Source organism: Loxodonta africana, chromosome 10, assembly GCF_030014295.1.
Source record: "Loxodonta africana isolate mLoxAfr1 chromosome 10, mLoxAfr1.hap2, whole genome shotgun sequence".
NCBI classification, from domain to species: domain Eukaryota; kingdom Metazoa; phylum Chordata; class Mammalia; order Proboscidea; family Elephantidae; genus Loxodonta; species Loxodonta africana.
Genome location: NC_087351.1, coordinates 54,931,552 through 55,003,640, shown reverse-complemented (window position 1 = coordinate 55,003,640; position 72,089 = coordinate 54,931,552).

The window sequence follows — 72,089 nt, the reverse complement described above, 5'->3', positions numbered from 1 at the left end:
TGCAATACGGTTGACTGGAGATGATGGAAAAATCCCTGAGCAGTGAACATGTGGATCTCTAGTCTTTCCAGAATGGGTCAATCTCTTGCAAATAAGTAAATGACCAAAAGAGGAACCTGAGAGACTGAATATACAAACAATGGTAGGACTATATATGAAGATAGAACTCTAACCCACAACTTCTGCACCAACTAGTCTGAGAAGCCAAAACACAACCTCTGCAGTGAATGGTTAAGGACTTGGTGAATAACTGTCAATCCCTCTTAGTCTACTCCTACCTTCCCCTTCCCCCAAACTGAGCCCAACTGAGAACGAATCAGAAAAGGCCAAATGTGCTCCCCAAATCAATCATATAGGATACTCAGCTTCTAGTTAGCCCACTGCACATTTCCAACAACCTCCAATCTGAGCATACCCAAGGCTCTTTTTTTTAAATTGCTATAATATGTTCCGACTCTTCTGACTTCTTTTGAGTAGCTGATTCCTTTGTTATAGTGAGCTCTGAATAAATAGACCTTATGTGTTTTCATTTGGGTAGTTTTCATTTATTCCCATAGTTTATATTTGCCTTTGGAAATATCTGCTGATGATGTTTTACCTCTAAAAACTAAAAAAAAAAGAAACTAAACCCAGTGCCGTCAAGTTGATTCTGACTAAGCGACCCTATAGGACAGAGTAGAACTGCCCCATAGAGTTTCTGAGGAGTACCTGGCGGATTCGAACTACCGACCCTTTGGTTAGCAATGGTAGCACTTAACCACTACACCACCAGGGTTTTGAACTATAATTTACTACACACTTTCTTTAAATGTGTTCCTTCATCTGGAACTCCATTTTTTATTTCAATGAATATTCAACAAATTACACTTACTAAAAATTTGTGGACAATGCCATTCCTTAAGGGAATAGTTGTTCAGAATTACAACTGAAAAAGACCTCAAATACAACGTCTGAAATCTTTTTTTGATAATGGCAGCAAAAAAAAAAAAAAAAAAAAAATTGGATTGAAACTACATAGGTGACTTTTACTTATTATATCACCAGGGTTTTGCTGTTACATGATATCCAGGATAGGTCATGACATCACTTGTACTTTATTTACTTCACTATTGCATAATAACTATCCAAGAATAAAGAAAAAAAAATTAAACGACATACACTAGTAAGAGTGATTTTAAAGAGTAACAGTTTTTCTAATAAAAAGAAATCTTGCTTCGTTATTCCAAAACACTTTATGAATTATAGGATAATTTTCTTTCAGTTTATAAGAATGTTCTAAACCACAATCTATCCAATTTATTTAACAATGCATTTTAAACAGACACACCTGTAAAGTCATGAATAAATGAGTTTTATATATTTATGCATATTTTGACGCATTGTGTTATGTATATCATAAGCTTATACTTACCTCTTCTTTATAAAGTATGATTAATGACTGTTATATTTTGCCACAAACTGCCACCATTTTATTTGGAAGAAAATTTGGAAACATTTATTAAAGTACATGTATCCCAAGCTTAATTACTTGTGAAAACTTCCCATTAAATGGGGGGGGGAGGGGGAACAAGCTTAGGGAATATCCTTGAAATATTCACAGATAGTTTTTTTTTTTTTTTTTCATTCTTCTAAAGGTAAATATCTTGTCATTTGGGTAGCAATTGCTGTAAAGATGGCAGTATAAGGGAATATAGTCAAGAAAATGTACCTTTTTTTACATGATGAAGAATTACATTTCTAATGGATTTTATTTAAATGTCCACTGTTTTCTCTAATTAAACTTCTAAAATAAAAATATATATGCTAAAAACTAGATTCATGTAATAAGGTTTAGAAGAATGATTCTGAGATTATTTCAATTTTATTCAGCTTGATTTGTACAGTCAAGGAGCATCTCATTTAAAAGAGCTTGTACTACAACTTTCTAATTATTTTTATATCAACCTACCAAATGTAGTTTCAAATATTCTGTTGTCTCTGGACATATATGTTAGGGAATAAATTAATCTTATATCCTTTGGAAGATGATTTGAAACTAATAAGTTTCTGCAACAACTTCTTTTAATTCTAGCCAACCTTTTCAATAAACATGGAGGACGTGACAGAATTAGAAGTAATGTAATTTTACTGCCAGCGTTGTATTTTAGACACCCGTGGAGATAGCTGTGTCAATATCAGGAAATCACCCAAAACTGCAGCTTTGAATAACTAAAGACTCAACTCAATAATTCTTTTTCTAAAATAAGTTAGACACCAACATTAAATAGAAAAAAAAAAAAGAGTAATTTCTAGAGAAAATCAATGGCTTGAACATGACTGAATATATTTTTAAAAACATGCTGTACACCATTAAACAAATTAGTGATCATAGTGATCACCTTTATTTCTATTATCTTTTAATCTAAGAATTTATTTATTTGTGAAGTGTTTATAATACTTTGGATTCAAATTAGGCAAAGAATGAAAGAACTCGAAGACTGTAAGGGGAAAAATTGAATGAAAGAAAACAATTCTCTTAGCTTATATTTGACCCTTTGTTGCATTAAGGTAAACACTTTATTTAGCATAGGGCAAAATTAGGAATAAGCAACACTTCATCATTAATTGTTACGTATATTACATTAGAAACCCTTGTGGCGTAGTTGTTAAGAACTACGGCTGCTAACCAAAAGGCTGACAGTTCAAATCCACCAGGAGCTCCTTGAAAATGCTATGGGACAGTTCTACTCTGTCCTATAGGGTCACTGTGAGTCTGAATCAACTCGATGGCAATGGATTTATATTATATTGCAAATCTTCCTTTGCAGAAAGATGCTATGTTTAGCAACTATATATTGTTGATTTCAAAGCAATAATAAAAATGAAGATAATATTTTAAAAATCCATTACTACAGAAATTAGTCTTGTTTTCCAGATGAAATACACGCTAATTAAGTAAGTGTTCGCTGCTTGTTTGTATTTATGGTTGTCAGCATTTTTTTTGGTTTCTCTCATTTAAAAGCAATTATTTTGCTGTCTTTTCACTTTTGCCATATTTATTTATCAAATCCGTAAAATTTTTATTATCCAAACCATATGGAGCTAAATTTTAAAAGGCTGAATAATTTCAAGTAAATATAATATGAATAGGATAGTGGCTTTCCAATGGAGTCATTTAAAGAAAGAAGGTATGTCCAAGTACTCCACGTGCTGTAGCTTTTAAAGGAAATAGCCACACAATTAGTCAGTATCTCAAGCAATGAAATTTGCTCTATAGCGTTTATATTCATATTAAGAAAGTTAATCTCTGTATAAATACATATTAAAAGCCTTATTATTTTCCAAGTCTATTCATTTCAAGGACTTCATAATTGAATGAGCTGACAATTTTACTGATAGTCACATAACTGTTCCAAAGCCTAGTATATGAATAATTACCCCACAGTACTATATCCCATGGATTTATTTGTTGTGAAAGCCTTTATATTTTAAATATAAAAGAACAATTTGGATGTAACAGATAGTAGCAGCTAATGGAATACTGGCAGCATTAGGGCTCCAAATTATAGCAGCTATGTGGAGATAATTATGATTAGTAGCCTTTTTGAAAGTGTAGCTTTTTAATCATAATCCATAAAATAATAGGTTCTGTGAATAAACGACAATTAGACTAGGTAGAATACTTTTAGATATTCATCATTTTGGATCCAAAATATCAGTATTTTTAATCTATAGCAACTCTTGTTATATCTACTATGACTGTGTATAGTAAGAGTTTACCATAAAATTACATTTGCAAAAGCCATGTTACATTTTACTTTTTTTCACACTTTTATTTTTTACTTCTGTTCTTTAGCAGGGATTCCATCAATCAATCTGATGTAAAAATAAACACAGATCTGGTCATCCACTCTTCACAATCGTAGGTTATTTTTTAGAGAAAGCAAAACTTCAATTACAACGGCTGCTGGCACACTGAGATAAAAAAAATAATTTGGTTTTATTCCTCATTTAAACACATAAATTGCTTGTTTTGGACCGTATCATAAAAAACTGACTAATGATGTTCAGTGTATATTGTGTACAATAAAACCCAGGAGATTTGTGACTTTAGCCCTGTATTTGACTGTTTGCCTTTAAAGAATTTAATGAAGCAGTTTGAATCATCTCATCTCCTTCAGAAAATCCTTACATTTGAACCTTATAATCAAATATAATAATGCTCAAGTATTAACAAGGAGCTGTTTGTCATTCCTAATGAATAAAAATGCTTACGTGTGTGTAATAAGCACACTGCTGGGAGAAAGAAACAGAGACAGAGACAAAGGTAAAGATTAGAGAGAAAGATGATCTATCTTAGGTTAACGGATATTCTTCAGTGGTGATAACAGAGATTTATTATTTTCATTGAGCTATCTCTTTCTAGCTTGAAAACAAAACACCATAATTTTATAAAGTGTCTCAATATGTAAATAATTTTGGGAAAATCAAGTTAATGTGAGTCTATAATTATCTCTGCTATTCTTTGCTTTGGTGAAATAATTTCCTTTATGTGGCCTCTTGTCTTGGTTACTTGGAAAAGCAGTTTCAGAGACATTTTTTCCACTAAACTGTGAGGAGTAAATTTCCTCCCAGTTTTCTCCCCTAAAAGGTTTGTTATTTTTGTCCAAGTAGATTGACATTTCTTGAGGAAGCTGTGAACCTCTGGGTTTTTATGCTTTTTGTCTGTTCCTGGGCTGCTGCAGCCTACCTTTTGGTTGATATGCTCCTTGTAGGGATTGGTCAATAGGCTATGAAAATGAGGTGACTAGAGCCTACTATTCAAATAAGGTGTCTGTGGCCTACTGAGAGAGGATTGGTCAGTTTGTGGTCTTGGTGGAAGGTCATGCATTGAAATTGACAAGGAGTTTGTGTATATATGCAGTCAACTCCACAGACGTTTTAGAGACAAAAAGAAGCAGGACAGAAGCAGAAGGAGAAAGAAGGAGAAGAGACAGAGAAAGAAAGGAGGCATGGAACCTCCTAAAAAGGGCTGTTAAAAACTGAAAATGAGGTAGACACCTACACACTTATAGCAGGAGACTTCAACACACCACTTTTGGAGAAGGACAGGACTTCCAGGAAGAAGCTCAATAGAGACACGGAAGATCTAATTGCTACAATCAACCAACTTGACCTCATAGACTTATACAGAACACTCCACCCAACTGCTGCAAAGTATAATTTTTTTGTCTAGTGCACAGGGAACATTCTCTAGAATAGACCACATATTAGGTCATAAAACAAACCTTTGCAGAATCCAAAACATCAAAATATCACAAAGCATCTTCTCAGACCATAAGGCCATAAAAGTGGAAATCAATAACAGAAAAATCAGGGAAAAGGAATCAAATACTTGGAAACTGAACAATACCTTGCTCAAAAAAGACTGGGTTATAAAAGACATTAAGGAGGGAATAAACAAATTCATAGAATGTAACGAGAATGAAAACACTTCCTATCAAAACCTCTGGGACACACCAAAAGCAGTGCTCAGAGGTCAATTTATATCGGTAAATGCAAACATACAAAAAGAAGAAAGAGCCAAAATCAGAGAACTGTCCCGACAACTTGAACAAATTGAAAATGAGCAACAAAAGAATCCATCAGGCACCAGAAGAAAACAAATAATAAAAATTAGAGCTGAACTAAATGAATGAGAGAACAAGAAAACAATTGAAAGAATTAACAAAGCCAAAAGCTGGCTCTTCGAAAAAATTAACAAAATTGATAAACCACTGGCCAGACTGACTAAAGAAATACAGGAAAGGAAACAAATAACCTGAATAAGAAACAAGATGGGCCACATCACAACAGACCCAACTGAAATTAAAAGAATCATATCAGAGTATTACGAAAAATTATACTCTAACAAATTTGCAAATCTAGAAGAAATGGATGAATTCCTAGAAAAACACTACCTACCTAAACTAACACAATCAGAAGTAGAACAACTAAATAGACCCATAACAAAAAAAAAAAAAGATTGAAATGGTAATCAAAAAACTCCCAACAAAAAAAAGCCCTGGCCCGGACGGCTTCACTGCAGAGTTCTACCAAACTTTCAGAGAAAAGTTAACACCACTACTACTAAAAAGGTATTTCAAAGCATAGAAAATGACAGAATACTACCTAGCTCATTCTATGAAGCCACCATATCCCTGATACCAAAACCAGGTAAAGACATCACAAAAAAAGAAAATTACAGACCTATGTCCCTTATGAACATAGACGCAAAAATCCTCAACAAAATTCTAGCCAATACAATTCAACAACATATCAAAAAAATAACCCACCATGACCAAGTGGAATTTATACCAGGCAAGGCTGGTTTAATATTAGAAAAACCATTAATGTAATCCACCATATAAATAAAACAGCAGACAAAAACCACATGATCTTATCAATTGATGCAGAAAAGGCATTTGACAAAGTCCAACACCCATTCATGATAAAAACTCTCAGCAAAATAGGAATTGAAGGGAAATTCTTCAACATAATAAAGGGCATAAATACAAAGCCAACAGCCAACATCACTCTAAATGGAGAGAACCTGAAAGCATTTCCCTTGAGAACGGGAACCAGACAAGGATGCCCTTTATCACTGCTCTTATTCAACATTGTGCTAGAGGTCTTAGCCAGAGGAATTAGGCTAGACAAAGAAATAAAGGGCATCCGGATTGGCAAGGAGGAAGTAAAATTATCTCTATTTGCAGATGACATGAACTTATATACAGAAAACTCTAAGGAATCCTCCAGAAAACTACTGAAACTAAGAGAAGAGTTTGGCAGAGTCTCAGGTTTCAAGATAAACATACAAAAATCACTTGGGTTCCTCTACATCAACAAAAAGAACATCGAAGAGGGAATCACCAAATCAATACCATTCACGGTAGCCCCCAAGAAGATAAAATACTTAGGAATAAATCTTACCAAAGATGTAAAAGACCTATACAAAGAAAACTACAAAGTACTACTGCAAGAAACTAAAAAGGACCTACTTAAGTGGAAAAACATACCTTGTTCATGGATAGGAAGACTTAACCTAGTAAAAATGTCTATTCTACCAAAAGCCATCTATACATACAATGCACTTCTGATCCAAATTCCAATGACATTTTTTAATGTGATGGAGAAACAAATCACCAAGTTCATATGGAAGGGAAAGAAGCCCCGGATAAGTAAAGCATGACTGAAAAAGAAGAAGAAAGTGGGAGGCCTCACTCTACCTGATTTTAGAACCTATTATACTGCCACAGCAGCCAAAACAGCCTGGTACGTACAACAACAGAAACACAGACCAATGGAACAGAATTGAGAACCCAGATATAAATCCATCCACATATGAGCAGCTGATATTTGACAAAGGACCAGTGTCAGTTAATTGGGGAAAAGATAGTCTTTTTAACAAATGGTGCTGGCATAACTGGATATCCATTTGCAAAACAATGAAACAGGACCCATACCTCACACCATGCACAAAAACTAACTCCAAGTGGATCAAAGGCCTAAACATAAAGACTAAAACAATAAAGATCATGGAAGAAAAAATAGGGACAACCTTAGGAGCCCTAATACAAGGCATAAACAGAATACAAAACATTACCAAAAATGACAAAGTGAAACCAGATAAGTGGGAGCTCCTAAAAATCAAACACCTATGCTCATCTAAAGACTTCACCAAAAGAGTAAAAAGACCACCTAGAGATTTGGAAAGAATTTTCAGCTATGACATCTCAGACCAGCACCTGATCTCTAAAATCTATATGATTCTGTCAAAACTCAACCACATAAAAGACAAACAACCCAATCAAGAAGTGGGCAAAGGATAGGAACACGCACTTCACTAAAGAAGATATTCAGGCAGCTAACAGATACTTGAGAAAATGCTCTTGATCGTTAGCCATTAGAGAAATGCAAATTAAAACTACGATGAGATTCCATCTCACTCCAACAAGGCTGGCATTAATCCAAAAAACACAAAATAATAAATGTTGGAGAGGCTGCGGAGAGATTGGAACTCTTATACACTGCTGGTGGGAATGTAAAATGGTACAACCACTTTGGAAATCTATCTGGCGTTTTCTTAAAAAGTTAGAAATAGAACTACCATACAACCCAGAAATCCTACTCCTCGGAATATACCCTAGAGAAATAAGAGCCTTCACACGAACAGATATATGCCCACCCACATTTATTGCAGCTCTGTTTACAATAGCAAAAAGCTGGAAGCAACCAAGGTGTCCATCAACGGATGAATGGTTAAATAAATTGTGGTATATTCACACAATGGGATACTACGCATCCATAAAGAACAGTGAGGAATCTGTGAAACATTTCATAACATGGAGGAACCTGGAAGGCATTATGCTGAGTGAAATTAGTCAGATGCAAAAGGACAAGTATTGTATAAGACCACTATTATAAGATCTTGAGAAATAGTAAAAACTGAGAAGAACACATACTTTTGTGGTTATGAGGGGGGGAGGGAGGGAGGGTGGAGAGGGTTATTTACTGATTAGTTAGTAGATAAGAACTATTTTAGGTGAAGGGAAGGACAATACTCAATACAGGGAAGGTCAGCTCAACTGGACTGGACCAAAAGCAGTTTCCGGGGTAAACTGAATGCTTCAAAGGTCAGCGGAGCAAGGGCAGGGGTTTGGGGACTATGGCTTAAGGGGACGTCTAAGTCAATTGGCAAAATAATTCTATTAGGAAAACATTTTGCATCCCACTTTGAAACGTGCCGTCTGGGGTCTTAAATGCTAACAAGCGGCCATCTAAGATACATCAATTGGTCTCAACCCACCTGGATCAAAGGAGAATGAAGAACACCAAGGTCACATGATAACTATGAGCCCAAGAGACAGAAAGGGCCACATGAACCAGAGACTTACATCATCCTGAGATCAGAAGAACTAGATGGTGACCAGCTACAACCCTTATCTGCCCTGTCAGGGAACACAACAGAGAACCCCTGAGGGAGCAGGAGATCGGTGGGTTGCAGACCCCAAATTCTCATAAAAAGACCAAACTTAATGGTCTGACTGAGACTAGAGGAATCCCGGTGGTCATGGTTCCCAAACCTTCTGTTGGCCCAGGACAGGAACCATTCCCAAAGACAACTCATCAGACATGGAAGGGACTGGACAATGGGCTGGAGAGAGATGCTGATGAAGAGTGAGCTACTTGTATCAGGTGAACACTTGAGACTGTGTTGGCATCTCCAGTCTGGAGGGGAGATAGCAAGGTAGAGAGGGTTAGAAACTGGCAAAATTGTCACGAAAGGAGAGACTGGAAGGAGGGAGCGGGTTGACTCATTAGGGGGAGAGTAAGTGGGAGTATCGAGTAAGGTGTATATAAGCTTATAAGTGACAGACTGACTTGATTTGTAAACGTTCACTTAAAGCTCAACAAAAATTATTAAAAAAAAAAAAAACTAAAAGAGGAAAAAAAAAAAAAAGAGCTGTTAAATCAAGGACTGTAACACTGAAGACAGTGAGAGGCCTCAAAGGGGCCCAGCAGCAGAGGCAGCAGTGCAAGGCCCAGATGGCCAGGAGGAACCTGTCTTGAGAGGGCCCAGAGGAACCTGTCATGAGGGGGTGGAGAAGACCTGTCCTCAGGGAAGACCTGTACTGAAGGGGCTGAGAGGAGGTCTGCATGGACAGAAGGAGCTGAGAGAGCTGTCCCGCACTTAAGAATGTTGACTTTGCCTATTGATCCTGATCCTAAGTTATACCCTGTTTCTTAAAAAATCACTTAACTGTAAATATGGTCTCTAAGTTCTGTGTGGCCAATGCAACAGATTGTCGAACCCAGAAGGGAAGTAGAGAGTGACATGGGAGGGACAATTGGTGTCAGAATTAGTAAAAAGTTTGGATAGTGGAGGTACGTTGGAACTCCACCTCATAGGCATCAGCCTTGGGCTGATTTTGATTTGCATTATCCCCCACTGAAGTTAGACAGGTCTGACTCTACTACTACTCCCACCATTTTACACTTGCTGTCTTCCTGTTTGTGTATGCAAAAGATGCATAAAAAACTAACAGAGAGTCTACTTACTACACACATTTTGAAAATAGTTGATATTGCCTGGTAATGGGCCTTTTCTCTTGGCTGTGTTTCTGGGAAGAGCAATTGTGATTGGCTAACAGGACTGCTTTAATGATAGACCCTATTGCATTTAAATTAAGAACTTTGCCAGATCAAAGTGTTCCCTTGATATCTTTGGGGTCATGGAATTTGGACTAGTAAATCAATTCATCAACAGAAAATTATGAAGATTCTATGTCAGATAAAACATAACTCTATGAAAATGACAGACACAAGATATTTTGATGCATCCCAAAAGTGTATGTAAGGTATTTCTAGATTTTATCTTTGAGTAAGGTACATTGTATTTCTTTTCTAAAAATAAAATTTTGGTCAAAAGTATTAATATTCACTTACTAAACTGATATGTGATTTGAATTGTGAGCTTTTTAGTTTGGAAACTTCAGAAATAGAAAAGTATAAATCAAGATTCTGCAGAACCTGGAAAAGTTTAAGTGTGGATCTTAAGGCCTAATCTCTTGTAGGATGGCATAACAATGGTTTTGCTTTTTAGTAGAAATGGGAGTATGTGACCCAAAACAAATACTGAAAATTAGCCAATTTTAGTTTCTAAACATTTTAGAAATATACATGTAATCATTTTGATTAAAAATTACTCTACTACCAATAAGTTTCTTCTTTTTTAAATTTTGGAGATGCCCTCTAGTATCTATGATATTAGGTTCTTGTTTGCCAATTAATTTGAGGACATCCTGGGTAACAAACAACTTTTAAACTAGTATTTTGCTCTATTTGACCTTATGATTGATCAGACAAGGTAATTTAATATTCCTATTCATATGGCCCCCAAGCTAAAGCAAAAGGAAGAAATGATGACGTAAAAGAGCTGAACAGAATATTTCAAAGGGCAGCTTGAGAAGACAAAGTATTATAATGACATGTACAATGACCTGGAGATAGAAAACCAAAAGGGAAGAACACGCTCAGCATTCCTCAAGCTGAAAAAACTGAAGAAAAAATTCAAGCCTCGAGTTGCAATACTGAAGGATTCTACAGGAAAAATATTAAACAATGCAGGAAGCATCAAAAAAGGTTGGAAGGAATACACAGAGTCACTATACCAAAAAGAATTGGTCGATGTTCAACCATTTCAAGAGGTAGCATCCAATCCAAACTCATTGCCATAGAGTTGATTCCGACTCATACATAGGATCAGGAATTCATGGTACTCAAGGAAGAAGTTTAAGCTGCACTGAAGCTATTCATGAAAAACAAGGTGCCAGGAACTGACCAAATACGAATTGAGATGATTCAACAAAGGGACGCAGCCCTGGAAGCATCTATTCCCAAGAAAGTTGATCCAATTGAATGTGAAAATTATAAAACAATATCATTAATACCACATGCAAGTAAAATTTTGCTGAAGATCATTCAAAAGTGGCTGCATCAGCATATCCACAGGAAACAGCCAGAAATTCAGGCCAGATTCAGAAGAGGATGTGGAACCAGGGATATCATTACTGATGTCAGGTAGATCCTGGTTGAAAGCATAAAATACCAGAAAGATGTTTGTCTGTGTTTTATTGACTATGCAAAGGCATTTGACTGTGTGGATCATGGCAAATTATGGACAACATTGTGAAGAATGGGAATTCCATAATAGTTGTGCTCCAGAGGAACCTGTGCATAGATCAAGAGACAGTTGTTTGAACAGAACAAGGGGATACTGCATAGCTTAAAGTCAAGAAAGATGTATGTCAGGATCATATCCTTTCACCATACCTATTCAGTCTGTATGCTGAGAGAATAATACAAGAAGCTGGACTTTATGAAATACGGGGCATCAGGGTTGGAGGAAGACTCATTAACAACCTGTGTTATACAGATGACACAACCTTGCTTGCTGAAAGTGAAGAGGACTTGAAGCACTTACTGATGAAGATCAAATAACCCAGTCTTCAGTATGGATTACACCTCAACATAAAGAGAACAAAAATCCTCAAAACTGGACCAAAGCAACAAAATGATAAATGGAAAAAAGATTGAGGTTGTCAAGGATTTTGTCTTATTGGATCCACAATCAACACTCATGGAAGCAGCAGAGAAGAAAGCAAAGGATGCATTTCATTGGGCAAATCTGCTAGAAAGACCTTTTTAAAATGCTGAAAATCAACGATGTCACCTTGAAGACAGGTGCGCCTGACCCAAGCCATGGTGTTTTCAATTGCCTCATATGCATATGAAAGCTGGACAATGAATAAGGAAGACTGAAAAAGAATTTACACCTTTGATTGTGGTGTTGGTGAAGAACATAAAATATACCATGGGCTGCCAAAAGGACAAACAAATTTGTCTTGGAGGAAGTACACCAGGTTGCTCCTTAGAAGCAGGGATAACGAGACTACATCTCACATATTTTGAACATGTTATCAGGAGGATCCAGTCCCTGAAGGATAACACGCTTGGGAAAGCAGAGAGTCAGCATAAAATAGGAAGGCCCCCAACAAGATAAATTGACACAGAGGCTACAACGATGGTTTCAAGCATAACAACAATTGTGAGGATGGCACAGGACGGGGCAGTGTGTCATTCTGTTGAACATAGTGTTGCTGTGAGTTGGAACCAACTCAATGCCACGTAATAACAATAATATTCATATGCATCACTTGGTGTTACATATATAGGAATTGTGGATTGTTTATACCCTATCCTTTTTTGGCTATCCCTACTTTTTATATCAAGTTCCCAGATGAGGCCTTAGCACAGATTGGGTCTGTGTACATACTTCATCAATGTAACTGAACTCGGAAGCTATAGAACAGCAATACCTGATGTGTCCACAAATAAAAAACAATAATTTACTTGCAAGCTATAGTATAAACAGCCTGTTTTTCAACAAGAAGGATAAAAATAGAAATAATTTTCTTCGGTTGGAAATATGGCTTTAAGAACAGTAATAAGAATTTTCCCACATGCTTTGAGAAGGTAGTTCAATATGTGAAAGATCCTGTGACTAAACTGAGAGTCATTCAATGAAAATTATTATCCCATGTAGGTAAAGCCTTACTATCCTCCTGACTCTTGATAAACTAACCACAATCTAGCAAAGCCAAAGACTTATTTCTTTAGAGAGGAGCATAGATGTAGATCATATTATGCTGTGAAGATTTTCAATGAACTCTAAAACAGTGGTTTGTAAATATGACTGTTTAACCTAATCATCTACCTTTTATCTTTCTCTAACATTCTCTCTCTCTTTCTCTATCATCTGTCAAGCTATCATCAATCTATCATCTACCCATCATTTATCCATCTATCTATCATTTACCTTTGTTTTTACATAAAATTTCTAGGACCAGGCCTACAAAATTAGAATATATAGGGATAAAAAAAAAAAGCCCGCAAAATATATTTTCTATGTATGAAGTTATGTTTTTTTTTTAATTTTTACTGTGCTTTAAGTGAAAATTTAGAAATCAAGTCAGTCTTTCACCCAAAAATTTATATACACCTTGCTATATACTCCTAATTCCTCCCCCCTAATGAGACAGCACACTACTTCCCTCCACTCTCTATTTTCGTGTCTATTCGGCAAGCTTCTGACCCCGTCTGCTCTCTCGTCTTCTCCAGACAGGAGATGCCAACATAGTCTCAAGTGTCTACTTGATCCTAGAAGCTCATTCTTCACCAGTATCATTTTCTATCCCATAGCCCAGTCCAATCCTTTTCTGGAGAGTTGGCTTTGGGAATGGCTCCTGTCTTCGGCTAACACAAGGTCTGGGGACCATGACCTCCACGGTCCTTCTAGTCTCAGTCAGACCATTAAGTCTGGTGCCTTTACGAGAATTTGGGGTCTGCATCCCACTGCTCTCCTGCTCCCTCAGGGGCTCTCCGTTGTGCTCCCTTGTCAGGGCAGTCATTGGTTGTAGCCGGGTGCCATCTAGCTCTTCTGGTCTCAGGCCAATGCAGGCTCTGGTTTATGTGGTCCTTTCTGCCTCTTGGGCTCATAATTACCTTGTGTCTTTGGTGTTCTACATTCTCCTATGCTCCAGGTGGGTTGAGACCAATTGATGCATCTTAGATGGCTGCTTGCCAGCATTTAAGACTCCAGACGCCACTCTCCAAAGTAGGATGCAGAATGTTTTCTTAATAGATTATATTATGCCAACTGACTTAGATATCCCCTGAAACCATGGTCTCCAAGCCCCCACCTCTGCTACACTGGCCTTCAAAGCACTGTTTATTCAAGAAACTTCTTTGCTTGTAGTTTCGTCCATTTGTGCTGACCTCGCCTGTACTATGTGTTGTCTTTCCCTTCACGTAAAACAATTCTTATCTACTATCTAATTTTTTATCTAATTAGTGAAAAGCCCCTTCTTCCCTCCCTCCCTCCCTCTCATAACCATCAAAGAATATTTTCTGGGAGGTGGGGCCAAGATGGCTGACTAGGTAGAAGCTATCTTGAATACCTCTTGCAACAAAGACTGGGAAAAACAAGTGAATCGATCACATACATGACAATCTACGAACACCGCCAATCAAACACAGATCTAAAGAGTTGACCTGAGTGACAGAGACGGAGAACGAGCAACCCTGGGGAAGAAACTACTGTTTTCAGAACCTGGAGCCAGTGTCCCAGTCAGAAAACCTTGGCGCTGGGCTTTGGACTGGGTGCAGGGTTGCTGAGCACGGCATCCTGAGATGGCGTAAACACGGGACGCAGCTGTAGCCCCGAGAACTAACCTCAGGGGAAGCTCAGCCAGTGCACACAGGCAGCGCAGCAACGCAGCTGACAGGAGGAGAAGACACCCGGAGGCAGCAACTGGTTTCGGAGCTTGGAGTGCAGCCTCCCAGCCGGGGAACCTTGGCACTGGGCTTTGGACTGGGAGCAGAGGAACTGACCAAGGCTTCTGAGACAGCACAAGCACAAGACACGGGCCTGAACCACAGGGGCGATCTCGACCCAGCCAACGCACACAGGCTACACACGAATCAGGAATCTCAGATAAAACACTCATCACCAAGCAAGATAAGTAACTTTGTGTATATTCCGGGGTGCTACTCTCTATATATCTGATCCCTCCCCTCCCCTTCCCAGGCGGCTTCATTAACATTGGAATTTCCTGAGCCAGAGAGTGTAGTGCTCTGTGGTTTGTTTTATCTTTTCCTAACCCATTCTCCTGGCCTGAGAGAAGCTGCTACGAAAAACCCAGGGACCAAAAATCCTTCCCTGACTTCCCGAAATTGGACTAAAAATACAAAACCAGCTCCAGCCAAGCATATGAGATCCAAAGTCTTGGGCTTTTTTCCCTACAAGGAACAAGGTGGCTATTATAATGCAAAGGCAATTCTGATAGGAATCTGACAGTAACTGTTTTAACAGATTACTGGAAAGACAAGTTTCCCAGGTCTGATATCTCTGCCTATTAAACAGAGCCCTCACTGGCCCACAATGCGGAACTGAGGGCTGAAGATCTCCCCAGAACACCTAACCTCCAGCCATAGGGGCCTGAGGATGGTGACACCTACCAATCTGTAGAGGTACATGCATTGAGTGCCTAAGGTACAGCTGCAGAGACCACCCACCAAAGTGCTTTAGGAATAGAGACACACCTACCTTACTGGCACTTGGGGGAAGCCTGTCAGCATCCTGCCCCCCCCCCCCGGAGTGTTACCTCCTGTTGCTACTAGAATCTGGTGCACACAACTATCACCACTACTCCTCTAGGTGGATAGGTGACAGTCTGCACCATACACTTGGTGACCGAAAATTGGATTCTACTCAAGAATAGTGAATGGACTCTCAGGCTTATATATCTGGTAACAGCCCAGGCCACCTGGTAACAGGACATAAGTGATTCAAGGGCTACAACAATCAAGACAGCGCAATCTAGTAGCCCATGTATGTATATTGAAAGAAAACAAAACAAGATAAGACTCAGTGAGCAAATATAAAATAAATCATTACAATATCTTATAGATGGCTCAGAGACAGCAGTCGATATCAAACCACATAAAGAAGCAGACCATGATTGCTTCTACAACTCCCCAAATTAAAGAATCAAAATCTTTCCCAAATGAAGATACAATCCTGGAATTGCCAGATGCAGAATATAAAAAACGAATTTACAGAATGCTTCAAGACATCAGGGATGACCTCAGAAATGAAATAAGGCAATCTACAGAAAAAGCCAAGGAACACACTGATAAAGCAGTTGAAGAAATCAAAAAGATTATTCAAGAACATAGTGGAAAAGGTAATAAGCTGCAAGAATCCATAGAGAGACAGCATTCAGAAATCCAAAAAATTAACAGTAAAATTACAGAATTAGACAACTCAATAGGAAGTCAGAGGAGCAGACTTGAACAATTGGAATGCATAGTGGGGGATCTGCAGGACAAGGGAGTTGACACTAATATAGCTGAAAAAAAAATCAGGTAAAAGAATTTTAAAAAATGAAGAAACCCTAAGAATCATTTGGGAATCTATCAAGACAAATAACTTGCGTGTGATTGGAGTTCCAGAACAGGGAGGGATAACAGAAAACACAGAGAGAATAGTCGAAGATCTGTTGGCAGAAAACTTCCCTGACATCATGAAAGACGAAAGGATATCTATCCAAGATGCTCATTGAACCCCATATAAGATTGATCCAAAAAGAAAATCACCAAGACATATTATCATCAAAGTTGCCAAAATCAAAGATAAAGAGAAAATTTTAAAAGCAGCCAGGGAGAAAAGAAAGGTCTCCTACAAAGGAGAATCAATGAGAATAAGTTCAGACTACTCAGCAGCAACCATGCAGGCAAGAAGGCAATGGGATGACATACATAGAGCACTGAAGGAGAAAAACTGCCAGCCAAGGATCATATATCCAGCAAAACTCTCTCTCAAATATGAAGGTGAATATAAAACATTTACAGATAAACACAAGCTAAAATAAAAAAAAATTATTTACAGAATGCTTCAAGACATCAGAGATGACCTCATAAATGAAATAAGGCAATCTACAGAAAAAGCCAAGGAACATACTGATAAAGCAGTTGAAGAAATCAAAAAGATAGAGAAATTGCAAAAACCAAACCAAAGCTAGAAGAAATACTAAAGGAAATTGGTCAGAAAATCAATAATATCAGATACCAACACAACACAAGGTCACAGAACAGAACGTCCTGATATCAACTCAAATGGGGAAATCACAAAAGAAAATTAAGATTAATTTTAAAAAGAAAAAAATGCTCAAAACAGGGAATCATTGAAGTCAATATGTAAAAGATCACAATAATCAAAAAGAGGGACTAAATACAGGAGGCACAGAACTGCCATATGGAGAGGAAAATAAGGCAATACAGGACAACACAAGTTAGGTTCTTACTTAGAAAAATAGGGGCAAATATTAAGGTAACCGCAAAGAGGTCTAACAATTCCATAACTCAAAATAAAAACCAAGACAAACGTAATGACTCAGCAAACATAAATTCAACTACTATGAAAATGAGGAACACACAATTTACAAAGAAAAATGTCTCAGTGCAAAAAAGTAAGTGGAAAAATGAAATTGTCAACAATACACACAAAAGGCATTAAAATACATACTTATCTATAATTACACTGAATGTAAATGGACTAAATGCACCAATAAGGAGACAGAGAGTCTCAGACTGGATAAAGGAACGTGATCCGTCTATATGCTGCCTAGAAGAGACACACCTTAGACTTAGAGACACAAACAAACTAAAACTCAAAGGGTGGAAAGAAATATATCAAGCAAACAACAATCAAAAAAGAGCAGGAGTAGCAATATTAATTTCTGACAAAATAGACTTTAAAGTTAAATCTACCTCAAAGGATAAAGAAGGACACTACAAAATGATTAAAGGGACAATAGACCAGGAAGATAAAACCATATTAAATATTTATGCACCCAATGACAGGGCTGCAAGATACATAAAACAAACTTTAACAGAACTGAAAAGTGAGATAGACACCTCCACAATTATAGTAGGAGACTTCAAAACACCACTTTAGGAGAAGGATAGGACTTCCAGTAAGAAGCTCAATAGAGACACGGAAGATCTAAATGCTACAATCAACCAACTTGATCTCATAGACATATACACAACAGCCCACCCAATAGCTGCACAGTATACTTTTTTTTCTAGTGCCCATGGAACATTCTCTAGAATAGACCACATATAAGGTCATAAAACAACCCTTTGCAGAATCCAAAACATCAAAATATTACAAAGCATCTTCTCAGACCACAAGGCCATAAAAGTGGAAATCAATAACAGAAAAATCAGGGAAAAGGAATCAAATATATGGAAACCGAACAATACCCTGCTCAAAAAAGACTGGGTTATAAAAGACATTAAGGAGGGAATAAACAAATTCATAGAATGCAACGAGAATGAAAACGCTTCCTATCAAAACCTCTGGGACACACCAAAAGCAGTGCTCAGAGGTCAATTTATATCAATAAATGCACACATACAAAAAGAAGAAAGAGCCAAAATCAGAGAACTGTTCCTACAACTTGAACAAATAGAAAGTGACCAACAAAAGAATCCATCAGGCACCAGAAGAAAACAAATAACAAAAATTAGAGCTGAACTAAATGAATTAGAGAACAGAAAAACAATTGAAAGAATTAAGAAAGCCAAAAGCTGGTTCTTGAAAAAAATTAACAAAATTGATAAACCATTGGCCAGACTGCCTAAAGAAATACAGGAAAGGAAACAAATAACCCAAATAAGAGATGAGATGGGCCATGTCACAACAGACTCAACTGAAATTAAAAGAATCATATCACATTTCTATGAACAATTGTACTCTAACAAATTTGCAAACCTAGGAGAAATGGATGAATTTCTAGAAAAACACTACCTACCTAAAGTAACACAATCAGAAATAGAACAACTAAATAGACCCATAACAAAAAAAAAAAATTGAAACGGTAATCAAAAAACTCCCAACAAATAAGCCCTGGCCCGGATGGCTTCACTGCAGAGTTCTACGAAACTTTCAGAGAAGAGTTAACACCACTACTACTAAAGGTATTTCAAAGCATAGAAAATGATAGAATACTACCCAACTCATTCTATGAAGCCACCATCTCCCTGATACCAAAACCAGGTAAAGACACCACAAAAAAACAGAAAATTACAGGCCTATGTCCCTCATGAACATAGATGCAAAAATCCTCAACAAAATTCTAGCCAATACAATTCAACAACATATCAAAAAATAATCCACCATGACCAAGTGGGATTTATACCAGGTATGCAGGGCTGGTTTAATATTAGAAAAACCATTAATGTAATCCACCATATAAATAAAACAAAAGACAAAAACCACATGATCTTATCAATTGATGCAGAAAAGGCATTTCACAAAGTCCAACACCCATTTATGATAAAAAACTCTCAGCAAAATACGAATTGAAGGAAAATTCCTCAACATAATAAAGGGCATCTTTTTTTTATACAAAGCCAACAGCCAACATCACTCTAAATGGTGAGAGCCTGAAAGCATTTCCCTTGAGAACGGGAACCAGACAAGGATGCCCTTTATCACTGCTCTTATTCAACATTGTGCTAGAGGTCCTAGCCAGAGCAATTAGGCTAGACAAAGAAAAAAAAGAGCATCCAGGTTGGCAAAGAAGAAGTAAAATTATATCTATTTGCAGATGACATGATTTTATACACAGAAAACCCTAAGGAATCCTCCAGAAAACTACTGAAACTAAGAAAAGAGTTTGGCAGAGTCTCAGGTTATAAGATAAACATACAAAAATCACTTGGATTCCTCTACATCAACAAAAAGAACATTGAAGAGGAAATCACCAAATCAATACCATTCACAGTAGCCCCCAAGAAGATAAAATACTTAGGAATAAATCTTACCAAAGTTGTAAAAGACCTATACAAAGAAACTACAAAGCACTAGTGCAAGAAACTAAAAAGGACCTACATAAGTGGAAAAACTTACCTTGCTCATGGATAAGAAGACAACATAGTAAAAATGTCTATTCTACGAAAAGCCATCTATATATACAATGCACTTCTGATCCAAATTCCAATGACATTTTTTAATGTGATGGAGAAACAAATCAACAACTTCATATGGAAGGGAAAGAAGCCCCAGATAAGTAAAGCATGACTGAAAAAGAAGAAGAAAGTGGGAGGTCTCACTCTACCTGATTTTAGAACCTATTATATAGCCACAGTAGTCAAAACAGCCTGGTACTGGTACAAAATTGAGAACCTAGTGTCAGTTAATTGGGGAAAAGATAGTCTTTTTAACAAATGGCGCTGGCATAACTGGATATCCATTTGCAAGAAAAGTGAAACAGGACCTATACCTCACACCATGCACAAAAACTAACTCCAAGTGGATCAAAGGCCTAAATATAAAGACTAAAACGGAGCCCTAATACAAGGCATAAACAGAATACAAAACATTACTAAAAATGATGAAGAGAAACCAGGTAACATTCGGAGCCCTAATACAAGGCATAAACAGAATACAGAACACTATCAAAAATGTTGAAGAGAAACAAGATAACTGGGAGCTCCTAAAAATCAAACACCGATGCTCATCTAAAATCTTCATCAAAAGAGTAAAAAGACAAATATTGTATAAGACCACTATTACAAGATCTTGAGAAATAGTATAAACTGAGAAGAACACATTCTTTTGTGGTTATGAGAGGGGGGAGGGAGGGAGGGAGGGTGGGAGAGGGTTATTTACTGATTAGTTAGTAGATAAGAATTACTTTAGGTGAAGGGAAGGACAATACTCAATACAGGGAAGGTTAGCTCAACTGTACTGGACCAAAAGCAGTTTCTGGGATAAACTGAATGCTTCAAAGGTCAGTGGAACAAGGGCAGGGGTTTGGCGACTATGGCTTAAGGGGACTTCTAAGTCAATTGGCAAAATTATTCTATTTTGAAAACATTCCGCATCCCGCTTTGAAGTGTGGCATCTGGGGTGTTAAATACTAAAAAGCTGGCATCTAAGATGCATTAATTGGTCTCAACCCACCTGGATCAAAGGAGAATGAAGAACACCAAGGTCACACGATAACCATAAGCCCAAGACACAGAAAGGGCCACATGAACCAGAGGCTTACATCATCCTGAGACCAGAAGAACTAGAGGGTGCCCGGCTACAACCCATGGCTGCCCTGACAGGGAGCACATCAGAGAACCCCTGAGGGAGCAGGAGAACAGTGGGATGCCGACCCCAAATTCTCATAAAAAGACCAGACTTAATGGTCTGACTGAGACTAGAAGAATCCCGGCGTTCATGGTCCCCAAATCTTCTGTTGGCCCAGGACTAGCCCTCAGGAGACCCCTTTTAGCCCGTCCCTTAATCTGGCGCCCCGCATGACTCCAACATTTCACCAGATTTCATTTAAAGATTGGGACGGTGGCTTGCCCTGAGAGAAATCTGACCTAACCATCATCAGCTGCAGTAATGCGTCCTTCAAGACATATATCGAGTTATCTGACTTTAACCAATGTTCCAGAAGTCTTTGTCTGCTGACAAGCCTTAATGACTTATTTTTATTCCTTTGTGCAGACTTTCCATTGCACAGTGACTTTCCTTTGCTCCTTCTATGTGGCATCTTCTGATTTTTCCCACTCGCCAAACCCAGGAATGCGTGGGAGAATTTCTTTAGCATCCCAACTCTAAAGAGTGTACCAACCAGGGTGGTAGAGTTAGGTAGTGGGATCCCTCTGATCTCTGACCCCAGAGATTGTTTAGAGTGTTCCCTCAGCTCTCCAACCTGTAGATTTTGTGAGGAAATTAATTTAGCAGGACTATTGCCCCCCAATTTTTTTTTTTTTTTTATTGCCCAGCTCCTATTTGTGTCTCTGTATGTATGTATGTATGTATTATGGCATGCATGTATAATAGTTCCCTAGCTCCATGTGTTATGCATTAGCAAATTCGGTTGTGAAACTCCTTCAAAGTTCTATTCTGATTAGAGATAATTCAGTGCTTATAAAAATTCCTAAGGGAATCAAAATAATCAAAAGTTGAACTCACTGAAGATCCCCAAATCTCTAAATAAAAGAAGAGTTCTAAGAACTCAAAATGCAAATTGCTTGAGGATGGAGGAGTCTGTAGATAAGGCTGAATCTCAACCTATTTCATTAATGGCATCAGAAACTGTCCAATAAAAACAAACCTGGATTTAGGCAAGGAGAGGCTTTATTGGAAAGGCTGCTGTAAAGAGGAAGGAACTAGTGTAATAGGGCATGGGGGAGGGCAATAAGAAGAATGCTCTGAACGTGAGATCTTCCAGCATCTCAAAAGTTAGGCAGAAAGGGACTTTTACTAACATTTGGTAAGTGAAGTTTTCTTTTTTCTTTTTTTAACTTTGGAAACAGATCTGTGGCTACAGTATGAAAGATAAAAGGCTACAGTAACTAGAGCACTAGAGGGCACTGGGAATGTTAAAAAGAAAATGTGCAAAATTGTGGATAGGACTATGGGATTTTCATGGCCCATGTAATTAGTGTGGAAAGTCTGGTGGTGTAGTGGTTAAGTGCTACAGCTTCTAATCAAAAGGTCGGCAGTTCAAATCCACCAGGTGCTCCTCGGAAACTCTATGGAGCAGTTCTACTTTGTCCTCTAGGGTCACTATGAGTCAGAATCAACTCGACCACAATGGGTTTGAGTTTTTTTTGTATGTAATTAGTGTAGAGTCCATTCAAATTAGTCTCTGTCTCCAACTACTACCCATTTGCTTCTTACTATTTTCCAAAATATTTTTTCATCGAAGTATTAAAATCTATCTTTATTACCCCGGAAAAAGTATAAATAAAACTGAGATTTGTCTGGATTTTATTGAATAAAAGTAATAAAATTGGAACCAACTAACAAAAAAACTTGGAAAATAATCTATACAGGTCTTAATATTTTGTGATTCCTCAGCAAAATGTCCAGAAGTCTTCCTGAAATCTAAATTTAAGTCTAAAGTCTGTCATTTAATAACATCCATGCATGCATATAGATCTTCCACATTTTTAATACCCTCTTCTTAAATATAAACAGACCACTAAGAATGATCATACATTTAAATAAAGCCACAAACATTGATGACAGAGACAAAAAATAAATAAATAAATTTGAGAAAATAAGGCAGTACCCAGAGAAAAAGCAAATATAAAAGTATAATTAATATTTTTCAGAGAAATAAAAGGAGATAATTTGTATTTTTAAATATATTTTCTTTCTATCCATGCCTATTGAGTATTTTTCCAAAGAAACAACACTGGAAAGACACTATGAACTAATATTTAGGGAAAAGTTGGATTAAATCACATACACACATATTCACACACATGTATGCATATGTATATAAAAGTTCAGTAGACTAAAATTTGTCAAAACAACAAAATATAAAAATGCAAAATTGAGAAAGATAACATTACAGAATTGTATTAATCTCTCTTCAAACCAAACGAGACTTTGAGAAAAGAATTTAGGTGAAGGCAATTTACATAGATCATCATAGAAAACACAAACGAGGGGGCGAGGGAAGTAAGACAAGGAAGGGGAAAGAACAATAAACATGCATTAATGATTGGGATACAACCTTGGCAACTGTGGCTCAGACTCTTGGGATTCTGATGAACTCTGTAAAAATCATGTCAGAATTTACTCCTTTGCTTCCTGAATTAAATATAATCTTTGGAGATGTAAAATCTAAATCTATGGAGCTTCCAAAAAGTCTTGACTGAGAAAATCCTCAGACAGAAAAGCAGATTGCTGCAGGTACTGGAGGTGGGAAGCTATCGCAAACTGGGAACTCTCCACTATATTTGAAGTCATTCATAGCTAGGTGGAAGGTGGTGCAGGGTGTTGCATCAATAGACTCTTTTACAAGGAGTAATCCAGAAGAACCAACATGAGATTCTTAGAATGAAGAGGTAAAACAGGAAGTTATAAAATAAATTCTACATTATTCAAGGATGGGTTAATATCAAGAGTAAATTTAATTCATTGAATTAACAGATAAAAAAAGAAAACGTAATTCTTTTAATAGAAACAGATAATTTTACAGTTTATTACCTACTCATAAGAAAGTTTCTGAAATATTAGGAATTAGAGTGAACTAAGGCTAGATGATTAAAGTACTTTTAAACTAGAGCAAATATCATCCTAACCGGTGAAATGTTGAAAACATTTCATTTAATGCCAGGAGTGAGATAAGAGCACATGATGCCACCACTTCTACCCAGCCTTGAACTACAGTTCCTAGACAGGGCAATAAGACAAGAAAAAGAAATTAGAATCATAAACACATGAAGAGAGGATAGAAAACACCCTTCTTTGAAGATGTTATGATAATTATGTTAAAAAATAATGTTTAGATGAATTATTAGAAATAATATGAGTATTTAGAAAGTAGGTTGGAGATAAGGTTAATATAAATTCAGTTTGATTTCTGCGTCCCAGCAGGAATAGGACATGTGTACAAGATTATTTATAGTGGCATTGGACAAAATAGTGCAGACCTGAAAACAGCTCAGTGCCTGTTAACAAATGCTTATGGATAAATTGTGTTATATTCACACTGTGAATGTTATAGAATAGAATAGAACAAATAACTTTCAGAAAACACCATTACATGGAGGAACCTTATGAATGTAATATTAAGTGAAAATGTAAATCATAAAAGGTTATCTTCAATGATATATTTTTTCATAACATTAAAACAACTGAATACTATTTAAAGGGTAGATATAAATTATACAAAATGGATTTAAATAGAAAGCAATGGAATGATGAAAATGAAATTCAGGGCACTTTATTCAGGGAAAGCAAGGGGATGAGTTAAATAGTTAAAGTTATATTCAACATACTAACTTGAGCAGGTGATACACACTGTTTATTGCATAAATTAATTATATTAACTAATTAAACAGTAAAGGAAGGCCATAACAGCAGCAGAGGTAGTGTATCGTGAAACAAGGATTATGAATAAGCTAATTCTAGTGCCTGCATTTTAAAGTATTACATACTGAAATTTCCCAAAAAAAATTATAAGAAAGGACCATAATATAATAATCTCTCAACTGGGAAAAAAATTATGTAGAGACTAATATACACATATATAATTACCATATTTTTTACACAAATAACACAAGGCTTCTACATTTGTTGGCCGACTGCTCCCGCCCGCCCCGGGGGAGGTAGTTTCTTAGGTGCAGTTATGCCCCCCTCCTTTTTTTTTTTCACGTTGCTATATAAAAAAAAAAATCGCCTAGTGCATTTACAAAAACGCCTCTCTGGGGAGGGAGCACTTGGCAAACTAATGTAGAAGGACTACGTTATTTGTGTAAAAAAACTGCAATAATGAACATTATATTGAGCTATATTGGGTTAAGGGAAAAGTGTTATTTCAGGGGACTTAATGTAAATGATATCCTAGGCATTAGTGAGCTGAAGTGGACTGAAACTGGCCATTTTGAATCACAAAATCATATGCTCTACCATGGCAGAATGACAACTTGAAAAGGAATGGAGTGGCACTGCATTCATTGTCAAAAGGAACATTTCAATATCTATCCTGAAGTACAATGCTGTGAGTCATAGGATATATCCATACACCTACAAGGAAGACCAGTTAATATGACCATTATTCAAATTTACACACCAACCACTAAGGCCAAAGATGAGGAAATCAAAGATGTTTATTAACTTCTGCAATCTGAAATTGATTGAACATGAATCAGGATGCATTGATAATTACCAGTGACTGAAATACAAAAGTTGGAAACAAAGAAGAAGGACCTGTAGTTGGAAAATACAACCTTGGTGACAGAAGTGCTGCCGGAAATTGCATGATAGAATTTTGCAAGACTAACAACTTCTTCATTCCAATACCTTTTTTACCAACACAAACAGCAACTATATAGATGGACCTCACCAGATGGAACACATAGGAATAAAAAAATTACATCTGTGCAAAGAGATAATGCAAATGCTAGATATCGTCAGTTAGAATAAGGCTAGGAGCTGACTGCCGAAAAGACCATAAATTGCTCATATGTGAGTTCAAGCTAACACTGAAGAAAATTAGAACAAGTTCAGGAGAGCTAAAGCAGAATCTTGAGTATATCCCACCTGAATTTAGAGACCATCTCAGGAATAGATTTGACATGTTGAACACTAATGATCAAACACCAGACAAGTTGTGGAATGACATCAAGGACAATATACATAAAGAAAACAAGAGATCATTAAGAAGACAGGAGAGAAAGAAAAGACCAAAATGGATGTCCAAAGAGACTCTGAAACTTGCTCTTGAATGAAGAATAGCTAAAGCAAATGGAAGAAAGGACAAAGTAGAAGAGCTGGATAGAAGATTTTGAAGGGCAGCTCAAGAAGACAAAGTATTATAAGGACATATGCAAAGACCTGGAGATAGAAAACCAAAAGGGAAGAACATGCTCAGCATTTCTCGAGCTGAAAGAACTGAAGAAAAATTCAAGCCTCGAGTTGCGATAGTAAAAAATTCTACGGGGAAAATATTAAACGATGCAGGAAGCATCAAAAGAAGGTGGAAGGAATACACAGGGTCACTATACCAAAAAGAATTTGTCAATGTTCAGCCATTGCAGGAGGTAGCATATGATCAGAAATCAATGGTACTGAAGGAGGAAGTTCAAACTGCACTGAAGGATTTGGTGAAAAACAAGCCTCCAGGAATTGACAGAATACCAACTGATACGTTTTAACAAAGGGATGCAGCACTGGAAATGCTCACTCATCTATGCCAAAAAATTTGGAAGAAAGCTACCTGGCCAGCCAACTGGAAGAGATCCACATTTATGCCTATTCTCAAGAAAGGTGATCCAATCAAATGCGGAAATTATTCAGCAATATCATTAATATCACACACAAGTAAAATTTTGCTGATGATCATTCAAAAGCAGTTGCAGCAGTACATCCACAGAGAACTGCCAGAAATTCAAGCCAGATTCAGAAGAGAATGCAGAACCACAGATATCATAGCTGATGTCAGAAGGATCCTGGCTGAAAGCAGAGAATACCAGAAAGATGTTTACTTGTATTTTATTGACTAGGGAAAGGCATTCGGCTGTATGGATCATGACAAATTATGAAAAACTTTGGGAAGAATGGGAATTCCATACACTTAATTGTGCTTGTGAGGAACCTGTATGTAGGGGACACCACGTGGCTCCAATTCAGGGAAGGTGTGCATCAAGGTTGTATCCTTTCACCATGCGTTTTCAATCTGTATGCTGACAGAATAATTCTAGAAGCTGTTCCATGTGAAGGACAGGGCATCAAGATTGCAGGAAGACTCATTAACCACCTGAGTTATCCAGCTGATACAACCTCGCTTGCTGAAAGTGAAGAGGACTTGAAGCACTTCCTGATGAAGATCAAAGAGCACAGCCTTCAGTATGGATTACACCTCCACATATAGAAAACCAAAATCCTCGCAACTGGGCCAATAAGCCACATCCTGATAAACAGAAAAGTTTGAGGTTGTCAAGGATTTCATTTTACTTGAATGCACAATCAACACCCATGGAAGCCCCACCCACTGCTGTTGAGTCAATTCCGACTCATGGTGACCCTATAGGACAGAGTAGAACTGCCCCGTAGAGTTTCCAAGGAGCGCCTGGCGGATTCGAACTGCCGACCTTTTGGTTAACAGCCATAGAATTTAACCATAATGCCACCAGGGTTTCCCCCATGGAAGCAGCAGTCAAGAAATCAAAAGACACATTGCATTTGGGCAAATCTGCAAAAAGTTCCTTAAACTGTTGAAAAGCAAAGATGTCGCCTTGAAGACTAAGGTGTGTTGCATCGAAGCCATGGTATTTTCAACTGCCTCATATAGATGCAAAAGCTGACCAATGAAAACGGAAGGCCAAAGAATAATTGACACCTACGAATTGTGGTGTTGGTGAAGATTACTAATATACCATAGACTGCCAAAAGAATGAATAAATCTGTCTTGGAAGAAGTACAACCAGAATGCTCCTTGGAAGTAAGGCTGGTGAGACTATATCTCACATACTTTGGACATGTTATCAGGAGGATCACTCCCTGGAGAAGGACATCATGCTCGGTAGAGGGTCATTTAAAAAAGGAAGACCCTCAAGGAAATAGATTGACACAGAGTCTTCCTCTTTTCCATTGACACAAAAAAGCATGATTGCCTTTTCCAGGGACTGGTCTTTTCTGATAACATGTCCAAAGTACAGAAGAAGAAGTCTCACCGTTCTAGACTCCAAAAAGCATTCTGGCTGCACTTCTTCCAAGACAGATCTGTTTATTCTTCTGATAGTCCATGGTACACACCATTTAAAAATAAAACAATATGTGTATGAGTTTTTAAATGAGAATTTAACTTGATCTGTAAACTTTCACCTAAAGTGCATTTAAACAAAGAAAATAAATAAATGCAAAAAATATTATGCTTTTTAAAATCACAAAACTAAGAACCAAAAGGAAAACAAAGCAAACACTATTAAGATTTAATATTGGTAGCTTTTGAGGATCAGGAATTACAGTGGAGAGTGGTATGACATTGGCTGCTGCTTTAGCTTTATTTTACTTTTGAAAATGTATCAATATATATATATTTTTAAAGAAATAAAAAATACATGAGTGTGGCTAATTGACTCCATGAAAAACTGCCTCCTTTGCCATGAGACTAGGAGAACTTGTTGGTGCCTGGCTACCATTACTGAACATTTTTGGTCAAATTTTCTGTAGAACAATACTGGTCAAAAGGGGGAAATGCAGTGTAGAGTTTCAAATTCTGAAGCTACGGAGGCTGGATTAATCCCTGAAGCTATTGTCCTGTCATAATCTTAAAACCTTAAACCAAAAATATCCCTGAAGTCTTCTTAAACCAAACAATATTCTAGTTTAACTACTAAAAAATGTATGCCTTGAGTAATAGTCTTTTAAGAACTCTAAGAAATTAATCTGACAACAGATACTCAAAAGACTAGATAGAAATCTTAGGGGGTAACGAGTTTATATTAATGGGGAGGAACAACTCAGAAAATGAGGGTGAGAATGGTTGCACAACTCAAAGAATGTAATCAATGTCACTGAATTGTACCTGTAGAAACAATTGAATTTGTATATATTTTGCTGTGTATATTCTCACCAACAACAAAAATCAATAATAAAAAATAAATAAATATATAAGTGAATTTGAATAAGTTAACTAAAATATTTTCCCTAAAAGTCCTTAAGAATCAGTTGATCTTCTCTTTGGTGCCACTTTAAGCATGTTTATTTAGTTGTCCTTTGAGTGGCAATGGATAAGGAGTATGAAGAATGAATACATGGGAGAATGAGTTAAACCCCAAACAAAATTCTCATAAGGTTTAGTTTTGTTTGAGATATTCCTTGCTCAGGAGTTTAGAAAAGTCAATAGTTTTATAGATTTTTTTTTAACCTTGAAAATGGAAATAAAAGTGGTACTGTACTTTGCAAGGGTGTCAAGAGAATAAATTAGTGGTGATAAACCTTGCACTCAATATTTTTACACATTTGTACTCACTAGACTTTGATTCTTGATTTTAAGAGCTTCAGTTTTTACAGAAAATCCCAGGTAAAGGTCTAAAAAAGAGGTGTAATGTTTATGTCACAATCAGTATAGTCTTAAACCAGGAGCATATTTAGGTCTTCCCAGTGGCTGCTTTACTTGTGATAGAAACGTCTCCATTTTAAGTCAGCTCAAGCAGTTCATAGAGGAGCTCTCTGCAGTAGCAAATGCTTTCTCCTTTTACCAGCTGTGAATACCCACTGGCTTCTGCTTTATAAAAATGGTTTAAGTCTCAAATAAAACATACAATTACAAGCTCATATACACATAGTATTATTATTTCACTGCATGGACTTTCTACAAAATTACACACTAAATGGCATCTTTTCCTGATTCAACAAAATATAAACATCTGGCTGTTGGTTAATTACAGTGGTAATTAATTAGCTGTACATACGGCTTTCTTTGCTGATTCTCATATAACTCACAATTGAAAATTCTAACTTGCAAATCCATTAAGCCCAACAGGATTGTAAATACTGTTGATTTCCCCCCACCTGTCCTTTGCAAGGAATAGGCCAGACACAAAAGGAACATAAATCTAATTTATTTTTGTCAGAGACTTGACTTCTAGAGTTGTTTTAGTTAATTTCATGTCAGGATTTCCATTATAGAATCCTCTGTAAGGGGTCGCTACTTGGTTATAAAATTCATCTGGAGAAAAAATGGTTTTAAATTAAACGTACTTCATAATACAGATAAGTTGAAGTGATTCTGCTATTATTCCCACTGAAGATTTCTATACACGTACACAGAGTATTAAAGGAAAAGAAATGCATTTGACAAGCAGTATCCTTTTATGGGCTCTGATTGCTTTGAAAGAAAATGAAATTAAAATCCCTTAAATATTTACTGGAATGAAGTCACAATATTGCATATTTACTGCCAGCACTTTTGAACTAATAGAACACCAGGACATTTAAAATAGGTTATGTCTATAGTGGAACCGACTCTGCAGCAACAGTTTTTGTGTGAGGGGCATAGGCCGCAAACAGTTACTTTTGGAAACCCCAAAAGCCTACCTTATTCAGACATCTCACCAGGGCTACTAAATAAAAATGGTACCCTTTTATCCCCCAATCCCATTCACCTTTGCCTTTCCTGGTAGGGAAGATTTTACTGGTTTAAGGACATCCTGAAAATCCCTGTCATGGAAAAACTTATGCCAGCTTGTGCTCAGGTCCTATGGAATATTGCCCAGAGCCAGGCCTGTGTTCATGAAAAGCTTTGCAATGCAATGAGCTTATTATTCTTGTTGGTTTGGAGTGATCCAAAAAACTAGATTTCCACTGTCCATTTACACCTGGCTGACCGTGATAAAATTAATGTTTGTTAAGCCTCATTGATAGGGTCACTTTGTCAGAAGTAACAGAGCTGGTTTGGGTAGTTTCTGATCAATCCATATCCATCATGAATATGAGTAAAACACACATTTATTTATATATGCACCTCTACCACATGAAATTGTGCTTAAGAACCTTTACAAAGACCAAGAGGCAGTTGTTCGGACAGAACAAGGGGATACTGGTTGGTTTAAAGTCAAGAAAGGTGTGTCAGGGTTGTTTTCTTTCACCACACCTATTCAATCTGTATGCTGAGCAAATAGTCTGAGAAGTTGGACTATATGAAGAAGAATGGGGCATCAGGATTAGAGGAAGACTCATGAACAACCTGCATTATGCAGATGACACAACCTTGCCTGCTGAAAGTGAAGAGGACTTGAAGCACTTACTCAAAATCCACAGCTTTCAGTATGGATTGCACCTCAACAAAAAGAAAACAAAAATCGTCATAACTGGACCAATAAGCAACATCATGATAAATGGAGAAAAGATTGAAGTAGTCAAGGATTTCGTCTTACTTGGATCCACAATCAACAGCCATGGAAGCAGCAGTCAAGAAATCAAAAGACGCGTTGCATTGGGTAAATCTGCTGCAAATGACTTCTTTGAAGTGCTGAAGAGCAAAGATGTCACCTTGAAGACTAAGGTGCACCTGACCGAAGCCATGGTATTTTCAATCTCATCATATGCATGTGAAAGCTGGACAATGAATAAGGAAGACTGAAGAAGAATTGACGCCTTTGAATTGTGGTGTTGGCGAAGAACATTGAATATACCTTGGGCTGTCAAAAGAACAAACAAATCTGTCTTAGAAGTACAACCAGAATGCTCCTTAGAAGCAAGGATGGCAAGACTGCTTCTTACATAGTTTGGATATGTTGTCAGAAGGGATCAGCCCCTGGAGAAGGACATCATGCTTGGCAGAGTACAGGGTCAGCAGAAAAGAGGAAGACCCTCAACGAGGTGGATTGACACAGTGGCTGCAACAATGAGCTCAAGCATAACAATGATTGTAAGGATGGCTCAGGACTGGGCAGTGTTTTGCATGGGGTTGTGCATGGGGCCACTATGAGCTGGAACCGACTCGACAGCACCTAACAACTAACAACAACAACATGAAATATTATGCTGAAGAGTTTTTGAAAGAAAATATGTTGTTCAATTAATCTTAATCATTTTAGCAATTAATTTTTGACTGCAATACTTTAATAGCAAATCCATTATTATCCAAATAGTTCCCTCTATCAATCTTCAGGTTATTGTTTCCTCCTCTACTATTCAACAGAGTGACCTCCACTCCTCAAGTGAGCATTCACCGTGTCTCCTCTTATATCATTTATTGTTTGGTTACCTCTAATTTTCTAATGATGTATTGCTGAACTTCGCATGCAGTTATGTCTTTCTCTATAGCTAGATTGTCTGGAACCAGAAGTGAGCATTAGTAAAGGGCTTAAGGTCTTTTCTACTTATATCCACAGGGAATAAGCAGATATCTTTAAAATATTATTTTTGATGACTGAGAGGAGGGTTCTAACGGAAGAAAACAAAGGAGTGTAATAAAGACAGAATTACTTTTACGTACTTGGATAGGCTTCCATCTAATTGTTTCATGTTTGGAGTCTTATCTGTTCTCCCCTTTCACCCCTATTCTAGATCCTGATTGTAGCTTGGAAATACTCTGAGTATCTGTATAGAAACCTTCAGTGTGAATAACAGCAGAATCCCTGAAACTGATCTATATTATGAAGTACATTTAATTTAAAACCATTTTTTTTTCCCAAAGTAATGCCTGTTCTTTGTTTAAAACCCTTCAGTGGTTCTTCATTTACCTGGGAATAAATTTGAATGTATAAGTAGCTATTTTCTCACCTCACTCAAATGTTATAATTAAATGAAGCCCCAGTACAAATTCTGCCATACATACAGGTATGCATTAGAAAAAATATCCATTAGAAAACAGGCACTTAACAGTTCATAAACTTGCTTTCTAAATCTCTCACATTTCATCTGCTTTTGCCTCTTGCAAGGTAGGTTCAACCAAGGCCCATGGGACAACATTCCAAAGGTGAGGACCCATGGCCTTGTATTTCGTGTTAGGCAACAGCAATCCCCCCAAACAAGTAGCAAGACACTGATAACTAACAAGCTACTATTACAACAGTAAAAACTCATATATATTTATCATGCCACTGAAGAAAGCCTCACATGTTGACAGAAATATGGCTAGTGAAAGGGTTACGATAAGGCCTCTGGCATGTGGCCTTTATGAAATAACGCAGGTTAATCACTCTTCTGCTGTAGATTTTTTCTAAATGCAGCTTATCACCTTAACTTTAAAGCTGGAATTAACTAGGACAAATAGATACTTTCTATGACAAATTATTTGAAATTATAGACATCTTAAAAAGTTACGATTCTTTTTCCATTTTGTTAACTTTTATTTGTAAAATTATTACATGCTTCTCATTATAAACCCCAAAAGTAGAGAAAGATATAAAAAGAAAAACAAAAGATAGATCTCAGCTACTAGCTCCCAGGAATAGAAGACTGAAGGTCAAAGCCTGGAGAATAAACAGAGGAAAAGGTAAGATGCCAGACAATAGGAGCATTTTGTAAAACACACAAACTCAGGAGATTTGGGAGGCAGAAGACCATAGAGATGAAGGAAATTGCTTGCCGTATTTTTAGGTCAGGGACTGAAATGAAACGGGCCTCAGGATTTCATAAAGAAAGCCAATCCCAGCCATGACCATTGATTTCATTTCCAATCTATCTGTTTTAACAATATGAACATGTTTCATTACTCTGAAGATTGTCAAGTTACCCTGGTTGGCCATGATGACACCAATTTTTATGATGACATAGTGTGATCTGGGTTAGCGTTGCTAATCATTAGAGCAAAATTTAATATAATGACTATCAGCTTATTATAAAATGGCATTTGTATTCATTAGCATAAAAATACTAGAGAAGAAATGATTTTGAACAATTGCATACTTCTTATTAATTCTTAGGGAAAATATATGTTGAAATAGGCCACGAAATTGTTTTCTTCATTTTTAATGTCTCAATAAAGAATATTCTTACCATTTTTCCAAAGAATCTATTATTGTGAGAGATAAAACATGCAGGGCAATAAAGTGATCCTTTACACCTTTTTTTAATACACCTGTAAACAAAGTACTCACCATTTAATCCATACTGTGGTTCACTAAACTTTTCATTCTCATTGAACATTTTTGGTGATTTTATATAAATAAATATTCATGTAAGGGGAAAATTCTTTTTTAAATATGACTTAGTAAAGGACAATTTTCAATCAATTATATTACCATGATCTTATTTAATCCACAGCAGAGGTTGTTAAAGTAAAAAAAAAAAATTAACAATTTAATTGGAAGCACCGTAATCTGAATACAGTAATGTGATGACAGCTACACCTATTCATTTGCCGAAAGTAGTTTTTTTTTTTTTATCTAGTTGAAGGAGTAGAGATGTGAGAATAATAATTAAAATATTACAAAAAAAATCACCATCTAAAACTAATTTTTCTCCCTGCTTAAATTGTAAGCTGCTTTTACTTACTTTTATATATATTTTTTAAAGAACGCATTTTGCTTATTTTCAAAAGCCTACCTACCTAGCAGCTCACAAGCTCTCCTCCCTAGAGTGGTTAACCAATCAGGCCCAATATTCTCATCCCCTTTCTTCTATTCTGTCAAAACTAAAAAGCAACACACAAATCCCAGGAGCACGTCCCCGGCTGTGACAGCCAGCCTTGTTTTATGGCCCGAAGGAATCCCACAGGTCCTGTGCAAAATATTTCACACAGAATACATTTCACCAGGCGTAGATAACTTATTTTTTAATTAGGCCATTTTTGTGGCTTTGTTCTTGTTCCTCTAAATATTATTACAATAAGTGGCGTGCCATTGACACTGCTCTAGAAAAAACTGCACACTGTTGGTATTAAAGCCCTTAGGATGCGTTTCCTTGCTACCGTCTTTGGTTACCGCTTCCTAATTCCTGAGATTCAGCTGCAACAATTCATTTTCAGAGCACTTTTAAAAGAAAAAAAAAAAAAACATTCTTCTATGTCTAAGTGATAGGAATTAAACAATAATCACCTAACAAAATGACAAGAAATTTTTACATCTCTAAAGCGTTTGCTATTTAATATAATAAATGTAGTTCTTAAATAAAAAGGTCATTATTGTTTTGCCCTTTTAGGGTTAAATTTGTAACTATGACAACAAAATGGTATTTTCGCGAGATCCAGGTTCAGGTTCTTCCTCTACAAAATAACTAAATAATATTGGAAAAGATAAATTAATTTCTTTATACCTCAGTTTCCCTAGTCACTATGCTGAGAGTTATACCTCAGTTTTCTTAGTCACTAAGCTGAGAGTTATAATAATATCTGTGCTTTCTTTCACAAGAGTAATAATTCAACTTGATAGGAGTTCAATTACTCCAAAAATTTAAAATTACCTTGTACAAGTAAGGTATTACCAGACTTATTTTCCAACCAACAAATGTCTTCCTCTAATAGACCCTCTCATAAACAGTACAAGCTATACTATTATTGTTCACTTGGCAAATACTGAATTTTATCACCCTCCCTTGTTTCTCTTTCAAAAAAGTGAAAAAAATGACGCTGTAAGATTTTTTTTAAATGGTGAAATGAGGTACTTAAATGATATATATATATATATGTATTTTTAGAAACCAGAAACTTGCATAGATAATTATGTGACACAAGCAATAAATAAATATTCCAGGGCATCTTTTCAAATGGAAATTCAATCAAATTTTCATATCCTTAAATAGATAGGGACTTAACAATCTGTGCTCAACTCTAGCAATACTCTCTGCCTAATGAGAGTGACTAATGGATTGGGATCCAAAAAGGTTAATTATTGCTCTATAGCTACCAGGCATTTTAGTTTGTTTTGACTTGATATGTGCGTGCTTGCACATGCTTGAGTATGAGCACACGTGTGTGTGTGATTGTGTGTGTGTGTGGTGTAGGAGGAGTCTTTTCCAGTTTCTACATTTGTTTAATGCTATGATATGTGGTTTACCAGGAGTCTGGACATCTCCAAGTAACTGCTAAGTTTCTAGCAAAGTAAAATATGCATACAGAAAAATATACATATTGCAAGTGGCAAGGATTGTAGTTTATTCATTCAAAAAAATAAGTTACATTTACCAGTGTGTCATCAGGGAGATACAGGGGTGCAGGCGGCACCAGGGAAGACTATCAGAGGGGGATGACAACAAAATGATTGTCTATAAAGTTTTTGTGCAGTGTTTCAGCAGAAATTTATTTTTTTAATAAAAAAATCCCTGTAGTTAGTTTTAACAACAAAAACATTTTTGTAAGTCCAGCTTACATGCATCAATATATCTACAAGACTATGCTAATTTACTTTTTGAACATTCAAATACACTCTGGTCAGAGCTATCATTATTTCATAGTTACAAGGATGCTTTGAATCATTGTGGTTTTGTCTCCATGCACTGCAAGCATGAACTTTTGTTTTTGTTGCTGCAGGACTACATGCTTGGGGTAGGAGGGTGAAACCATGAGTTACCATACTGGTTGACACCAACCCTGAGTGCTGCCACTGACATTTACTATATCTAGTGTCAAGAACTGTGAAAAGTACGAGATTTTACTCTATTCAGAAGTTAAGAAGTTAGCTTGCCACCATTTCGTTGATGCTGGCAGAAGACCCAAGGCCCCTGAGGCAGAAACAAAGGGCAGTTCACTGCTCAGAGCGTTAACAATAGCTACAGCATAAACATTTGTGATGTTCCTTGGGATTCAGTTCCCTCAGGGTCATGCAACAAGGGCTAAGTGGCATCTGCACACACAGTGTGTTGTGTTACAGGAGAACTAGTTTAGAAAAACCCATCTTTTATAAAGAGGCTGCAAGCAAATCTACTCACTCAAAATTTGCCCTAGTGGGAAGCATTATCTTTATTATACTATTCAGAAAACAAAACTTCACTTCACCCATTGAGAATTATCTCACAACAATAAGACAGTTCAATGAATTCTCTCAACTGAAAACAGTCATGTAACCAACATTCAGATTTAAAAGAAGAACATTATTAGCACCCATGAAGCTCCTGTGTTTTCCCCTTCCAATTCACCCCTCCCTTACCAAGTATAACCACTGTCCTGAAATCTAACAGCATACATTAGCTTTGCCTTTTTGTAGACTTTTTTTGTAGTTATTCTAAATGGAAAATTGTACCTCTGCTATTTCATGCCTGGCTTCTTTCATTCAGATTCATTAGTATTGTTGTGTGTAGTTACAGATGCTGATTCTCATTGCTGTATAAATTTTATAGAGAAAATATAGCACTTCTGTCTTTTGATGTACATTTTGACAGTTTCTAATTTCTTTGGATATTATAAAGATATAAGTAGTTTTATAGCATGTAGAGATCATTTGGCTGATGGAGTTCTTGTTGAGTGCTAATTATTTTATCACAACACAATAAAGCCATATACATGGTAACAATAAAGAAAAAAAGAACAGTATACAGGAGCAGAAAACACTGTGACTTAGTGATTAGTTTCAATGTTACATTACATTGCTGAAGTGCTTTGGGTTACAATATACACTAAACTAATGACTACCCTTTTGAATTTACAAGTATTGGCTAAGCCTAGAATTTGTGTTGCCATGTCTCATGCACCCACTGAAGAAATCTCTTCTTCTGACAATCTTGCACTTTTGCTGGCATGAGCCATTGGTTTTATCCTAATCGCTGTGTGTTCTCTTCTTTCCTTGTCTTGAAGTTAGGTCAGTTTACCAACATCTGCCCCCTACCATTAAGCATGCTATATTTACGTTCATATCTTACCCTGTCAGCTTATATGCCTGTGTTTCTCAGGCAACTGGATGACCGAAGAAACATTATATCACCTGAAATTACCTAAGTGTTGAAATTTACATCCACAATTTATACAAAAATTATTTCATTTTTAGTACCACAGAGTTGAAGAAATACAATTTCATCCACTTATAAACAAAGGCTTTAGAAAATGAAATCATGTTGTTGCTTTTCATTGATGACTCAACAATGATTTAAAAATGTTTCCTATTTGGAAGTCACTATGGTAACTGCTGGGAATTAAAGATAAGTTGGGCATCATACTTATGAGTTCCAAGGGCCTCATAGCCAAGAGGGATAAAAACTGGTATTTGTATAGAGCCTCACATTCTACAAGTGTGCTTGTACATAAATAAGCCCAATTAATAGCAACAACAAACTGTAATTGTTAATCCCATTTCATTAGTGAGAAACTAGGAAGTCAGATGAGTCTTAAACTAGTTCACACATCTAGTAAATAAGAGGCCTATTCATGACTCAAATTTACTACATTTGATTCAAAATATCATTGTTTTTCTTATAAAACTAATAACCAATTAGAAAATACAACTGATGGTCCACAAATACCTTCTAAACTGCATGGATCTTTGCCTGTCCTCAAGGAGCTTGGTCTACATTGTTAGTTCTTATTATTGATGTTCTTTGTTGGTGGTGTTTTGCTTATTTGTTTTTTTGCTCTGCTTGGCTATTGGTTACCGTGACTTCTGGAAAGGGATAGGAGGTATCCTGAGTGTGTTCATAAGAAGGAGAGAATGTTTAGTGTCCATTATTTTATTTTTTTTTACTTTAAAATGATATCCAACATAGAAATTACAGCTGTTGGGGCAGAATTAAAAATTAATTATATTAGAAACCACAAGTCAGTTAAATTATGTGAAATTGACCACAGAACACCTTAACTTCATCGTTGTTGTTAGGTGCCACTGAGTTTAACAACATTGTTCTTAGATGTCACTCATAGCAACCCCATGTGACAAAGTAGAACTGTCTCATGGTTTCCTAGGCTGTAATCTTTATTGGAGCAGATCATCAGGTCTTTCTCCCATGGTGCCACTGGGTCAGATCAAACTGCCAACCTTTTGGTTAGCAGGAGTCCATGGCTGGTGTAAACAGTTAGTCACTCGACCACTAATCAAACCATAGGTAGTTCAAACCCAGTCAGAGGCGCCTTGGGAGAAAGGACTGGAGTTCTGTTTCCAAAAGTTCATAGCCTTGAAAACCCTATGGAATACAGTTCTACTCTGCACACATGGTCACCATGAGTCAGAGTCGACTTGATGGCAACTGATAACAACTGAACGAGTGCAGTTTCTGATATAAAATTGGAGGAATTACTAGGCTCAAAAATAGAAAAGGCTTAAATTCATGATTCTAAGTTCTAGCCCAATGATGACTCAATATCTTATAATATTAATAATAATTAATTGATTAGAAAGACAAATTCAGTCTTATTGGGAGAAAATATCTTCGAGGCGTCATCTTACATGGAAGTAAGTCAAGATAAGAAAAGAATTAATTCAGAATGAATACTTCCAAAGAAATGTGATTTATACAAGAGTTATTAAAATGTAGATTTATTTTGCACATTAAACAGTTTTCCTTAGCATACATGCTAAATTTCACTTGAGTTTCATTTAGTGGAAAGAAATGCTTGCATCTAACCATTTCTACTTCAAATTTCGTTTCAGGCAGTTAATAGAACCAGCCATCTATATTTCTTTTCTACGAAGTAGTTATAAATCTTCTTCATCTCACAAAGCTTAGATGGCCACTTGCTAAAGTCCATTGTGGGACTTGTTTATATTTTAAACACATCATTTTGTTTGATATTCTAGTAACTTGCTCAGAGAAGCTAAATACTTGACAGAATTCTAGAATCTCAATTCTTGTGTTACTTCTGTGATGAAACTTTCCCTAATGTTCCCAGATAAAATATCTTGCCCATGGCTGTGTGTCACTTCTCTGCCTTACGTTTTTATAGAAGGCTTCCTGTCACACTGGTATTTATGTTTTGTCTGTGTTACTTGGAAGCATAGGACTTAGAGTCCTTAAAAGGGAGAAATTATTTATTACTATTTAAAGCTTCTTGTGCTTGCTTTTTTTTTTAAGAGATGTTTTCAACATTCACAACCCCTAGTCTTTTGGTTATATTTTGCTGAATAACAAATCGTACTCAGCTTAAAACAAGAAATATTTATTATTTCAGATTCTCTGGATCAGAAATTCAAGATTTTCTTAGTTGAGTAATTCTGGCTCTGAGTCTCTTGTATGATTGCCGTCAACATGTCAATCTGAGCTGCAGGCATCTGAAGCTTCCAACATGGTTCATTCGCATGGCAATTAGCGGCAAGCCTCAATTCCTAACTACTTGATCTCACCCACATGACTGCAAGAGTGTGCTCAGAATGAGCAATATAACAAAGAGAACAAGGAGGAAGCTACAGTGACTTTTTTTCTAGCACCAGGACCACCATATTACTTTTTATTAATCAGTCACTAAGTACACCTCACACTCAATGACTCAATGTGAGGGAAATTAGGTTCCACTTTTTTTTTTTTTATTATTTATTGTGCTTTAAGTGAAGGTTTACAAATTAAGTTGGACTCTCATATGAAAATTTATAAACACCTTATTTTACTATATATATACCTAATTGTTTTCGCGCTAACGAGACAGCACTTTCCTTCCCACAATTCTCTCTTTTCTTGTTCATTCGGCCAGTTTCTGACCCTCTCTACCCTTTCATACCCACTTCAAACAGGAGATGCCAACATAGTCTCATGTGTCTACTTGATCCAAGAAGCTCATTCTTCATCAATATCATTGTCTATCCCATAGTCCAGTCCAATCCCTGTCTGATGAGTTAGCTTTAGGAATGGTTCATGTCAGGCTAACAGAAGGTCTGGGGACCATGACCTCTTGGGGTCCTTCTAGTCTCAATCAGACCATTAAGTCTGGTCTTTTTACAAGAATTTGGGGTCTGCATCCCACTGCTCTCCTGCCGCCTCAGGGTCTCTTTGTCGTATTCCTTCCCAGGGCAGTCATCAGTTGTGGATGGGCACCATCTAGTTCTTCTGGTCTCAGGCTGATGTAGTCTCTGGTTCTGTGGCCATTTCTGTCTCTTGGGCTTATAATTACCCTCTGTCTTTGGTGTTCTTCATTTTTCTTTGCTACAGGTGGGTTGAGACACATTGATGCATCTTAGATGGCCACTTGCTAAAGTTTAAAACCCCAGACACCACTCTCTATAGTGGGATGCAGATGTTTTCTTAATAGATGTATTATGCCAGTTGACTTAGATGTCCCCTGAAACCATGGTACCCAAACCCCGACCCCTGGTACGCTGGCCTTCGAAGCATTCAGTTTATTCAGGAAACTTCTTTGGTTTTAGTTTAGTCCAGTTGTACTGACCTCTCCTGTATTGGGTATTGTCTTTCCCTTCACCTAAAATACTTCTCATCTACTATCTAATTAGTGAAAACCCCTTTCTCTCCCTCACTCCGTCCCCTCTCTCGTAACCAACAAAGAATAGTCTCTTCTCCATTTAAACTATTACTCAAGTTCTTATAATAGTGGTCTTACACAATATTTGTCCTTTTGCAGCTGACTAATTTCACTCAGCATAATGCCTTCCAGGTTCCTCCATGTTATGAAATGTTTCACAGATTCATCATTGTTCTTTATCAATGTGTAATATTCCATTGTGTGGATATACCATAACTTATTTATCCATTCAGCTGTTGATGGGCACCTTGGTTGCTTCCATGTTTTTGCTATTGTAAACAGCGCTGCAGTGAATGTGGGTGTCCATATATCTGTTCATGTAAAGGCTCTTATTTCTCTAGGATATATTCCAAGGAGAGTGATTGCTGGACTGTATGGTAGTTCTATTTCTAGCTTTCTAAAAGAACAAAAAAAAAAATAAATAAAAAGGAAGCCTCAAATCAATTTCCAAAGTTGTTGTCCCATTTTACATTCCCACCAGCAGTGTATAAGCATCCTACTCTATCCACAACCTCTCCAACATTTATCATTTTGTGTTTTTTGGATTAATTCCAGCCTCGTTGGAGTGAGATGGAATCTCATTGTAGTTTTGATTTGCATTTCTCTAATGGCTAATGATCCTGAGAATTTCCTCATGTATCTGTTAGCTACCTGAATGTCTTCTTTAGTGAAGTGTCTGTTCATATTCTTTGCTGGTTTTTTAATTGGGTTATTTGTCTTTTTGTAGTTGAGTTTTTACGGTATCATGTAGATTTTAGAGATCAGGCTGTGATCGGAAATGTCACTGCTAAGAACTTTTTCCCAGTCTGTAGGTAATCTTTTTACTCTTTTGATGAAGTCTTTGGATGAGTATAGCTGTTTGATTTTTAGGAGCTCCCAGTTATCTAGCTTTTCTTCTACATTCTTTATAATGTTTTACATACTGTTTATGCCATGTATTAGGGCTCCTAGCATTGTCCCTACTTATTCTTCCATGATCTTTATCATTTTAGATTTTATATTTAGGTCTTTGATCCATTTTGAGTTACCTTTTGTGCATGGAGTGAGGTATGGGTCTTGTTTCATTTTATTGCAGATGGATATCTGGCCATGCCAGCACCATTTGTAAAAAGACTGTCTTTCCCCATTTAACTGACTTTGGACATTGTTAAATATCAGTTGCTCATATGTGGATGGATTCTCAATTCTGTTCCATTGGTCTATGTATCTGTTGTTGTACTAGTACCAGGCTGTTTTGACTACTGTGGCTGTATAATATGTTCTAAAATTAGGTAGAGTGAGGCCTCCCACTTTGTCCTTCTTTTTCAGTAATGCTTTAATTATCCGGGGCCTCTTTCCCTTCCATATGAAGTTGGTGATTTGTTTTCCCATCTCATTAAAAAATGTTGGTGGAATTTGAATCGGGATTGCATTGAATCTATAGATCACTTTTGGTAAAAAAAAAAAAAATAATAGACATTTTACAATGTTAAGTCTTCCTATCCCTGAGTAAGGTATGTTTTTCCACTTACGTAGATCCTTTTTAGTTTCTTGTAGTAGTACTTTGTACTTGTCTTTGTATAAGTCTTTTACATCTTTGGTAAGATTTATTCCTAAGTATTTTATCTTCTTTGGGGCTACTGTAAATGGTATTGATTTGGTGATTTCCTCTTTGATGTTATTTTTGTTGGTGTAGAGGAATCCAACTGATTTTTGTGTGTTTATCTTGTATCCTGACCCTCTACTGAACTCTTCTATTAGTTTCAATAGTTTTCTTGAGGGTTCTTTAGGGTTTTCTGTGTATAAGATCATGTCATCTGCAAATAGAGATATTTCTACTTCCTCCTTACCAATCTGTATGTCCTTTATTTCTTTATCTAGCGTTATTACTCTGGCTAGGACCTCCAGCACAGTGTTGAATAAAAATGGTGATAAAGGGCATCCTTTTCTGGCTTCTGATCTCAAGAGGAATGCTTTTTGACTCTCTCCATTTAGGATGATATTGGCTATTGGCTTTGTGTAAATGCCCTTATTATGTTGAGGAATTTTCCTTGTATTCCTATTTGGCTGAGAGTTTTTGTCATGAAAGGATGTTGAACTTTGTCAAATGCCTTTTCTGCATCGATTGATAAAATCTTGTAGTTCTTGTCTTTTGTTTTATTTATATCATGGATTACATTGATTGCTTTTCTAATGTTGAGCCATCCCTGCATACCTGGTATGAATCCCACTGGGTCATGTTAAATTATTTTTTTGATATGTTGTTGAATTCTATTGGCTAGAATTTTGTTGAGGATTTTTGCATCTAAGTTCATAAGGGATATATGTCTGCAATTTCCTTTTCTTTTCTTTCTTTTTTTTTTTTTTTGGTATCTTTAGCTGCTTTCATTATCAGGGATACGCTGGCTTCATAAAATGTGTTTGGGCGTATTCCATCCTTTTCTACTCTCTGAAATACCTTTAGTAGTAGTGGTGTTAACTCTTCTCTGACAGTTTGGTAAAAAAAACTCTGCATTGAAGCCTTCTGGGCCAGGGCTTTTTTCGTTGTTGCTGTTGGGAGTTTTTTGACTAAATTTTCAATCTCTTCTTTTGTTATGGGTCTATTTAGTTCTACCTCTGGGTTAGTTTAGGTAGGTATTGTGTTTCTAGGAATTCATCCATTTCTTCTAGGTTTTCCCAATTTGTTACAGTACAATTTTTCGTATTAATCCAATATGATTCTTTTAATTTCAGTTGGATGTGTTGTAATATCACCCGTCGCATTTCTTATTTGGGTTATTTGCTTCCTCTCCTGTTTTTCTTTTTTCAGTTTGGCCAATGGTTTATCAATTTGTTAATTTTTTCAAAGTACCAACTTTTGGTCTTGTTAATTCTTTCAATTGTTTTTCTGTTTTCTATTTCATTTAGTTCTGCTCTTTTATTATTATTATTATTATTTCCTTTCTTCTACTGCCTGAAGGTTTCTTTTGTTGCTCTCTTTCTATTTGTTTCAGTTGTAGGGATAATTCTTTGATTTTGGCCCTTTCTTCTTTTTGGATGTATGCATTTATTGATACAAATTGACCTCTGAACACTGCTTTAGCTGTGTCCCAAAAGTTCTGATAAGAAATGTTTTCATCCTCATTAGAATCTATGAATTTCTTTATTCCATCCTTAATGTCTTCTATAAGCCAGTCTTTTTTGAGCAGGGTATTGTTCAGTTTCCAAGTGTTTGATTGCTTTTCTCTGATTTTTCTATTATCGATTTCTACTTTTATGTGCTTATGGTCAGAGCTTTTTTTTTTTTTTTTATGGTCAGAGAAGATGCTTTGTGATATTTTCATGTTTTGAGTTCTGTGAAAGCTTGCTTTATGACCTAATATGTGGTCTCTCCTAGAGAATGCTCCATGTGCACTAGAAAAGAAAGTATACTTGGCTGCTGTTGGGTGGAGTGTTCTGTGTATGTCTATAAGGTCAGGCTGGTTGATTCTGGCATTTATGTCTTCTCTGTCTTTATTGAGCTTCTTTCTGGATGTCCTGTCCTTTACCGAAAGTAGTATGCTGAAGTCTCCTACTATAATTGTGGAGCTGTCTTTCTCACTTTTCAATGCTGTTAGAGTTTGTTTTATGTATCTTGCAGCCCTGTCATTGTGTGCATAAATATTTAGTATGGTTATATCCTCCTGGGATATTGTCCCTTTAATCAATATATAGTGTCCTTCCTTTTGTGGTGGATTTAACTTTAAATTCTATTTTGTTAGAAAGTAATATTGTCACCCCTGCTCTCTTTGATTGTTGTTTGCTTGATGTATTTTTCCATCCTTTGAGTTTTAGTTTGTTTGTGTCTCTCAATCTAAGGTGTGTCTCTTATAGGCAGCACATGGACGGGTCATGTTTTTTAATCCGTTCTGCCGCTCCCTGTCTCTTTACTGGTGCATTTAGTGCATTTACTTTCAGCGTAATTACGGAGAGGTATGAGTTTAGTTCTGTCATTTTGATCATTTTTTTAGTCCCTCTTTATTATTTTAATGTGGTCTTCTTTCACATAGTGACATTGCTGTTTGTCTGTTTTGAGCGTTTTTTTGTCTTGATTTACTTTTGTGATTTCCCTGTCTAGATTGACATCTGATTGCACTGTCCAGTGTTCTAGTCTTAGGTTGATACCTGATATTATTGGCTTGTTTTCTAACCAAAGAACTCCATTTAGTATTTCTTGTAGTTTTGGTTTGGTTTTATGAAATCCCTAAGCTTCTGTTTATCTGGAAATGTCCTAATTTCACCTTCATACTTGAGAGACAGTTTTGCTGGATATATGATTCCTGGCTGGAATTTTTTTTTTTCTTCATTGCTTTATATAAGTCATCCCATTGCCTTCTTGCCTACATGGTTTCTGCTGAGTAGTCTGAGCTTATTATTGTTGACTCTCCTTTGTAGGTGACTTTTCATTTACCCCTAGCTGGTCTTAAAATTCTCTCTTTATCTGTGGTTTTGGTAAGTTTGATTATAATATGTCTTGGTGACTTTCTTTTAGAATCTACCTTATGTGGAGTTCAATGATTATCTTGGATTTGTATCTTCTCATCTTTCACGAAATCAAGGAAGTTTTCTGCCAACAAATCTTCAAAAATTTTCTCTGTATTTTCTGTTATCCCTCCCTATTCTGGTACTCCAGTCACTCATACATTATTTCTCTTGATAGAGTCTACATGATTCTTAAGATTTCTTCATTTTTTTAAATTCTTTTATCTGATTTTTCTTCAAATATATTCATGCCAAGTTCTTTATCTTCAAGATCACCAATTCTGCCTTCCACTTGCTTGATTCTGCTCCTCTGGCTTTCTATTGAGTTGTCTAATTCTGTAATTTTATTGTTAATCTTCTGAATTTCTGATTGTCTCTCTTAGATTCTTGGAGCTTATTAAATTTTTTATTATAACCTTTTTAATTTCTTCAACTGTTTTTTCTGTGTGTTCCTTGGCTTGTTCAGCACATTGCCTGATGTCTTTCCTTATGTCTTGAAGAGTTCTGTATATTAATCTTTTGAATTCTGCATCTGGTAATTCCAAGAAGGCACCTTCATCTGGAAGGTCTTTTGATTGATTTAAGAGCTTGTTGAGGCAATGATATCTGTTTCTTTTTAGCCACTCCTCAAGAGAAAGTTGTGGCAATCTGCTTTCATAAAATTTACAAACTTGAAACCCTATGGGGCAGTTCTACTCTGCCCTATAGAGTCACTCTGAGCTGGAATCGACTGGACAGCAACAGGTTTGCTAATGGGCTATTGTGATCATAACAGACATGAAGAGTTCTGCCACGTCATTCTGTATACTGAGAGCCAGCTCAAATACTATTTTGACCTACATTAAAATCAGTCTCAGGTACTTTTGTTACTTCTTCAGTAAAATGTTTCCAAATAGTCTGAAAAAAAGTCTGAAAGCAATGTTAAAAAGAGAACATCACACAAAAGAATTGTAATTTTACCCATTATTTATCCTATTGAAAAATAGGCCCTTTATTCTGAGGTTTCTATTTTTATCTTAACATGTGCCCCAGTGTCCTTTTTTGATAGAGAACAACGTAAGGGGATGAGGAATCCTACGTACGATGTTTTAGGTCCAGCCACAGAAGATTACAGAGGCATGCCTATCAGGCATTACAGGGTAAGATGCCCTCCCTACACCATAACTGATAAATAGGAGGGCATTGCAGTTTCTGGAAGTACTTGCACTCAAGGACTCAGCTTACCTCAGGTTGCCACACTAATACACAGAGCTGCATTTCTAGCCCAGGCACTTCCTTTGGAAGTCTCCTTACTGGAAGCCTTGGCTAAAACCTTTTTAGGTACCTCTGTTGAAATCTCCTTATTGAGGGCATTGACTAAAGTACTTTTCTCCACTCTGACTCAGTAGTTTTCCACTCTTATCCCTTCTACCTCACCCTCCCCTCTTGTTCATAAAACAGCAGGAGCTTTTTGTTCAGGACTCTTTGGCAGTGAGATAATATCCCCTGCTTGTGCTGCCTGTCATCTGACTGGTCTTCATCCAGTGCCATTCCACGGGGAAAAATGAAATGAGGGGATACTTCTTGTCAAAAGTCTTGATTGTTATGTTTACTTTGGCTAGTTAATTGACCAACTGGACACCCAGCAGCTTGACAGGGAGATGGAATTCCCCATAAAGTTCAGGAAATTTGCATAATGTTTAATGTAGTGCCTCATATTTAAAACATCATTTAAAACGTTGTGCCTTAATTCATATATGAATTTCTGAATATAATAAAAAAAAGAACCCCATATATTAGATATATATAATATTGTAGATTTTTCACTTGAATAAATGCTACAAAGTATTTTTTTGAATCTGATCATTTTATATGCTAGCTAAAAAGAAAAAGAAAAGAATTTAGGGCTAAAAAATTGCCTAACTTTATTAAGTGGGAAGTTAGAGTATTTATTTCTCAAACAGTTGATTTGTGTTAAGTTCTCAGAATAAATTAATCATTCTATTTTATTTTATCAGTGTAGGGGTGTTTCTAGGATACATTGAAATGATAGAGAAAAAAATTCACTGCTGTTATTTACCTACTTCTAGAGGTAAATTTAAAATACATAGCCAAATCTCATTTTTTCCCCAATGGAAAAATGTTCCCATTCATTCTATTTTCCAGAAATATTCTGAACACAATTTTTAAAGCTTCTTCCTTCAAATTCTTGTATTATTCACAAATGAATAATTACAGCACAGGATGAAGTCTGCAAAGAGTGTAACACTCAACCTAGAGAGCTGAAATTCTTTCCAATTCCCTTCTTTTCTTTTTCAACTGATTTGACCTAGTAACTGTCATTTCCAACTTGAGTGTTAGCCTTTTGAGTCAAATATGTTATTCAGATTATGCCTGGAGAAATAGCAAGATCTCAGCAAAATAGCAGCAGGAATTTACCTCCCTTCCTTGTTGTTTTTCCCTCTAGCATCAGAAAAACACGACGGCCTTTTTTTTTTTTTTGAGAGATACTATTCTAACTTGAACAAATCAGAGTTTAATAAAGGAGAAGAAGGGAAAAAGTGCACAAAGCTACCTATTTTTAGGCAATTACCAAAAGAAAATTTTGATTTTTATTACACAGATTTTTAAGAAATAAAAGTCATGATATGGTTTTAATTCAAAATGGAGATATGGTATTGATCTGGAATTTGTGCCATGCAAAATAATAACATGGGAAGGAAGCAAAGGCTGGATCAAAAAAATGAAAATAAAATATGAATAATTCTTCTGACATGATAATTCAAACAATTGAGTTCATTAATCCATATCTCACCTTTCTGCCCCCATGTAACTTTCATCCTTTACCTCCAATTTACCATGTAAAAGCTGGAAAACTAGACATTCAAAGTCTGTGTGCTGAGGAATACAAAAAAATGGCCTTTGTGGAAGACCTAGAGACATTCTCAAAGACTCAACATTATAACTTTAGTTCCTCTTCAAACTGATAACTGTGCATTCTAAGTAAAATTTTCGTTTCTAGAATTATTCCATAGTGAATTCATTTTATTCCATGCTCTCTTTGCCACACTCACAAGCCTAGTGAGCTTTGCTTCTGAAAGAACCTTACTTTAAGGACCGTAGAATGGGAGGAAGAAGAAAATGTAAGGCCATTTTTCAGTTGTTGAATACATCGCATTAATTGCTGTTCTTTTTAATAACTTGATTGTTGAGACTACTTTTTTTTTTATTGTACTTTAGATGAAGGTTTACAGAACAAACTAGTTTCTCTTTAAGCAATTAGTACACATACTGTTTTATGACATTGGTTAACAACTGCATGACTTGTCAACACTCTTCCTTCTCGAACTTGGGTTCCCTATTACCACCTTTCCTGTCCACTCCTGCCTTCTAGTCCTTGCCCCTGGGCTGATGTGCTCCTTCAGTCTCATTTTGTTTTATGGGTCTCTGTAATCTTTGGATGAAGGTTTAACCTCCGGATGAGACTACTTTTAATATAATTTATCCATTGATAAAATGCTAATCAAAATAACCTGAAATCTATATGTAGTTTCCCTTTGTATCTCAGGCATCTTAGGAATTTGCCATTATGAACTAAATGAACATAAGAAAGAACCTAAGAAAATGAGGTAGAGAAAAAAATATATATATTTTTTAAGGAGATGAGAAAATGGTTGAAGAGTGTTCTAGACGTTGGAAGGATTAGCTTGAATGCACTGAACTTGATATTAGAGGTGTTAAGTTGTGAAATGGAATAGAGCAAGTCCTTTCCATGATTATGTCCAGGGCTAGTCTAGTATGCATTCGTGTTGGATTTAACCTCATTAGCAGTGTTAAAAAGCTCTATGATTATAATTACACCAGACTGAGTCATAATTTAAGAAAATTAAACGTTGATGGATCTTTCAAAGACACAATACCTCAGAGTATATTTATTATGAATGCAGCTGTTTGGAGCTCATTAACTTAGAAATACTGAGGCATGTAGAAAACTTTGCATCAAAAACAAGTGGGAAACTTGCTATGTTACAAAACAAGTCAGGTAGCTACATATTTGGGGTGAATCCTTTGATATTATAAAACAATACTTCCCAAAGGACAGATGGTTGATAGATGGAAACACACACACACACACACGCACACACGCAAGGGTGAATTACCTGAGAGGGCAACTTCAAAATACTGAATCTGATAAGTTCTGTAGAATAAATTGCTTAATCTGCATATAAATATAATACAACATTTTTGCTGTTTCTTCAGGCACTGGTTAAGTATAGACTATTGCATATTTGTTATGATTTGAAGCATATTAAGAAATTCTAACTCCAAACTAGAATTCACCTATTCATTAGTCTTTTCAATAAAATCCTATTATTGAATTTTTAACTATTTATACCTTAACGGAGATGGTGTTTTCCTTTTCTGGTTTCCATTTAGGATGCAGACAGCTAAAAGGAGCATTACTTCCATCCTTACAACAAGAAAAACATGGAAGGATAAAATGCAAAATCGTAGCTTTTCTTGAAACCATCAGAAAGTTAGTGTTGCTTTGTTGTTGTTAGGTACCATCAAGTCAGTTTCAACTCATAGCAACTCTATGTAAAACAGAACAAAACACTGCCTGGTCCTGCACCACCCTCACAATCATTGCCATGTTTGAGCCCATTGTAGCCATTGTGTCAATTCATCTCTCAGAGGGTCTTCCTATCTTTCACCAACCATCTACTTTACCAAGCATGACATCCTTCACCAGAGACTTGTCCCTCCTGATAACATGTCCAAAGTACGTGAGATGATGTCTCGTCGTTCTCACTTCTAAGGAGCCTTTGGCTATACTTCCAAGACAGATTTAGTCATTTTTTGGCAGCCCATGGTATATTTATTATTCTTCACCAACACCATAATTCAAAGGTGTCAATTCTTCAGTCTTCCTTATTCATGGTCCTGCTTTGACATGCATATGAGGTGATTGAAAATATATTTGCTTGGGTCACGTGCACCTTTTTCCTCAAAGTGACATCTTTTTTAAAAAAAAAAAAACTTTACAGAGGTATTTTGTGATTTGCCCAATGCAACGTGTTCTTTGATTTCTTGACTGCTGCTTCCAAGGGTGTTGATTGTGGATCCAAGTAAATTGAAATCCTTGACAAATTCAATCTTTTTTGCTTTTATCATGATGTTGTGTATTGGTCCAGTAGTGAGGATTTCTGTTTTCTTTATGTTGAGGCATAATCCATTCTGAAAGCTTGGTCTTTAATATTCACCAGTAACTTCTTCAAGTCCTCTTCGCTTTCAGAAAGCAAAGTGGTGTCATAGTCATATTGCAGGTTGTTAATGAGTCTTCCATCAATCCTGATGCCACATTCTTCATATGGTTCATCTTCTCAGATTATTTGCTCAGCATACAGATTGAATAAGTATGCTGAAAGGCTAGAACCCTCATGCACACTTTTCTTGATATTAAACCATGCAGTATCCCCTTGCTCTGTTTGAATGACTGCCTCTTGATCTGAGTACAGGTTCATCACGAGCACAATAAAGCGTTTTGGAATTCTTATTCTTCTCAATGTTATCCGTAATTTGTTATGATCCACATAGTCGAATGCTTTTGTAATGTCAATTAAACTCAGGTAACCTCTTTCTGGTATTCTCTACTTTCAGCCGAGATCCATCTGATGTCAGCAGTGATATCTCTCCTTCCATGTATTCTTGTGAATCCAGCTTGAAATTTCTGGCAGTTCCCTGTTGATGTACTGCTGCAACCACAGACTAGGAAGAAGGGGTTGGAAGTCTATTTCTGAAAAAAATCGGCCGGTGAACTAAAACAAAAGGAAAGAAGTTTCCTGAATACAACTGAACACTTTGAAGGCCAGAGTAGCAGAGATGGGGGTTTGGGGACATTTAGGTCAATTGGCATAACAACATGTATTAAGAAAATGTTCTGCATCCTACTTTGGTGAGTGGTGGCTGGGGTCTTATATGCTAGGAAGCAGCAATCTAAGATGCATCAATTGGTCTCAACCCATCTGGAGCAAAGGGGAATGAAGAACACCAAAGACACAAGGTAATTATGAATCCAAGAGCCAGAAAGGGCCACATAAATCAGAATCTACATCAGCCTGAGACCAGAAGAGCTAGATGTTGCCCAGCTACAACTGATGACTGCCCTGACAGGGAACACAACAGGGAATCCCTGATGGAGCAGGAGAACAGTGGGATACAGATCTGAAATTCTAGTAAAAAGACCAGATTTAATGGTTTAACTGAGACTAGAGGGCCCCCAGAGGTCATGGTCCCTGGACCCTTTGTTAGCCCAAGACTGGAACCACTCCTGAGGCCAACTCTTCAGACATGGATTGGACTGGAATATAAGACAGAAAAACGATACTGGTAAGGAGTGAGCTTCTTGGCTCAAGTAGATGCCTGAGACTATGTGGGCAACCCCTGTCTGGAGGTGGGGCGAGAAGGTGGAGGGGAACAGGACCTGGTTGAATAGATATGGGGAATACAGGGTGGAGAGGAGGACTGTGCTATCTCATTAGGGGGAGAACAGCTAGGAGTAAATAGCAAGATGTGTATAAGTTTTTGTACGAAAGACTGACTTGATGTGTAAACATTCACTTAAAGCACAATAATTAAAAAAAAAAAAAAGAGGCCAGTGAAAACCTTATGAATAGCAGCAAAACCATTGTCTGATATAGTGCCATAAGGTGAGCCCTGCAGGTTTGAATGAACTCAAAATACTGCTGGGAAGAACTGGTTCCTCAAAGTAGGAAAAAAAAAAAAAATTTTTTTTTTTTTTTTTTTCAAAGTAGAGTGGACTTTAATTACATGGATGGAATAAAGCTTTGGAAACCTTCATTTGCTGAGATGGCATGACTCAAAATGAAAAGAAATGGCTGCAAACATCCATTAATAATTGAAAGGTGGAATATATAAAGTATAAATCTAGGAAAATTGGAAGTCATCAAAAATGAAATAGAACACATAAAGATAAATATCCTAGGAATTAGTGTGCTGAAACAGACTGGTATTGGCCATTTTGGATCAGACAGTCATATGGTCTACTATGCTGGAATGACAAATTGAGGAGGAAGGGTGTTGTGTTCATTGTTATAAGGCACATTTCAAGATCTATCCTGAAGTACAATGGTATCAGTTACAGGATGTTATTATGGATTGAGTCATACACCCAAAAATGTGTGTCAACTTGGCCAGGCCATAATTCTCAGCACCTGATGTGCTTTGCCTATGTATTTGTAATCCTACCTCTATGATGTCAATGGAGTCCTGGTGGCACAGTGGTTAAGAGCTTGGCTGCTAACCAAAAGGTCAGCAGTTCAAATCCACCAGCCTCTACTGGGAAATACTATGGGGCAGTTCTACTCTTTCCTATAGGGTGAGTCAGAATCAACTCAATGGCAATGAGTTTGGTTTGATTTGGCTATGATGTTAATGAGGCAGGATTAGAGGCAGTTATGTTAAAGAGACAGGGCTAAATCTACAAGATTAGGTTGCATTTTGAGTCAATTTCTTTTGCGATATAAAAGAGAGAAGAGAGTAGCGAGACAGGGGAACCTCATACAGCCAAGAAAGCAGTGTTGGGAGCAGAGTGCTTCCTTTGGACTTGGTGTTCCTGAGAAATTCTTAGATCAGTGGAAGATTGAAGACAAGGAATTTCCCCCAGAACCGACACAGAGAGAGAAAGCCTTTCTCTAGATCTGGTGCCCTGAATTTGGACTTCTAGCCTCCTAAGCTGTGAAAGAATAAATATCTCTTTGTTAAATCCATCCACTTGTGGTATTTCTGTTATAGTAACACTAGATAATTAAGACTGATAATATCCATACACCTACAAGGAAGACCAGTTAATACTACTATTATTCAAACTCACCCACCAACCACTAATGCAAAAGATGAGGAAATTGAAGATTTTTACCAACTTCTGCAGTCTGACTGAAACTGACCAAACATACAATCAAGATGCATTGAAAATCACTGGTAATTGGAATATGTAAGTTGAAAACAAAGAAGAAGGAATTGCAACTGGAAAATACGGCCTTGGTGATAAAAACATCACTGGAGATTCCATACTAAAATTTTACAAGACCAACTTCTTCAATGCAAATACCTTTTCAATCATGTAAAGGGTGACTATAGATGTGGGCTTTACCGAATGGAAAACATAAGAATCAAATCAACTATATTTTTGGAAAGAGTAGATGAGGAAGCTCAATATCATTTGTCAGAACAAGGCCAGGGGTCAACTGCAGAACAGACCATCAATTGCTCAGATCCAAGTTCAAGTTGAAAGAAGGTGAAGAAAATTAAAACAAGTCCACAAGAGCCAAAATTCGACCTTGGACACATTTCACCTGAACTTGGAGACCATCTCAAGAATAGATTTGATTCATTGAACACTAATGACTGAAAACTAGACAAGTTGAGGGACGACATCAAGGGCATCATACATGAAAAAAGCAAAAGGCATTAAAAAGACACAAAAGAAAGAAGACACCAAAATTTCTGTCAAAAGAGACTCTGAAACTTGCTCTTGATTGCTGAGTAGCTAAAACAAATGGAAGAAATGGTGAAGAAATGATGGGTGGCTCAAGACGATAAAGTATCATACTGATATGTGAAAGACCTGGACTTCGAAAACCAAAAGGGAAGAACATGCTCAGCATTTCTCAAGCTGAAAGAACTGAAGAAAAAATTCAAGCCTCAAGTTGAAATTTTGAAGGACTCAATGGGCAAAATATTGAACAACGTAGGAAGCATCAAAAGAAGATGGAAGAAATACAGAGTCACTGTACCAAAAAGAATTGATAAATGTTCAACCATTTCAGGAGGTAGCATATGATCAAGATCCGATGGTACTAAAGTAGAAGTCCAAGCTACACTGAAGGCATAGGTAAAAAACAGGGCTCCAGGAATTAACGGAATACCAATTGAGGTGTTTCAACAAAAGGATGCAGCACTGGAGGTGCTCACTTGTCTATGACAAGAAATCTGAAAGACAGCTACCTGGCCAACTGACTGGAAGAGATCCATATTTGTGCCCATTACAAAGAAAAAAGATCCAACAGAATGCAGAAATTATCAAACAATATCATTAATATCACACACAAGTGAAATTTTGCTGAAGATCATCCAAAAGCAGTAGTGCTATAGAAAACAAACAAAAAAAACCACTGTGGTCAAGTCAATACCAACTGATAGCAACCCTATAGAGTAACAAATTAATCTGAAACCTAAGGAGAGAAAGAAGCCATCAAGAAGAGATGGATTGCAAGCCCGAGATGATCTGCATACATTGTACGTAAGAAGATTTAAATTAAAATGTTCAAAGCAATTGATAAATTGGTGCGATTTAGTGTGAAAATATAGTGTCCCTGGGCATTGCAAGAACAAGGCCAGTTCTCTCTCACTTGTCTGCTTTTCTCCACAGACCACACTGTATTCTTCCAAGAAAGATTGGGGACAGAGGATAAGCATAGCAGTTCTTCTTCATGGGGCAGCCTGGGTAGCGGAGCAACCGCTACTATGGGGAAGGAAAGAAGCCCTTTCCAAAGACTCATGCCCTAAAGAGAAAAGAAAAAAGCTTAAGCCTTGAAGAAAGAGCAGCAATTATCAACCCAAATGGCACAGTGGAAGAAACATCACAGCTAAGGGAAAAGAAAAGGGAAAAACAAGATACCAACAAAAAATACTACATTTGGGAAAGGGGCAGAAAAATGTAGTGGGCCTAGACAACTAAACATCTACTCCTGGGGGAAGAGCAGAATCACTGAGATACCAGACTTCCAATGCCAAGGAAGAAAGGCTCTGCTTACATTAGCATAAGAGACAAGAAATTCCCTTTTCTCATTGTCATAGATTGAATTACATCCCCCCAAAATATGTGTATCAACTTGGTTAGGCCATGTGTGATTGTCCTCCATTTTGTGATTTTCCTGTGTATTATAAATCATAATCTCTGTCTGTGGTTAAAAGGATTAGGGTGGGATGTAACACCCTTGCTCAGGCCACATCCCTGATCCAACATAAAGGGAATTTCCTTGGGGTGTGGCCTGTACCACCTTTTATCTCTCAAGAGATAAAAGGAAACAGAAGCAAGCAGAGAGTTGGGGACCCCATACCACCATGAAAGCAGCGCTGGAAGCAGATCTTTTAGACCTGAGGTTCTTGCGCTGAGATGCTCCCAGACCAAGGGAAGACTAACGCATCACAGGGACCTTTCTCCAGAGCCGACAGAGAGAGAAAGCCTTCCCCTGGAGCTGGCACCCAAAATTCAGATTCCTAGCCTACTAGACTGGTGGTATAGTGGCTAAGTGCTACGGCTGCTAACCAAAGGGTCAGCAGTTCGAATCCACCAGGTGCTCCTTGGAAACTCTATGGGGCAGTTCTACTCTGTCCTATAGGGTCGCTGTGAGTCAGAATCGACTCGATGGCACTGGATTTGTTTTTTTTTTTTTTTTTTTTTTGGTTTAGACAGTGACAGAATAAATTTCTTTGTTAAAGCCATCCACTTGTGGAATTTCTGTTATAGCAGCACTAGATGGGTAAGACACCCATCATAAGGCTACCAAAATTTGAGTAACAAGTAAAGCAGTTTATTTCTGGAGGAGGGACAAGAGGGTGGAATCGGGGACCTTCCTTTAGACAGAGACATGGAAGAAAACTTTAAAGTTGAACAGGAAGGTTGAGAAAATTTTTGCAGCTATGAACACCCACCCTAAGGAAAAAGTAACACTAGAGAAATTTAAAACCAGTAGCAAGCATGTTGAAGTTAATCATATCCACAACACCCAAATCCAATGCAATTCTTGATTAAATTAATTTAACATTCAAAACCCTCATACAAACACACACAAAAGTTCTAGCAAAGAAGAGGCATGCTCATTTCCCACTATGAAAAAATATTTACCTCAGCCTTGACTTTCCTATACAAAATATGGCAAAGTCGAATAAACAGTACAAGGCAAAAAGTAAGAAAGCACACACACACACCCATTGCCCGGAGACAAAGTAATTAAATGAACCAGGATCAGAGACAGCCCATACATAGCAACTATGCTATCAGAAGGGGAACGTAAAAGAACTATGAATAATATGCTAAGGTTCTATTGGGAAAAGTTGCTATTAGTCAACCGCATGAGTGAAGAGTGGAACTTCTCCATAGAGTTTTCAAGGCCGTGACCTTTCCAAGGCATATCTGACTTCTGAGTGGGTTTGAACTGCCAGCCTTGCAGCTAGTAGTCAAGTGCTAAATTATTTGCACCACCCAGGGATTCCACTGGGAAAAATAAACAACATGAATGATCAGTTGACGATTTCAGTAGAAATACAGAAACTATCGGGCAAACTGAAGTGCTAGAAATAAAAACAAAAAAATGAGAGAAATGACTTTTGACAACATCATCAGTAGATTCAACACATTTCAGGAAAAAAAATCTCCGGACCTGAAGATATGCCAAGTAAATTATCCAAAAGGAACTGTAAAGGGATGAAAGAGTTAAAAAAAAAAAAAAAAAATCGGAGAAGCATCTAAGGGCTCTGGACCAATATCAAATGAAATGACATCGGCAAATGGATTCTAAGAAGAGAATAGAGTGAACAGACTGCAAGAAAGTTTAGAAGAGAGAATAGATGGCCATAAATTTTCCGAAAATAATGAATGACACCAAACTTGGTTCTTACGGAAAAAATTTATGGCATTAAATGCTTATTTGAGAGGAGAAAGAAACTTTGAAATGCTGACTATACCTCCATCTTAAGAAACTACACACAAAGCAAGCAGAAGGAAAGAAATAATAAAGGTTAGAGCAGGTGTTGATAAAATTGAAATCAGAAAAACAATGGGGAAAAGCAATGAAATTTGGTGTTTGAAATGACCAATAAAAGTGATAGACTTCCAGCTGGTCAAAACAAGATAAAAACAGAGTAGACAAAAATTACCTAAATCACAAATGGAGGTAGAACATCAATACAGACCCTAGAGATTAAAAAGATATTTAAGACGTAAGTACAATTTTTGTCAATAAATTTGCTAAATTAAATGAAGTAGACAAATTCTGTGAAAGATACAAAAGACCAAGGCTCACTTGAGAAGATGCAGATAACCTGAATAGCTCAATACTTATTTTTTAATAAATTAAATGTAGTTAAAAATCTTCCAAAAAAGAACTGTGGATAAATTTAACCAAACATCTAGGAAGGAATTTTAATAGATACATTCAGTTCTGCATGTGAAATTATTCCTGTATTGAATGCCTTAAAATAACAACATTTATTACCTCAGGTTTTGGGGATTAGGAATCCAGAAAGAGTTTAGCTGGGTGCTCTGGCTCTGGGTCTCTGACAAGCCTGCAATTACCTAAGGATTGACTGGGAAGGATCTGATTCCTTCCTCATACATGTGGTTTTTGGCAGGATTCAGTTCCTGTGGGCTGTTGGACTGAGACATCAGTTCCTCATGAGCAGTTGGCTAGAGTTCTCTCTTGGTTCCTTGCCTGTGAGTCTCTTCATAGAGCATTGTACAACATGACAACTTGATTCTCCAGAGCAAGCAAGAGAGAAAGTATCAGAGAAAGAGAGCCATCAAGAAGGATGTCACAGTCTTTTACAACCTCATCTCAGAAGTGACAACATATTACTTTTGCCATGTGTTATTCATCAAAAGCAGGTCACTGGGTCCAGTCCACAATCAGGGGGAGGGAATTACACAAGGCCAAGAGTACTAGGAGACGAGGATCATCCAAAGTCATTTTAGAAAGCTGCCTATAAAAGAAATAATACTGATTTTACATAAAGTATTCAGAAATAGGAATACTTTCCAAAGTTTGATTTATTTTGTTACATTGATACTGCTAAAAAAATACATTATAAGAGAAAAAATAAAAAAAATACAAACCACTATGCCTCATCAGTATGAACACAATCATCCTCAGGTTGCCAGACCTGCCTTCTGAGGTGCCTGTGGGTGACTTTAGCTCATCTGTAAACAGAACTGAGAAACTGAAGTTCAGCTCTTAACTTTAATAGTCACGTAACAAAATATTGCCTGCTCACTTGTGAAAATATATTTTGTTCACAGGTAATAGATAATAGTCAAATGCATATAGAAGTAATAATAACGGTAGGATCAAATGAAGTAATCATAATGCATGTACGAATGACTTTGGAGTCCCTGGGTGGCACAAATGATTAAAGCACTTAACTGCTAGCTTAAAGTTTGGCAGTTCCAAGCCACCCAGTCTGAGGCACTTAGGATGACAGGCCTGGCAATCTGCTTCTGAAAAGTCACACTCTTGAAATTCCTATGGAGCAGTTCTACTCCGCACACAAGGAGTCTCCATGGTTGGAATCGACTTAATGGCAACTAACAACAACAACATAAAAGACTAGGTTTAAATGTATTTGTTATAGAACCAATAAGGTCTCCTGTGCAGCTTTGCATTCTGCTGTTTGGTACTGATAATATTTAAAAGGAATCCAAAAGGAAGCAGATTAAACAGAGTTAAATGTTAATATATTCATATGATTTTATACATTCTTTTGAAAAAGTAATGAAATGTAAACTGCTTAATTCACAGACTGTAAATCTTCAGCATCATGTTATTTTTCCCTTTGAAACTGGCTTAATCTCAAACATTTTAGTCCTTACAAAAAGTGAACAGATGGTAATTTACTGCTTGAAGAATGTATTTAATTTAGTTTAGTATGACTTACAGGTTAGGTGTTTTTCAATAAATTGTCTTTCCAATTCTCATTACATAATCAGACTAATGTGGCTGAAATTGCGGTCAATTTGGTCCTGGTCCAGTGGAATGTAGTGATAAGATTTAAATAAGTTTTTAACAGCTTTCTTTAGAGGTGAATTGGATTGTTTTATCTAAGGAAACCTACATATTGCACTCAATACCTATTAGTTCTATGCATGTTGTTAAACAAAATTAAAATTTTCTTTACTTAACTAATAATTATTCAGTGCTTACAACCTAAGAGACAATCACTATTAAAAGTGTTCGGGATTCCATGGTATATTAGGCAGGTATACACTCTCGTGGTAAGAAATTGGATCCTTGTCTTTCTCAGGGAAAAGATCAATGAATCATTCTATAGAACAGGTGATTAAAAATTAATATTCCCAAAGCATTACATTAAATTCATCTCATCATTATCTCCCTAAGGTAAATACTCTAAGGGCTTTTGAACATGATATTAAGTCTCTGAGAAAGACTCTGGAGTAAAAACTAGAGCAGTAGAGGGCGATACCTCTGGTCCTGAGTAAGTTGTAATAGATTTTAACCATTTCATATATTTTTATTTTGTATTTTTAAATATTTTTTCTGTTGTATTAATTTTCTTCAAATAAATCTCAGTCATACATGATTTTTCTCATAAATCATTTAATACTCATTTATAAAATAATATATAAAACAGAGAGAAACCTGGTGGCATAGTGGTTAATAGCTACGGCTGCTAACCAAAATGTTGCAGTTCTAATCCACCAGGTGCTCCTTGGAAACTATGGGGCAGTTCTGCTCTGCCCTCTAGGGCCCCATAAGTCAGAACTGACTCATCAGCAACAGGTTTGGATTTTTTGGTTATATAAAAGAGAAAGAAATATTAAAATAACAAATGATGTTATTTTATGATTTTTGCCTAAATAGTATATTTGATTTTCCTTACAAAATATGTAGTGAATACATTCCATATTTCAGGTTCAGGATTACTTGCCTGAGATAGCTTTGAACAGGACAGCAACTTTGCCTCTCTTTATGGCGTTTAGTTACATAAAGGAAGAGAGAATATTACAGAAATAATTACTCATGTTTTGAGTGTACAAAATGGAAAGAAAAGAGATTTATGGCTGTGCATAACATAGAAAGCTAACCTAACTAGAAAAACACTATCCCCCATCCAGTATATTTCTAAATTCCGTGGGTTTTGTATCCATCTAACTTAGGTCTTTCATTTCTTTCTGTATTTCTTGCCTCATTTTAGCGTGAGTTTCACTCATATATTTTCTTACTTTCTAACTGATATTCCTAAATCCTCCTCACAGCAGCCACAGTGGTTTTTTAAAAACATTGAATTTGTTCTAATGTTTTCCTACTTAAAACCCTCCAAAAAACTTAATTATATTTATACTACAATCTACGTGGCCTTTCTTATGTGGCCTAGCTCCTTTCAGTCTCACTAAATTCATTTCACATGTAATTCAATTTCTGATATGTATTTTTTTCCATTACTTCAAAAATATCTACTCTTCCATTCTCATACTTGGATTTCCCATTTCTATTCATCTAGCTTGTTGACATATCATGGGGTTTGCAACTGATATCACAAAACAATATGTTTATTAATTGTTTAATGAGAAACTAATTTGCTCTGTAAATTTTCACCTAAAGTACAATAAAAAATATATATTTACTACTTACATGTATATATGTAATAAAATAATAGAGAGTTATGTATCAAAATATTAAAAGTGGCATATTTGACTCTTAAGTATACAGATTTGTATTTTTTATTTGTAGTTTACAAATTAAATTTGATTTTTCTTACAAAACAAAGCGATTTAAGTAAGTTTTTAACAAGATTTAAAACTTAATTATGCTCATGGGGAACATGTACATTGATCAAGAGGCAGTTGTTGAAACAGAAAAAGGGAATATCCCTTGGTTTAAAATCAGAAAAGGTGTACATCAGCAGTTGTATCATTCACCATATTTATTCAATATGAATTCTTATCCAATCAATATACTTATTCAATCAATCCACATTCAACAATTTCAGGAGGTAGGATATCATCAAGAATTGATGGTATTGAAGGAAAAAGTTCAAACTGCACTGAAAGCATTGGCAAAAAACAAGGCTCCAGGAATTAAATGAATACCAAAAAAGTGTTTCAACAAACAAAAACAGCACGGGAGGTGCTCACTCATCTATGCCAAGAAATTTAGAGAACAGTTATCTGGCCAACCAACTGGAAGAGATCCATATAAGTGCCCATTCCAAAGAAAGAGGATCCAACAGAATGCAGAAATTATGGAACAATTTCATTAATATCACACCCAAGTGAAATTTTGCTGATGATAATTCAAAAGTTGTTGCAACAGTACACTGGCAGGGAACTGCTGAGAACTCAAGCCAGATTCAGAAGAGGACGTGGAATGAAGGATACCATTGCTGATGTCAGATGGACCTTGACTAGATGCAGAGAATACCAGAAAGATGTTTACTTGTGTTTTACTGACAATGCAAAGGCATTCGGCTCTGTGGATCATAACTAGTTATCAATAACATTGAAAAGAATGGAATTCTAGAACACTTAATTGTGTCCATGCAGAACCTGTACATGGACCAAGAGACAATAGTTCAAACAGAACAAAGGGACACTGTGTATTTAAAATCAGGAAAGATGTGGGTCAGAGTTGTATCCTTTCACCATATTTATTCAACCTGTATGATGAGGAAATAATCCAAGAACCTGGACTGTGTGAAGGAAAACATAAACATGGCATCATGATCGAAGGAAGACTCATTAACAACCTGCATTATGCAGATGACACAACCTTGCTTGCTGAAAGCTAAGAGGACTTGAAGCATTTACTGATGAAGATCAAAAACTTCAGCGTGAATTACAGCTTAAGATAGAGAAAACAAAAATCCCCACACTTGGACCAGTAAGCGACATCATGATAAACATTGAAAATACTGAAGTTGCCAGGGATTTCATTTTACTTGGATTGCAATCAACACCCACAGAAGCAGCACTCAAGAAGTCAAACAATGTATTCCATTGGGCAAATCTGTTGCAAAAGACCTCTTTAAAGTGTTAAAAAGCAAAGATACCACTTTGAGGACTAAGATGTGCCTGACCTAAGCCATTATATTTTCAATCACCTGATATGCATGCAAATACTGGACAATGAATAAGGAACATCATAGAAGAATTGAGGCCTTTGAATTGTGGTGTTGGCAAAGAATTTTCAATACATCATGGACTGCCAGAAGAACAAACACATCTGTCCTGGAAGAAGTACAGCCAAAATGCTTCTTACAAGTGAGGTTGGCCAGACTTTGTTTCATGTACTTTGGACATGTTATCAGGCAGAAGCCATCCCTGGCAAGGACATCATGCTTGCTAAAGTACAGAGTCAGTAAAAGAGAGGAAGACCCTCAATGAGATGGACCGACATAGTGCCTGCAATGATGCACTCAAGCATAGCAATGATTGTGAGGATGAGGCAGTTACCAATGTTTCCTTTTTTTAATATACACAGCTGCTATGAGTGAGAAATGACTCCACGACACCTAGCAACAACAACATCAACATGCTGAGCAAATAATCCTAAAAGCTGGACTTTCTGATGAATGACACCACATCAGTTTTGGAGGAAGATTAATAAACAACGTGCAATATGCAAATAACAAAACCTTGCTTGGGGAAATTGAAGAGGACTTGAAGCACTTACTGATAAAGATCAAAGGCTACAGACTTCAATATGGATAACATCCTAATATAAAGAAAACAAAAATTCTTCCACATGGACCAATAAACAACATCATGATAAACAGAGAAAATATTGAAGTTGTCAAGGATGTCATTTTACTTGGATCCACAATCAATGCCCATAGAAACAGCAGTCAAGAAATCACACAATGTATTGCACTGGGCAACTGTGTTGCAAAAGACTCCTTTAAAGTGTTAAATAGCAAAGATGGCACCTTGAGGACTAAGGTAAGCCTGATGAACCCATGGTATTTTCAATTCCTCATTTGCATGTGAAAGCTGGACAATGAATAAAGAAGACGGAAAAAGAATTGATGTCTTTGAATTATGGTGTTGGCGAAGAATATTGAATATACAATGGACTGCCAGGAGAACTAATAAATCTGTCTTAGAAGAAGTACAGCCAGAGTGCTCCTTAGAAGCGAGGATGGCAAGACTTTGTCTTACATAGTTTGGACATGTTATCAGGAGGGACCATTCCCTGGAAAAAGATATCATGCATGGTAAAGTAGAGGGTCAACAGAAAAGAAGATTTACCCTCAAGGACATGGATTGACACAATGGCTGCAACAATGGGCTCAGCCAAAGCAACAATTGTGAGGGTGGTACAGGACTGGGTAGTATTTTGTTCCTTTGCTATGACTCGGAACCAACTCTACAGCAGGTAAAAACAAGAACAAATTAAACGTATATATATATATATATATATAATGAGAAAGTAATTTAATAATTAATGTGTTGCAAATCCTCAGGATAATTTGTATCATTTGTTTTGTCTGCTCCTTTTTGCTGTACTGTGCATTAATGGAGCAATTCAGGTAGTTATAATGTCTTCTACATATTCAAACTACCAACTTTATATATGACTTCCCAGCTACTAAATAATTCTTTGGTTCTATCTGCTTGATTTGAAGTCACATCCCTAGACATGAGGCTGTAAGTATGCCTCGTTTATCATTTTACCCCTACCAACTAAAATATTTCAGGCACAAGGTAGATAATCAATATATACATAGAATGATTCCATAGCTTTTATTAAGTCCTCAAACTCTTTCATTTCTCCTCTTCCTCCTTTTACTCAAGTAGAGCCACTATCCACTACTTCCATTAAACAATCTGCACTAGAGATGGTTGTACACTGTAACTCTTGAATCTATATCCATAGTCCTGACCTTGCTTTTGACCTTCTTGGTATCATCACAAGTTTATTGTCCACACTTTAAGTAAAATATATGACAAGCCCATCCAAACAGCAACTCCAATGTCTCTATTTCTGTTTTTCATATCATCATTATCTCAGTCAAGCATTTCAAAAAATTCATGATTATTTTAAATTAATTATTTTCTGCACTTCTTATAATCAATTGTTTTTCATTCAATTTTACAAATTTAAAGCCATCTTATTCTGTTGATTTGGACTGTCAGATGAATATTCCATTTTCCTTTTCCTGCTATTATATTTATAATATATCTTCCTGTCTTGAGCCTGCCCTCTTATTCAATCTATGCTAATCACCATGCAAGATTAATCTTTTATAAGAAAGACTATAAAAATGTATCTTCTTGCTATAAAAGAATTAAGGGAGTAGGAGTTTTATGAAGTTAGAAAAGCTTTCAAGAACCACATCTCATTATAAAGGTTTAGGAAAGCTAATTTTACATAATAATGAGCAACAGTACACATTAATATCAAATCCCATGGAAAGTTATTACAAGGTAATAGAAGGAGCAGAATAAAATCCTGATAGACAATGAAAGCATGCAAGAAAAATGGGCCAAAAAAAGGAAAAAAAAAAACAAAACACTATTACATTTTCAATATGAGCTAACGAATAATGAGGAAATGATATAAGATATGACATAATATATAAATCAGAATTGGCAAACTCAGAAATAAGGTAACAGAACCCTGGAAGGTATTACAAACTAAAAAAAAAAAAAATAATAGAATTCCGAATGAAGACTAAACTAGAATTGCAGCCAAGAGAAATAAACACAACAGTCTATTGCCTAAGAAAAACAGGCAGGAAAAAGAGGAAAATTTTAAATACCTAAAAGACATGAAAAAGAAAAAAAAAAAACACAAAAATCATTTGAAAGAAATTGACAAATATTCAATAAAAGCAAAGAAAACTAGGTACCTAGGTAAAGGAAATAACTGAACTAGAAAACCAAAGCCAGAGGATTGAATAAAAAATTAAAATCTAAAAGAAAACATCTCTGGAGGGAGAACAAACAACTAACTTGAAACTGCATTTTGAAAGAGCACAACAACCTACCTGAGGACATTGATCCAAATAGTCCAACACCAATATATGTTTTACTAAAATTGCTGAACTTCGAAGAAAAAAAAATGCCATTTGGACATCAGGATAAATAACATGATTAATAAAGGAAAGATAAGTAGATTACCATTAGATTTTTCTCAAATCTGAGTTTTATGGCAGAATCAAATGGGGTAACATATTTAAGACCCTGAAGGAAAGAAGCATGCATGGGACATTTCATGTCTAGCAAAGCTGACTTTCAAAAAGAAAGAACACAACTTGTTATCAACAAGGAAAAACTGAAGAAATATTCAGAGGCCTAAAGTACACCTACATAGAAAATGGGGAGAGATTTGAGAAATTCAAAGATTAACACAAGAAACAGCTCCAAATATGAGGTCAGAAACATGTATACACACACACATACACAATGCTAATGTGTGTGTGAGAGAGAGAAAGAAACAGAGAGAAAATGAAAGAAAGGATGCATGAATAAACAGTCGAGCATTTAACATGCATAAATTCTAATGGAGGAAAAAAGAAAAGAAAAACAGGTTATGGGGTGCAGGAATCATTCAAGAAAAAATTGAAAACAATCAACTGAAATCACAACACACTTTCTCTCTCAAGGGAGAAAATGGCAAGTAGACATAACAATGATGTAGATATTCACGCTACTGGAGTCAGCAGATGTCCCCTCTTCTCATTCTATATCAAGCCTACCTAAGGTCACATTAAAGAAAAAAAAAACATTGTTGTCAATTCTATTCCAATTCATAGCAATCCTACAGGACAGAGTAGAACTGTCGCATACAGTTTCCAAGGAGTGTCTGGTGGAATCAAACTGCCGACCTTTTGGTTAGCAGCTGTAGTGCTTAACCACTATGCCACCAGCATTTCCTAAGACCACATAAACCAAACCAAATAGAGATCCCTAATCTAGGAAGTTTATTACAAGAAAGAGAAAGAAAAGGTAAAAAGTATTTATTCATGTGGGATTCAGTAAGAATATGCAAACATGAGATAAATTTTATAATTTGAAACTAAAGGCATTAAAATAAATTTACTAACAAATTAAACGGAATCTTTCACATTTTAAGAAATTTTAATTTTATAGTGTTTTAAATAAATAAACCACAGCTACATCTGACAGTTTACATAAAACTAAAAATAAAGTTTTACAAATAAATACGGAATTATATGTATATCATGACTTCTTTTATATAAAAATACAGAAGAATATACACGTCATGACTCCTTTTATAATAAAACTTAAAATGTGAAAAATTATACACACAGTTATAAGTATTGATAATGGAAGCAATGTTGTAAAATTTTGAAAAAAGTACATGCTTGAGAAAATGAATATTTCACTTAATATAGTGCTTACATCAGGGGTATTAGGAAGGAGAGTGAGATCAAGGTGGAGTACGCTGAATTAAAAAATCATGTTTAAAGTATTTGTTGAAAAACAAAAAGATACATAGTCAAATGGCCCAATAAGTAAATAATAGTTGACACAAGGCCAATCCCCAAAACGGGAAGATAATTCATCCCAGCTTTCTCACTTCTCCATCTCTGACATGAGACAGACACCCGTGTGGCATTTTCTCTTTTTTATACAAACCACCCAGAGTTAAGTCTTCACAAAACCGTTACCTGCACAGCCCTCTTCTGTCTACCAGCCACTCAAGGCTGGTTCCTTGCAAATTAGGGTACTCATAAAAAAAAAAAAAAAAAAAAACTCATAAGCATCTGCCAAATAGGAAGATGCCAAGCCCTGCTGGCTTTTATTACCCCCACTGGGTCTGATGATACACTAGAATGATTCACAAAATTTAGTTGCCCATTTGTTATAACCAGAAAAGATACAAGCCAAGAGAATCATCAGGCAAGGCCTGGGAGAAGTCGTGGCACAAGAATTCCATTGCTCGAGGGACTTGGCATGCTGTCCTGTGCTTGGAAATTCTTACCACTCTAGGAAGCCCAAAAAGAAGCTCCAAGGTCCAGGGTCTCCTAGTCATTGGGACCTCAAAGAATATACATGACTCCATTTTATCTCCCTCCCTCCTGAAGTTAATTTGCCAGGTGTGGGGTCTATGTAGCCCCTATCTACCTGGCTATTTGGGAAAACAAAGTCATCTTGATTGTTTGGGTTATTTTCAGAACTAGAGACAAAAAGATCAAATCTAGTTTTTGTCCCACACCTAGCTGTATCATGTTAGGTACAAGTATGACTGTAATTGTCTTTATTTAGAGATTGTGTATGGCTTAAGGAGATGTGTACAGGTGTCAAGTTGACAAGGGGTGGAATGTGGCTGTTAAGGTTATGTATCAACTTGGCTGGGCGATGATTCTCAGTGGTTTGGCAGTTATGAAATGGTGCAGTTTGAGAGTTATATAATGATGTAGTTTGGCAGTTTGTAATGATGTAATTTGGCAGTCATATAATGATGCGGTCATCTTCCATGATGTGATCGCTTCACATCAGTTGTAAGAGGAGTCTCCTCGGTGGTGTGGTCTGCATCCAGTATATATATGGACATTCTGGCAAAGCTCACTTGCTTGCTCTGGATCTTGCACCTGGCTCATCATCATCTGACTTCCAGTTCTTGGGACTTGAGCCAGCAGCCTGCAGTCTTACCTGCTCATCTTGAGATTCATCAGCCTTTGCAACTTGTGAGCAATTATGTGAGTCAGGAGATGCCTCCAGTCTGAGACATGACCCATGGACTTGGAAATTGCCAGCCTCTACAGTTTTTTTACAGTCACATGAGTCATTTCCTTGAGATAAAATTTTTCTCTCTATATATATATATACGTTTCACTGGTTTTGTTTCTCTAGAGAACCCAGCCTAAGACATTTGTTTATAGAGCACTTGAATTTATACATTTTACATATGATTAATGAATGAAAAAATCACCCACAATAAATGTTGCAGTCATATAGCCATCTTCAGATGAAAATTGTATTTCTTGCATCTGATGTAATTTTAGCATTTATAAGAAGAGACATAAGAACTATTCTTATAATTTAAGTAAAAAAATTGGATGATAATTTAAACATTAAATATAGTCTCCAAACTAAACATATCAAGCAAAGCTCTGTAAGTTGGGACTGTAAGATTTTGACAATGGTTATCTGGGGGTGGGAGGAGAGGAGATTATAGAGGATTCTTATTTTAAGCCTCATATATTCTGAATTACCTGGGTTATAAAGGAACATTAAATCTATATCATGTAATATTTATAATAAATGCTTAAGCTTTTTCTTTCTTTAATGCTGTTTCATTGAAAGAAACCTCTGTTTTTCAAAACTACTTAATTAACAAACATCGCCACACATCAACCAAAGTTGAGTAAAGCTATTTTTATCTTTCTAGACCCAGATACTCATTATTACAAATTGAATCAGGCTCTTATTCTTAATGCAAGATAACGAATTTAGTGTAATTGCTGTCATTAATTTAGCAGCATTTACTAAAGTAATTGAAAATATATGAAATGAGACTGTTATTAAGTACAGATAGTGTTAAAGTCTCACAACCATCTGCCAGTTAAGCCTTCAGTATTAAGAATTTTATGGGACTAGGGAAGTATCCTCTTGCATGGCTAGTTTGAATTTATACCCTATCCTCTATATATTTAGGGTCAAGTATTGCAGCTGTGATGCAAACTGATTTGTTTATGACTTCAGCAGAATACTAGGAAATAGCTCCATAAACAAGTAGAATCTCCTTCAGTAGCCTATTCCATGTTCCAACTGTGCCAAGCTGGATTTGAATTGATGTCTGAGATTCTAACCTGGCTATTTGTACTATAGAATGAAAACTTAATAGGTATGTAAAATCAGTGTGCTGATCAGTAAGCATTTTGCAAAGCTAGAAATTCCAATAAAGTGAAACACAGAGGCAAAAAAGATGAACTATTAGCAATATCAATTTGAAAATGTGACTATAAATGTGACTTAGATTTTAGAGCTATTTGTCTTATGGCAATAACAGTATGAATAATCATTACATCATACTTTCTATCATGTATATTTAAATGTGAATGGGATCTATTTTTTAAATGACTATGACAGTCTTTAAAGAAATTCAGAAACTAATGATGGCATGATGAGAAGAGGATAAAATGAATTCCCCCTCCCCGCAAAAAAATGAAGGGAGCACATTTACCACTGTTCTGTGTTTTTCTGTGAATAACACTGAATTTGTGTAAAAAAAATGGTAAAATACGCTATCTTGAAATTGATATGCCCACATAAAAGATATAAAAACATAACATAAGCAAATAATTACCCATTTAGACACATTATAAAAACATGTTAAAGATTTTCTTGCTTGGACAAAAAAAAGAAAAAAATGGAAATACATATACAGCCTTCAAAATGTGATTTATGATTTCAAGTATTATAAAGGTTCATATTTGACTGTATTTTTTCTCTACTTTCTACTTTAAATTTACTCAAAGATTACTCATTTCAACTCAGATTTAAACACAGATGAGGTGAAAAGTCCTAAAAGTCTGGCAACAGGTAGTAGGTAGTAATATGATGTCAATGAGGTGGGATTAGCAACACTTTTGTTAATGAGGCAGGACTGAATCAACAAGATTGGGTTGTGTCTTAAGCCAATCTCTTCTGAGATAGAAAAGAGAGATGCGAGCAGAGAGACATGAGGACACCATATCACCAAGAAAGCAGTGCTGGGAATGGAGTGAGTCTTTTGAATCCAGTTTCCTGGGAGGAGAAGCTCCTAAGGGGAGGACTGATGACAAGGACTTCCGCCAGAGCCAACAGACAGAGAAAGACTTCCCCTAGACCTTGCGTCCTGAATTTGAACTTCCAGCCTCCTAAACTGTGAGAGAATAAATTTTTCTTTTTTAAAGCCTTCCACTCATGGTATTTCTGTTATAGCAGCACTAGATAATTAAGACAGATGGTGAGGAAATATTTGCTATGTGAATAAATGAGTTAATTAATAAATGCAACATTTTGTCAATTCTATAAATGGCTTTGGCAGATGTCTTGACAGTTTAAAGTAAAGATCAAAGAGTAAAGATGTTTGGATAAATGCTGATGACTGCCTGATATTTCTTATGTAACTAATCTAAATCATATACAGGAAGAGGAAGTGTAACATATGAAAAGAAGAGCTTTCGTTGGTTGCAAAAAAGAAAAAAGTCCAAAATATTTCTTGGAATTCTTGTCTTCGATGTCCTTTACCATTACTGTTAATACTAAAACATAGCGGTTGTTTCATGGTATATATCCTTTAATACATTCTTTCCAAACATTTGTAACATGCTTTCTGTATATACCATATCTTTGTCTGGATCTGTATTATCTGTTTAAAAGTAAGAATTTCAAAAACAACTTGTAAGTATTAGACTAATGACAACTTCAGAAATACTAGCACCACAGTGAAAAACATGAAGTAACTCCAGTGTATTTAGCAAACATAACTTATATTTCATACAGTTTATTTAGTCACCCTCCAATTTTCTAAACATTACTTTAGCTTCCAGTCAATGCTGTATCTGGTAAAAATAAGTACTCAGGGAATATTTATTTGCAATTATAATGAAATTTTATCTATGAGAGAAAAAAAAGATTAAATAGCAATTGTTTTCCATCAATGTATTAGACCCAGGGTATCTGTAATACTTGGTTTGATAACGGAAAGAAGACTTCAAAAATATTTTTAACTATTGTAAACATGTTCCCAACTTATATATGTTTCCCGATTCACAAGCTGCAGCAGACTCTTGAAGCAGAAATACTGTGGAAATAACAGTGATTTAAACAGATCATGATATACTGGCATCTATATAACATGGCACTAGTTTTTTTTTTTTTTATATAACCCATATTCATCTGAATGTTAAAGCTTACAACCACAGGCAAAACATCGTGGTCAAAGAGTGTTTTTCTCTTTATAGAAAGCCAATTCTTTAAATTGTATCATTATAACCATACAGTTCTAATGGATGGTGAAATTGGCATAAAATTTGAACTGTCACTATTATTCACTGTCCTACCTTATCTTAAAAATAATGCCTCTGGCAAACTATATTCTGTATATAGTAAGGACACTTATTTAAAGGACTCCTGACATATTTACATGACTATGCACTTTTTTATACACATGACCTGAGGATATGAGAAATATAAGTAAAATGAAAGCTAAAATGTAAGCTCTCTTACTAAAATGACATTGATAATTTTGCATTATCTCATGACGTGGAAGAAAATCTATAACAAACATGTCTCTTTACAGAATATGCTAAGGAAAAAAAATAAAGACAGTGTGTGCAATATGATGTAAATAGCCTTGATTACAGTTAAAGTATTTAGAGTTTGTGATTGTAGTTCTAAAC